General features: G+C 40.6%; 1 protein-coding gene across 1 annotated transcript; it reads left to right on the top strand.

Annotated features, from left to right (window-relative positions):
• Positions 1 to 12,245: 12,245 nt before the first annotated feature.
• Positions 12,246 to 53,377, top strand: DKK2 (dickkopf WNT signaling pathway inhibitor 2; the record flags this gene model as incomplete). The annotated part of the gene is made up of 4 exons (XM_080344307.1): positions 12,246 to 12,893; positions 51,593 to 51,743; positions 52,383 to 52,532; positions 53,127 to 53,377. The coding sequence occupies exons 1-4, from the start codon at positions 12,633 to 12,635 to the stop codon at positions 53,375 to 53,377; spliced, it is 813 nt and encodes a 270-aa protein (XP_080200433.1). The 5' UTR covers positions 12,246 to 12,632.
• Between the last annotated feature and the right edge of the window lie 18,712 nt (positions 53,378 to 72,089).

Here is a 72,089-nt window from a genome sequence, read left to right as displayed (position 1 = left end):
GAGATAGTTTCATTTGTCTTGGGAAGTTTGGTATCTGACAGATTGACAGGGGGTCTGTTCAACAATTCTGAGAGGTTTTAGAAGATGCAGGGACATACGCTTCTCTCCCTCTGCTTTTTGAGGCTGCTCTCCTCGTCCCAGGAGCATTTTGAAAAACAAGTTCATTTCTGAACTGTAATTTGTGCTGTAAAAACATCGCCAGCTGCCCCACTTCTCTCCTGGAAACATTAATCATCTTCCCCACCTTGAAAAGGACAGTGGAATAGGAAAAGAACAATAGAACAGTAGGAATGTATGTCCTCTAGAGCTAATTTAAAACAGTCTTGACAAAGTAGCCCTATTTCCTAAGATTATATGAAGAATCAGAACTAGAATACATGAAGTTTATTCTCAGTTTAATCAATACAATAAAAAAAAAATAACACAACCTCCAAGCCCAAACCAGGCATGACATCCATGTTGCCATAGGATTAAAAAGCTATCAAATGCTGGTGTGATTGGCTGGTCATCTGTAAATTCGACGTTTAGTAACTGAGTAGTAATTTTTATAATACTAAAGTTGGAGTGAGAGAGGGAGCATGTGTGTGTGAGTGAGCTTCTAATTGTCTTGATCCTTTTCTTTTCGGGAGGGAATTTTGTCTCTTTGATAACGAATGTATGGTAACAGGCAGCGGCTTTCACTGAAGCAGCAAAACTCCACCTCCCAGCTGCTTTGCATTGGGCACTTGCCTTACAGTTAATTGTTATTTTCACCATTGCTCCAGTGGGAAACTCTTGAGTTGTAGATGGTGTCCTAAATTCTTGCTCCTTTTATTTTTATTTAGTATTTTTTTCTTCCCGAAGAATACCCAGCTCTGGTAGTAACCTTCTGGATTGCTCTGGTGCCTTGGTACTGACAATGTGGGTTGTGTGTGGTGGCAAATAAAAAGAAGAGTCTCTTAATCTCTTTAACTGGCTCACAAAATAGTACCGTGCACCTTGAGAGGGGGTTATTTCCACAAAGATACTCCTGCCCCGGTGATGCTGTTCATGAGCATCTGTAAACCAATGGGGACATAGATACTTATTGTCTCACTACGTCTTTTTTGTTATGTTAAAAAAAATAAAGCAGATATTGTAACAGTAATCCCATATTAATTTCCCTTTGATTCCTTAGAGAATGCCTGTGAAGAACCTTCTCTCACTTAGAGTTTTAGATAAAGTGTTATGGTATTATCGCAATAGTATTCTTGGGATGCATGGACACATGAGTATAGAAATACGGTTTTTAGTAAATTTATACAGAATTTTAAAATAAATAGCAGAACCAATGCTTTTCTTTAATAAGAACCCACACACAGAAGTTGGCAGTTTTTCTTTCTTCTTCATTTCCATCCATCTCAATATTGCAGACTATTTACTCTATTTTTGTGAAAAATTCCTGACCAAGAAAGATTAAGATTTAGCACATATCAGTAACAACTTATTTTCCTGGGGAATATAAAATTAGGAAGATTGCATGTCCCAAACATACAGACTGGTGAATGAACAAACAGTCAATGAAGTAAGTCACAGGTTTGGAACTTTGAGTTAAAACCTATTAAAAAATAGCCATAAAATATTCCTAGATTATTATCTGGTTTACATTTTCCTGTTGACTCACATAGTATTTGCTCCCTTTCCCTGTTATTGTTTGCTTTCCTTCTCATAATTTGAATTCCACTGTTTTAATAATTTAACAATTCTTTCACTTATTGCTGGTACTTTATACAATTTTACGGTGGCTAGTAGCACCATTTGTTGCAGTCAAGTAATTCGGTAAGGATTCAAAGTCATTATTGAATTGGGCAATATGAGTGATTTCAGTACCTACTATTTCAGGATGCAAGTTACAATTTTGGACTATGAACTAAAGCATCAAGCCTCTAGGGAAGCCTGAAAGATCTAGCCGGGGCTGAAAGAATCGGAAACATGAAATGAGAACCATTCTAAAACCTAACATTTCCATGTTTCCATTAATTCATTATGGTTTGCTTTGAAAAAAATGGAAAATCAAATTCAAAGATCAAAGTCCGCATAGCTTTCTGCACACGAACTAGCATTTCATCTAGATTATACATGTAAATAAAGTTGCAGCTCGCTCCTAAGACATAAAAAGCAAAGGTCAGATGATGGAAATAAAGGGAAAAACATGTAATTCTGTTTGTTCTGCATTTCTTGGCAGCCAGTACATTCAGTATTCTGGGACTTGTTATGCAGAAAAATAGTGTTGCCTATTGTGGATAACAGCAAAAAAGGCGAAGGACCAGTTCTGTTCCTTGTGTAACTCCATCAGTGTCAATGGACTTAAAGCAGGAATTCATTTGACAGGGGTGTTTGAGCCACCACTTGAGGTTCGAGTGGTAACTTCTTCCCAGAAAAGTTCTGCTGAGTAAGGCTGGCAAACAGGTCTGATTAACTCTTCCAGCAGGCCCTGGAGCACAGTGCTAGGAAAAGCCAGGCTTTGGGAAGGAAACTGAGGTTTACATGGTTATTGGCTTTGAATTACCAAAGGCCAGAGTGGGGCTGAGTTACCAAACAGCAGAACGGGAGTCAATTCAGATGCTCACTGGGGTATTTGTGTGTTGAGCAGGGAAGCAAGCTCCCTTCTCCCTCCCCTTCCTTCCCCTTCTGGTCATTTTTGTCATCTTCTTACACTGAGAGAAAAATGGGGAAACAACTGCAACCAGGGAACAGCACGTGTACATACACCTACAAGAGGAAAACTCCAACACATTGTTCTTGCCTGTAACTCTTGAGCTTCACAAGTGCTCTCCATCACCTGTACCCATAGCCAGGAATGCAGCCTGCATAGCTCGTGGAATGGCTATCCTAAGTTTAGGATTTTTACTAGGGGGGAAAGACCCATAACTCCAGATTTTGCTCCTACTTTGCTTAGCAGTCATGTAGGCAATGTATTTAAAACAATATGGGTTGATCCTCTTTTTTTTCTGTTAGCTTTCAACAACAGATTGAGCAAAGAGAGAGAGTATCTTTGGTGCTAGCTTGAGGTGGTTCTTCTGCGCTATGCAAGAGTGGGGCTACTAATTTGTTCTTTTCCCACTTTTACGAAAAATGCATATGGAATGTCATTTTTCTTCTTTCACACCAAATATCATGTCCCCTGCAGAGCACACCTTTGTGGGCGGTCAGAAAGCAGTCATTCAGTTGGCTTTTCAATGGAAAAACTGTTTCAATTGAAACAAAACAGCATTAGAAAAAAAGTCCCAGAAACGAAATCCATTTGAAAACCAAAATGTTCCTTCTTAAAGGAACAAGCAAGCATATTGGAATGAAAGGACTGAGTTGATCAGAAACCACATTCTAAACATTATTTCATTGAGAAGAGAAGTGTGATGTCCCTTCTTTTGGACAATTATTTATGAAGTTTACAGTTTTGGGGTTTTTTTAGAACACAGCCCAATTTGAGAGGCAGCTCCTAGGTGATCAATACCAGATTCTTGTTTTATCAAATGCACTTATATTAGCCTATTAGTAAGACAGATTTTGACTATATGTAATAAACAAATTATTCAGCTTATATTCTTAGATTGTGGATAAGGATTTTTTGCCATGTTGTATTATCTCCTGATTCTATAACAATATACTTGTGTTGAAAAAAACACTGGTGTAGGGATTTTTGTTCTAGAAGACTTACCTCATTGTCTTTTAGTCGTTTTCTTAAATAAAGACAGGGAGTAGAATTGAGGAATCATATAGTGAAGGAAACAACCTCCCTAACTCCCTTTTTTGCAAAGAGAAGCTCTACTCTTTTCTGAGAGTGGAGGAGTATTTATCACAGCCTGTAGATACACCATCGTAGCTCCGTTTGTTTAAGGTAGGTTTGCAAACCAAAGCAAATGGCTTAAAGCATTTTTATATTTGCTATTTTATACATTCTTCAGATGTGACAGCATTTATCAGAAAACACAAGATAAATGTAATAAACAGCAATCAGCTTTTTCAGTACTTATTATAGCTAAGGTTGCACAATGGTTTCCATTCTAACTCCCTTTTCAGCCTCATAATTTTCTGCTGCTTTCATTCCTGAGAAGGGAATTTTCCTTACGGTTATTTTTCTTTGGAAAGTTTGAGTAACTTGGCTCCAATATTGCCAAGAATATTGCAAAGAAAATGGGTGTATGTAGACTTGCTAATTATAAATACTTGTATTGTTTTAACAACTTTTCACCATAGGCAGCTGAGGGAGGGAGGCTGAAATTCCAGCTATTTCCATATCAAGTCAGCCATCCTTCTCGGCTACCGCGTATTCATGTTTTGAACTGAGTTCAGTTCAGTGACACAGTGAGGATGTTTCATAGAAAATAATGAAGTGTCTTAGAGTAATTTAAATTTACTGATTATTATGTTTGGCTTTTGAAGCAATGTTTGTCAGTGGTTATTAATTTTGGTGGGCTAGGTGTGTTTCCCTTTGCTTTTGTCGTCTTCCTGAGCAGTAGGTGATTCCCACTCTGAAGGGTTAATTGTTGTCAGAGGGGCTGATTCAAATCGTGAACTGTGAGCAACCAAGCCATTTGAAACACACTGTGTTGTTAATTAACTGTGACACCATCCTGCACTGTTTTAATCAGGAAAAGGAGTTATTTATGACAAATAACACAAACATTCGGTGCTTGTCTTTTTGAAAAAAAAAAAAAAATCAGCAGGAATAAAATCATAAATACGGATTTCAAAACAGTTTTATTCCATCATTTGTCTTCCTGCTCATGAGGGAGCATGGCATTAGGAACTAGACCCAAAAACAGAAATCAGAGGATGTGATATTTCTTGTCCTGTCTCCATGGCTGGGTTGCCCGCTGCGATGCTGCCTCTCCCTGCGCTGCGGTCGTGCCGCCCGTGGCGGCTCAGCCAGGCCAGGCGGCAATTACAGCAGCGGCTGCGCCTGCTGACAGTTTTGGGGAGAGGGAAACCTTTAGAGGGAGAGGTGGGCTGGAACGTCTTGATGTGGCCGGGCTAGGCAGGCGCGATGTCAGCGCGGGGATGCTCTGCAGCCAGCGCCAGACCCCTGGCAGGGCTGTTTGTGGCGAGCGTGGTGCTGGCTGGCTCTGGTTGCAGGGGATGCGCGGTCCCCAGGAGCGATGCTGCGCCATCCCACGCTGTGCTGGCAGCATGTCCCACAGCACGCAGGGATGAAGGCTGAGCAGGAGGAAGAGCCTTACACACCTGGCAGCGCCCCCCAGCAGTTGCAGCAAGGGGTGTCTGACACTTTTGGGTCACAGGGGTAAGGCTGCGACTTTCACGTGTCCATCTCTTGGGGCAGCGGTCACACCTACAGACTTTAGTGCTGCTAGAAATTTGGCATAAGCTCTTTTGAGTGGTTCTGCTGGTAACGTAGAAATATTACCTGTGCAGAGAGTTCTGCGGTGCCCGTAGGCTGCCTTAGTGTGGACTTCTGGAGCTGACACCCGCCTGTTTTGATTTTGGGTATCACATCCCCCAACCTGTCCTCTGGGTGCTTTGCTGGGACCACCACCCCAGGACATGAAGCATTTGGTGGAAATGCTGGAGCGAGGGGATTCCCTTGTTCTTTGTCCCCATCCTACAAGCAGTGCTGGATTCCCTTGTTCTTTGTCCCCATCCTACAAGCAGTGCCTGAACTCTCTTGCCCTTGTACCGCCATGTAAAGCCTTCTCTGTGGTGGTGGGAGAAGTTGGTTGAGGGGGTTTGGATGTGAGATGAATGCAAAAATGGTGACAAAGGAAAGAAGCTAATCCAAAATGTGTCCCTATAGAGAACTGGAGGACAGAAGGGAGGAAGGAACTCCTTAAATATGCTTTTTTATAAGAAAATGCTGTATTGTTGAGCTGCAACCTTAGCAGAACCAGGTATTGCTTGATGGACCTGATTGAATGTTTTTGGTCAGAATTTAAATAAAAGGCAGAGTAGGCCCCAGGGGCAGTGCTAGGGGAGATTTGGCCATATCCAAGTTGTAAGAGTTGCTGTAAAGGGCAATGGAAATTCAGTGCAGCTGGTGAACTTAAAAAATAATAGCAAAACCCAATACACCTCTGTGTTATAGAATGTCGTTCATACAACAAGTATCCTAAAATGCTTTATGTAGAATTAAAAACAGATTTAATTTGCAGAACAGGTAATTTTGTTTATTTAAGGGAAAGAAAACATAGGAGATTAGACTGGACTAAAGCTGGTATAAATCAAAAACGGCTCAACTGAAGTCAAGGGGCTTAATAGATGCTGTAAAATGCACAGGATTGTAATCTGCTCCATAATATTATGCATTTACAGTATGTAATTGTGGCCTTTTGGAGAAAGTTAGGTAAAGCATCTCCCCATTTGCATTGCATTGGCTTTTTTGTGCTTAAATTTTTCATATTAATGTCTTGTGTTCCTTTATTTCTTGCCTTTTTTCTTGATTTCTGCTGGACTCTGGCTTTTCCAAACAGTTCCATTTCAGAGACAAAGGGGAAAACAAAAAAGGCAAGATAAAAAAGGTTACTCTTCCATGCCTTTCCTGCCTCCATAAAATCCCCTCTCCTCCAAGACAAATAAAAAAGGGCTACAATTAATCTAATGGAACTCCCTGTCAAAGAATATAAGGGGGGAGTGTAGATAGAAAAATAAAGAGATAGTAGAAAATAAATTAAAATGTTGATATTTTTCCATTAAAATACTGACAAATTGATTTTTTTTGGCCAAAGCATTTGTAAAACAGAAATGTGTGTTCGGAGCACTTAAACATCCAACATTTGTGAAACCTGATTTAGAAATCAATACAAGTTATTCTGTTGTGTGTCCCCTCTTTATGAGTGCAAGTAACACAAAAGAAAAACCTACTTGTTTTTACATAAAGCATGCTAACTTAGACCCAAAGAGGTGTATATTTCTCTACTGAAATACATATATTTTAAAGATGAAATGAGGACTGAGTACTTGCGGCTCACTGATGTAGTTCTCAGTGTTTACAGCTGGAGGTCTCACTGGTGTTTAATGAGCATTTGCCTTCTTGACTGTGACGCTTGGTGTGTGTGTGGCTTGGAACACGTTTGGTCTCTGCAATATGGTACTCAAGAGATTTCTACTGACCGGCCCATGTGTTAGGTGGCATTTGCCAGCGACTGTGGTTTTTGGGGTAATTCTTCTTCCATTATTCTGCATGGTTAGCTGCTAAATACTGTATTGCTCTGAAATGTTTGACTTATCTTCTCCAAACTGGGCACCCAAACATAGTGGTGAACTTAGTAGTAAACTCTATTTCTGCCTGATCTCGAGCAGTGTGACAGCCTCTGCTTACAAGCAGTTAACCACTGTGTTTTGTAGCTGGTTCCTCTGTTAGATGCCCCATGGCACTTAAGTGTTTTAGAAGTTCTTGGTGTCTTTCAACATCTAGGTTGCAGTGGCACAGTCATAAATCTGAAAACCAGAGATGATTCCTGGTGGTTTTGCCTCCATACCATCTGTTGTGAAGTAAATATGTGTTTTTAAAGGACCTAAGAGTTGCTGCAATGAGGAGCGTAGGAAATCTGCACCTAGGTTTGGAAGCCTGTGTTTGATCAATTCGAAGGGCGCAATGGAAAAACAAAACAAACCAACAAATACACCACAAACAAAAACCCCGCAGTGACAACAAAACACAAACCAAAACAAACTACAAACCATCACACAAAAAAAAAACCCCAACCAACTAAAAAAATACCAAATATCTTTTTTTCTCTAGAAGTGTATCTTTATATCATGATTATTTAAATAAGGTGTTTTGGTTTTTTAAATCTCCTCCCCAAGAGAGGTTTAGTGTTCTGTCCATCTACTTCAGATCTTGTTTGTCTGGAGCAGCAGGTTGATCTGGCAGCAGTTGCCCTGCAGTGAAGGGGCTTGTTGCTTCCATTGGAGAGAAACATCTGTCAGGGAAGCAAAGCAAAACCTGTTTCCATTTCCTCAGAGACGCCGCAAACTGTCTTTCCTTCAGTTCAGTGAGTGACAAGGTCGGTCTTGCCCTGTTGGAACAATATCCAATTCTACTCCCACCAAATTGAAATTAATGTCTAGAAACTTAGTTGAATCCAGCTGACTGATGAACTCCATATTAGCTGAATCCAGACTGATCTTAAACAGTGAGTTTGGGCATCTGAAAAGCTTTGAGCATTCCTCCTTAGTTTTCTTCAAATTTGTAGAGGTTATGAATACGTGGGGACTTAGTTATTTATGTCAAAGGGCTAAGAATGTGGCTCACTTTTTACATTTAGTAAGTAATTATTCCAACAATATTTTAAAATATATACATTTAATTAATTTAGGTACAGTCTACTTACAATCTGGTCCTTTAGGTGCTGTGTGTCTCTCTTTAATACTACACATGTCCATCTATTTCAAGAAGAGCTGAATGATATTCACGTGAAATCATCATATTGTGTATTTTATTGCCATGGATGCTCTTTGCATATATCATCAGTTTATTTTGTTCGCTTTGTAATCACCGCTTATTCAAAGCAATTCTGGTGGAGAATACTCCATTAATGACTTATACATTTCTGTTCCTTCCTGTGTAAGAGAAACACAGGTGGGTATTTTTTGTGGGCTTTTTTAGAGAGTATCCGTCATAGCCAAATACTAACACAACACATCATCTTATAGCCCTCAGTGAAGCAAAAGACAAGCGGGTGAAGGTATTTCTTCGTTGCACACAAGAGATAAATTATCACTGAGTGGGGGTTGCTCTTGCTGTCAACAAAGTTAACAAGCAAGTCAGTTAATAGAATCAGAGCCCAATTAAATAGACTGTAAATTCTGAGTTGTATAAAGCATTTTGGAGAAGGGGGCTGTTTGAAGTGTGAATTAATGCAGCCTCCCGTATATTTTGACCAACAGTCCAGGCCCAGCTATAATTTTATCCAGTCTCTTATGGGTGAGAAAATGACATTTTGCTTGTGCAATTTTTGTGGTAATCTTTCAAAACCTGCTAACCTGATGTTTTTACAAATTTGGTACCATCCATGAAGTAGGACAGATCAGGGCTTGGGCTTTGTGGTGGCGTTAATGGAAAATACCAGGAAGAGAGCTGTGAATTTGTAACTTCAGTGTTCTCTGCAGTGTATTTATCCCCAGCAAGCAAACAAAATGTGACAAGGGCAGCCCATGGTAGTAGGAAAAGGCAACACAGCATTGACTTCTTATTAGAAATCAGAGACCTGTTACCAGTTTGTGATTCTCCATCTCAGCTTGATCCGATGTGAACGGGTGGGTAGACGTCAGCCCTCCTGTGTTTGTGCATCAGGCGCCTATGCACATCACAGTATCACAGTATGTCCAATCCCCCTGCTGGAGCAGGAATGCCCAGGTGAGGTCGCACAGGAACATGTCCAGGCAGGTCTTGAATGTCTCCAACAATGGAGACTCCACAACCTCCCTGGGCAGCCTGGTCCAGTGTCTGTCACCCGCACTGAGAAGAAGTTTCTTCTCAAATTTAAGTGGAACCTCCCGTGTTCCAGTTTGTACCCATTACCCCTTGTCCTATCATTTTTTGCCACCAAGAAGAGCCTGGCTCCGTCCTTGTGGCACTCACCCTTTATATATTTATAAACATTAATAAGGTCACCCCTCAGTCTCCTCTTCTCCAAACTAAAGAGACCCAGCTCCCTCAGCCTTTCTTCATAAGGGAGATGCTTCACTCCCTTAATCATCTTTGTTGCCCTGCGCTGGACCCTCTCCAGCAGTTCCCTGTGCTTCTTGAACTGAGGGGCCCAGAACTGGACACAATATTCCAGATGTGGTCTCACCAGGGCGGAGTAGAGGGGAAGGAGAACCTCCCTCGATCTACTAACCACCCCCCTTGTAATACACCCCAGGATGCCATTGGCCTTCCTGGCCACAAGGGCACAGTGCTGGCTCATGGTCATCCTGTTGTCCACCAGGACCCCCAGGTCCCTTTCCCCTACACTGCTCTCTAATATGTAATTTCCCAACCTATACTGGAACCTGGGGTTGTTCACTGTGTATAATGTCTGAGGGGATAGTGTGTTTCTCCATGGCTGTGATTTTACCCATTTTCTCTGTGGATGTGGTGTTAATATGGCTTTCTGCCAGTTTTCTATGAAATGAGCTGTTAGAGCTTTTCCTGTGTTCCTGATAGCTGTTTGCTCTTGGGTTCGGGAGCGATGAAACACCATGAGGAGTTCAGTGTTCAAAGCAATCAAAGAGAACTGTCTTTTAGCAGTTTCTTGTGAGATAGCAGATTGCTTTCTGATCTTTTAACAATTCCTTAGAAATGTCTTCAGGAATTCTCAGGGATGAAGACAGAAATATAATTTTAATCCATTTAAGGCTGCATAAAATTAAGGCTGAAATTAAGTGCTACTTAATTTAATCCATTTAAGGCTGAAATTAAGTGCTACTAAAACTGCTTCCAACTTCAAAATCAGTAAACATGAACTCATCTGGAACACAAGTCAGAGCAAATGCTGTGCTCTGTAGAACAGTTTAAAATCCAGTCTTGGGGGCTGATGTGTCATTTCAGTTGTTAATAAAACAAACACAGCAAACAACAACAGCCAAAACCAACCTTCCCTGTGAGATGAGATTAAATCCTCCCAAACAAGTCTAAGGTTTGAGCTGTGGAAAACTATTTAAGTTAATCCACTCTTTGCAAGATGCTCTGTTTAATACAGTAATACACTGCTAGCAGCCACATGTTGATACACAATATTTAGAAAGGCTTATCCGAGGTGGTGTGGTTCACAGGGTATTCGCTGCAGAGAGCTCCTGTGTCCCAGGAGGGCTTCTGCTCACTGGGACTGGGAGCGCTGGGGGACAAAAAGCATGCTACTTCTCCCTGGGATTTTTTGCTTTAGCTACTTCCTTTTGCACAGCTGTTAGTTTAAAAGATGAAATTTCAAGTATGCATTTCTTCTTCACCCCTTCTGCTGTGTAAAGAGGTAGAATAACTGGAAAGGATTGGTAGCTTAGAGGAGGGACCCTTCCGGAGAGAGGGGGGAAACGTGAAAATTCTCTCTTATCTTCCCTGACAAGGTAGCAGTTGTACAAGAACATGTGGGACTGCAAGAGGGCTGCTCCTCTCACCCCATTTTGTTCCTTTCAGCCCACTTTCACGTGTCCAGGGGAAGGACAAGGGCTTGCAGCTGCTGCACTGCAGTGCCCCATGGTGATACTCTCTGCACTAAATCTTTTGCAGGTAACAGAGAAAAGAGAAGGGCTGGGGTTACCCCAGTTCTGCTGATTTTGCATTCCGTGACCCCGTTTACCTTCCGTTTTCTGAAACACAGTGTTTTGGTGCTGCAGGAGGGAGCTGGAAGTACCTCAGAGCATGGGCGTAGTTAGTGGCACCTGGATGTTTCACAGCAATTTGTTGAGTGTCTGTGCCAAGGAAATTGAGAAGATGAATACAAAACAAGTCTCTCGGGTTGCTAGTGGCACTGTGGCACTCACAAGTGTCACGTTTAGGACTAGTGTGGTGCAGCACTAGTGGTTGAACTTGCTCTTTGCCTGGGCAGTGGGATGTGGAAGCTCAGGCATAAGATTTGTGTGTCAACCCCATACTTTCACAGCACTGCAGGACTAATGTGCTTTGCACTTCTGAGTGTTTCGGGGAGCTGGAGCACCTTGACACATGCTTCAGTTTGGCAGCGCAATTTGGGGAGCCTGCGTGCAAGCCTGCGGTCCCCATCCCCTTTGGTGAGACTTAACCTCCCTCTGCGGGCTGGACACTGGAGCAGCAGCGAGGGACAGTCCAAAGCGTGGCACGCGTGTCCAGGGCTGTGCGTGGCCCGGCCGGAGGGACAGAACATGGATGTCCCCTCCAGAGGAGGGAGAGAGTGGCCCCGAAGAGGTGGGGGGTAGAGGGGGCGAGAGTCGCTGCACAGCACGTCCCTCTGTGGGGCTGGGGTGGGCGAAGGGGCATGCGCTGCCAACAGCTATAATAATAATAACAATAAATGATAACAGAGGCAGCGAGAGGCTGCCGGGGACCCCCGAGTGCAAGGGGAGCAGCGGGGGAAGCCCATCGCGGGGTCTGCCCCTTTGGCCGGGCTGGGGGAGGAGGAGACCGGGCGCTTTCACTCCTTCTGGCTGCAGGGGCTGAGGCAAAAGACAGAAAAAGGAGGAGGGGAATATAAAGTAAAGAGGGGGGAGAGAGTGAATGAAAACTAAGCCCAGCTTTTGCCGGTGCTGCTTGGATTGGATCTGGTTTGAGTTTCCTTTCTGCTGGCTTGTGCAGCAAGAGAGGAGGAGTGGGGGGAAGTAACTCACTCGCTCTGCCTCTGAAGCTGGGGAAACGTGCTGCTGGGGAGCTGCCCCGGGTGCAGTTGTCTCGTAGCTTATTGTGCTCAGTTACTAAAGAACTGCCTGGACTTCTGGAGGACGCGGAGGAGACTTCACAGACCCGATAGATGCTCAGTGCCTCTAGACTTGACATCTTTTTTTTTGTCTAGGGGATTCTTTTTTAAATTATTTTTCTCCCGTGTTTCTCAGAACAGCAGCTCCTTGAGTGTGTGGCATTGAAATCCATTGATTTGTTAACAACTTTGGGAGATATTTTTTTAAAACTTTTTTTCCCCCCCTCTCTTTTGTTTTCTTTGCCTTAAAAAAAAGAAAAAAAAACCCAATTCTTTTTGGGGGGAGGGGAGATGATCGTGCTGATGTGGAATAAGTGCTCCTGCTGTCTCCTCTTACTAGCCGCGGTCCTGATCGTGGAGAGCTCCCAGCTAGACAGCGCCAGCTCCAAGGTGAACTCCATCAAGTCCACCCTGATGGGGGAGGCTCCAACTCAGGCAACCAACAGATCCGCAGGCATCCACCAGGGACTGACTCTTGCTAGCAGTAAGAAGGGCAAAATGCTAGTGCAGATGGGAAAAAAGCCTCCCAAGCACTATCACCGCCAAGGAGAGGTAGGACGCCGCTTCATTCATTGCTTGAGTGTCTGTCCGTCTGCATGTTACATGCAAATAATTGCTAGTCTTCCCCACATATTGTGTTCAAAGCTTTCCTGTGTTTAATTAATTAATTTACTTCATCAGGGCTGTCTGGGACAATGTCATCTCATAATTGGTGTTAAGAATTGTGCAAGTGGGAGTTGGAAAGTTTTAAACACTTCATTTTTCTCTGAAGGATTAATCAGTGGTGGAAGAAAGAGTAATCTAAAAATATATCATCTTCAGCATTTCTTTGTTTGACTTCTTCAGAGGGCTGCTAGAAGTAAAGGAAGACATTTCTTGTTAACTCTTGGATGTTAAATTAATTGTATTTGAATAAGGGAGGAAAATCTGAGCCTGAAGTGAAAACTGTGTTTACAGCCGTGAAACAAACTTGGTTTTAAAAATCACACCTAGCAAGTTGATCTCTGATATCTTTCTCCATGGTGAGGATAAAAAAGCGTTCTGTCCCAGTGGTATAGTTTAAGGCACATTCATTTGCTTAACATGACAGAAAAGAAAATCTAGGTTTCTTGTCCAGAATATGCTCCAGTGGTTGTGGAAGTTTTGTTTGGTTACATCCAGTTGAGATAAGCAGGGAGTAACAGCCCTGAATATGAAGTTTGAGTGCAAGGAAGAAAGAAAAGGTCATAGATATTTTACGAAAAAAGGACCCTGACTTACACATGCAGTCTTCTTTCCTCTCTATCCTGCTTGGAAACTTCAAAGTCTTATAGAAAATTATACTAATTAAACTATCTTTGTTGTAAACTGTAAAGCAGCATTTTAAGCCATCAGTCCTTTACTTCCCTATCAAGTCTCAGGTGGTATGAATGTTGTGTGTTGTGATGTTGAAAGAGGCAGACTTCTTCAGAAAATATAGATTTTATACTGTTGGGTATTATTAGTACCTCCAAATACAGCTGTTTTTCATAAGCAACAAACAGCACAGCGGCAAGGGAGCTACCACCATTTAGCACTAAAAAGGCAAAAGCCCAGAGCCTGAAGGGTCTGTATCTTCCCTACATTTTTCTTAAAGCAGCAGAGAAACTGCTATTTCAAGCAATTGAAATTTGCTAAGCACTGAATTTGCTAAAGTGTTTCGTATCAGCTTCCTAATAATTGAATGTTATAATTTGGTTTTGCATGTGGGCATAATAACAGTGGTGGTAGTTTTGGTTTTTGCATGTGAGAAATTTGGTTTAAAACTTCTCCAAGCTTTGTTTCTCTAGCCATTCCATTGTTTTAAAATTTCCCCAGAATTTGGTCGCCTCTCCTCACCTCTGAGCAAAGTTTAGTAACAGATGCTGTGCTGAAGTTTCATATTACTAAAGTACTGTGCTCTTTCCTAGTGCACATTGTAATAATTACTATGTTAAATCACCTTGAGGAAATATAGGAGTGTGATACACTTTCTTATTACGTTCTCCTTGGGTTTTTGTTTTCTGTGTATTTGCAAAAAGGCAATATATAGGACCTATTTTCCCACTGAGCGTTATCTCAGTCTCATGAGTTTCAGTGCAGGTACTTGTGGGGCTGCGCTGTACAGCCCCAAACACAATATACAGTTTTTGCCTTTTGGGGAAGTCTTGCCACATTTCCCTATGTACAACATCCTTAGCACTTCAATGTATATTTAGTGCAATGTTGAGAATGATTGATTCTAACTCGCCCGGTTCCTGGAAGACAAATTGCACTGTCCACTGGTTGCATTTGCAAGATTTGCCCCTTACTTGCCAACCTGGATTGTTGACTGGGGACATCTAGTTAATGGCATGAACTCACAAGGTACATTTCAAGTTAGAGACAACAGTGTAAGTATCTGTGATGGCAGCAGAGATGGCATGCGCATTAAGACGTCCTCTTTGTAGGACAAGCAAAGATCCCTGGAGAATCAATGACTTTGGCTTCCAGGGAGCAAAGCTGGACCTCCCGTCAGTGCTGTCGGTGCTGATTTTCCCCTCTCTCCCTGGGACTCCATCCCTGGCTCCTGCACAGTCGCATAAAGATGTAGTCCCTCAAAATGGCTCAGATTTACTATCAATAATTGTAGATTCTACTTTCAACCATCTGCCTGAAGCAACACAATTAACACAGAATTGCAGTAAAAAGAAAAGTGACTTTTGTGATAATGCTTTATCTTTGGTGATAGTTCCCGTTGCAGGATTGATAAGCTGCTACGGTTTTTAACAGCAGCGTCACACATCTCAACCAATGAAGACATAACATTTTCATAATTTTGTAAAGTACTCTCTTGTTAGGTTAGTACTTGATTTGTTTAGATAATGGGACTTTGTGCTGAGGTTTTGCATGTTAGTTGCTAAAAGAATAGGCCTGTGCTTTTCTTTCTAAATTAATCTGTTGCATTAATGGAACTTATGATGTGTCAGAAGTAGGAGTTCTTTTTATGTCTTGGCAACATTAAATTGTGAGTTGTGTGTCTTGTTTACAACTAGAAAGCAATCTTAGTAAGGACTAAGGATAGGTAACTTAAAGGAAAATTAATAGATTTTACTGTTGTGATTGTTCTAAGCTGTGCATTCAGCTCTCTGCAGATGTATGTAGTAGAAATCAGGGGGCTCTCACCAAAACTGATGAAAGGACCATCAGCCAGCAACATATTTGCTTATTGCGCTTGGTAAACTAATGCACTTTGAGCATATTTCTCCAATATGTTAATGCAACACTTTCAATTATGTTAATTCTCGGGACTAGCAGCAACTTGGGAGTCTTTAATCAGCAATAAATCAACAGATACAATAGTTCATGGCTTATCTAGAGTGTTGATGTATTTCAGCTGGTAGTTACAGTGCTTCTGCCCAGAAAGGGAAGATCCAGCGCTCCTTTGTCAGGCAAAGTTCCAGTTCAAATTAATGAGAATACTCACATGAGCAAAGCAAGCTGATCGGCTCCTGGAGGGACTGGCGGGGCAAACGTGGATCTTAGTAAGACTTACATTTTTATGTCTTTCTGAGGAACATTATTTATTTTCTGTTCTTATTCCCTTTACTGCCTTGGATCAGCAGAGAATGAGAAACACTGATGTGCTAAATCGGTGAGATTTCACTGTCTTCACTGTCACTCCTGTTTTCCCCTTTCTGCAGACTGGTAATGTTTTCCCATTTTCACAGAGAGTCGGAAAGTATCTACAGCATTTGCGCAATGGGAAAATATGCTCAGAAATAGGACTACGCAGTGCATGCTAGACTAGGTTACTTTTTTGGGGGTCAGTACTATATATTGTCTGCCATCGATTTCCTTTCAAACCTGATTTAAAAAAATGGCTTCTAGGAACAACTAATACCTCAGTACTGTAGCCTCTCTGGGAAATTGTTTTGAATGTATCATCTCTCTAAATAAATATAACACAGTGAATAGAGTCGTAAATGAAAAAAGCCAGATTAGCAGTGACGGCAATTTTTCGGCGTGTTAGCTATGGCTTCCACTGTGGTAGAGCTCTCCCACATGAGTGCTCTCACTCAACTATAGAGATGCAACTTAAAAGGGAAAATCCCACGTATGGTAGCTGTGATTGAAAGGCATAGCCATTCTATAGATTCCTGCATGATGGCTCTGTAGCCTCTTTAATTTACTTCACTGTCTTTTTGACTTCTTGCCCCTAGGTTATAGTCCACTCTCTTCTCTGAGGCTTGTCCTCTCCTTTAGTGCTGGGGTTTGCACTCCTTCACACCAACCACCTTGAACAACCTGGTAGGCTGAGACCTACCAAACTTTATTGCCAGCCGTTTTCATTCTTTAATCTGCGGGCGCTATTATCTTCTGCCCTTTCCGAGTCCTGGCCACAAGCCGTTGCTTTGGCTCTCTCCCCAGTAAGACGTGTCTCTCGTTCCCTTCACTGCTGCGTAGCTGGTTGGGTTTGTGCTCCCTGCTGGGACAATCCCTCCCTCTTCCCCGACACGCACAACAGGAGCAGCAGCAACACAGGGAAGAACTGGGACAGCCAAGAGAGGGGACCGGCACAACTGGGGGCTGAAGAAGAGATAATGAGGTCTGGAAAACACACAGAGGAGCGAAAAGCTGCAACAAGTTTTAGCACTGCAGAGGCACAATAGACACACCTCAGATAAGCCTTTTGTATTTGATGCATTTTTATCTTTTTTTTAAAACTCCGGCTTGAGCTAAGAGGCTTCAGACCACAGAAGCCAAACTAAAAAGGTATTAATCCAAATGGCTCAGTTGACACTGATCTCATACCTATCAGTGCATGGACATGCATGTGTTTCTTGAACAAGACGCAGTTACCCGCAAGGACTTGCTGGAAAATGCTTGGATGATGCTTTGTAGCAAGTAAAACAGCATGAGCTGTAGTAATTGACTGCAATGCCCTGAGAATGTTACAATAAAATGTACAAAAGACACCAAAAATGTAACCACAATATCTCAAATAGCTAGCAACCAAAACAGCCTAAATTATTTTTCCATGTGATTGAAAATAAATTAATTACAATACCTAGAAACATCCAGCAACAGCTGCCTTCTTTTTTTTTAATGAAATAAATAGTAAGTACAGAATTGCTAAATCTTCAGAGGTTACCAGAGAATGTATTCTTTGCTCTTGCTGTTTGCTGTAAAGAATCTGGGAGACACACTGGTTTACTGGCAGCAGTCTTGCAAAATAGCCAAGTGTCTTGTCTCTCGATTGCAAAAATGGGATGCAGAGTATTATCTCCTTCCTGGGTTGTGCTCGGTGTCCTCTTCAATTTGTAATTATTATTTGACTTCTTAATATAGAGCAAAAGCTCCTATGAAGTGGCTTTACTACAACAATTTCCTATTAATGTTGCAACAATGCCTAGAAAACTTCCAGAACTCTGATTTGCTATTGGGTGTGCAAATACTTTGGAAGAGTCTGGAAAGTCTGTCAGAATCTAAGGACAAGACAAAAGATGATGAAGGATGATTACATTTTGCCCTCAGAAAAAAAGGAGTCTGATTAACTCATTATGTTTGATTAACTGATGCTTTGCAGATGCAAATATAGCACAAGCTTAATTTTGATTTTAATTATCTCAACACCGGATGTATCTTGCAAGCACTTCATATCTCATGGTTTGTCAGTCGAGCCTTTGGTCCTTTTACAGTTGTACTTACAAATGCCTCACCCTGCAAATGTTGTGCAGGAGGAATGTAACCCTGAAAAGGAGTCCCGTGAAGCTCCTGCTTCTGTTTGTTTCAAGCGTTGCTTTCCTCTTCAGGTTCTGTGTATCTGAGGATTTTTTAAAAGTATATCCAAACAAGCTTTATATATATGTAAAAGAGTTAATTTGGAGAACATGTTCAAAGCAGAGAGCCTCCCTTGCTACTTGGCTTGGGGAATTCCCTGCCAACACACTGGTCATGGTTGGCAAGAGTCAGGGCACCACGAGCCAGACTTGGAGCCCATGAAGCTGCCTCTCTTTTCCTGCACCGATAAAAATCCAAGTCTATTTAGATATTATTTTTTAGAGAGCTGAGGATAATTCTCTGGAAATCCTTGTCTTTCAGTGCTATGTTCTAGGCCGTGTTTCTGGTACCTTTAAGTCGAAACTAGCTTCTATGATCTTCATATCCACGGATGTGAAAGGCCCATACCAAAGCCAAGAAGAGCAGGAGGTTTGTTTTGTTACTTTGTTGTTGTTATTACTTTTTCTGCCTGCAAAAGTCTTTATTTTCATTAGAGAACATGGACGTTTATCTCTTCTTTTTTGATCAAGTCTAGGATGTGCAATGACCGTCTGTGTCCCCAAACTGTCACTTTTCTTCAGTATACTTTTTGCCTTTTTCATTGAAAGGCAGATTTATTTTAATGGAAAATTTCATTAACGTGAACCAATTTTCAAATTTCAATGAAGTGTGAAAATAGGTGAATTCATGATACTTCCAGGCTCATTGCAGAATCCTTTGCTCTTGAAGGAGTGTTAGAGGCAAAAAGGACAGATGTGGTCATACTAAATGACCAAAGCACAGCAATTTTCAAATGAAATAGTGATTTTTTGTTCATCTTAGTTACAGTTTTCTTAAGATCAGCCCTAAATCCACCTCTGATTTATATATTTGTGTTCACACAAAACTTGAGTTATGAAAATGAATGGCTATAAGCACACAATGGGAATGTGGGATTCACTCATTTAGCAGCTATTTTCCTCTTACTAAAGAAGATACTGAGGCAACGCTACAAAAAAAAGGAAAAACCGAGTTATTTTTTTCCCCATCAAAGCACACAAGCACACGGTTCAGCCCCTTGGGACTTTCTTAAAGCTAAACTTTGATACGATTGAATTTTCCTATGCTCAATAATGAATCTTGGAGACATGCAAGTTGCACATATGTAGCGCAAATGGCAGGGGTTTAGCATTTTTAGCAGCAAGCGAAGGTGGACTGCTCTGCACATGCTCGGGAATGAGGTGTTGCTTCACTCTGACAGCCCTCTGCCTCATTCTCTGTGCATCATGTAAGTGTGAACCAGGCTGTGCATGCTTTTAAACGCGTATTTATCGGTCCAGTGAAAGAGAGGACAAGGTTCAGTTCTACGTGTTTTGGCAGCGTGCGTTGAGCGAAGCAGCGACTTGCTGTCAGTGTGATCTCTTCTCGCACGTCTGAAATGCCTGAAGTAGAGATTTCTTAAAAGGGATTGCAAACAGAATATGTTTATGTTGCAGCAGGAAACTTTTCTTATTGGAATCTCATTCTTAACTATAGAACGGCATCAGCAAAAGTAATGCATCTGATTGAGGAAAAGCTCCTTTATTTTTCCTTTTGTATAGAGCGGGGTAGTTTCCAGAATTGATTATTTTGCTATGTATTCCTACAGGAAATGGTGCACCTCTTCTTGACAGTCTGAAAAGATCCTCAAGATGGACCTTTTGCTGTAAAACAAGGTTTCTGGAAGGCAGGGGAGATAACCGTATGTAAAACCACTAACAGAAACACAAAATGCTAAGCCTAACTAATCTTGTTGGGGTTAAGTTAGTTCAATTCATTTTCAGAAGTGTCTTGAAAGATTTAGGCTGTGCCAAAAAAAAAAAAGGTACTGATGGATGTGCTACCATCTTCCATTTCACGTTTTTGCTTTCATGGGACTTTATTCCCTCCTTTTAGTATTTTTACAGCAAAACTCTAGTGTTTCATGAAGTACAGCCATGGTACTTCGGATGGCCAGTGCTAAGTATCCATGTCAACTCAAAAGAAGCCTGTGTTTAACTGGGCCTTGGGTCCCATCTCAAATAACTTAGATTGTTTTCTGAAGCCACTACTAGAAATAGATTTTTGGGCTTCCTAATGCTGCAGATTCTAAGGAAGACTCCACCTGCTTTTATGGCTGGATTTACTGGTGTGCCTGAGGGATTTTGTGATTTCCTTACCCTGGGTGTGTTCACATGGAGTGTAACACAGAGGTGCTTTGCCTTATAGGGTCGCTGTTCAGGGTGAGTGTTTATAAAGCATGGGTTTAAAAGGAGAAAAAGCTCTGTTCAATATGATATAGAGCTGCAAGCAAGAGATGGTGTTAGGGAGCCTCGGCCTTGGCAGACGGTTTGTCTTTGCAGCATGTCTTCAGTAGCAGCTGAGTGAGAAATGGCCAAATGAAGCTTCTGTTGGCCTGACCTGCAGAACTTGCCATATTTCTTTGTGCCTTCTCTTTTGGCTTGAAAACAAGAGAGCAGAGCCTGTGCCCCAGTACATCATGAATTTCCTGAGAGACTCGGTATACCGTTTTCTACCTCAAAAAAGAAACGTTTGGGTTTCTTTCTGTCTTGTGGGGCGTTAGATTGTCCAGGACACGGAGACTGAGCTGTGAGTCTCCTACTTCTCCTCTTTGGCAGGAGTACTGGGTAGACACTTTGTTTTTCAAACATAATCTCCCTGTCATTCTTCAGGTAGGAGAGAAGGAGAGAGATGTCAAAGGGCCGTTTCCTCTTTTAGAGTTAGATGAGACAGTTGCATTCCTTACCAAGGAGTTACAAATTGTGATTAAATAGTTAATGTAGAGTTTTTACATAGAGAGAGACCATATGGTGCGTAACATGAAGAAATAATAATGGAAGAAGCAGAAGGTAAGAAAAAGCTGGCTACTGTTCTGTGTTTGCATCAGCGAACAGGGTGACCAGTTGGCAGCCTCGAGAAGGTGACATGGCTGGTGTGTTATCTGATGATAAATTCATGAAAGTTTACAGAGATAAACAAACTGGCATCCTTAGTCTTCTCTTTGCGAGAGGATTATCTCAACTCCCTGGGATGATGGGAGCCACCAAGTAAATGTGAAGCCTGTTTCACATATTTAGTGTAGCCTGTAAGTTTTAGCAGACTTGTCATTCTCAAATTTCAGTTTGACATCCACTCAGGTAGCAATAATGATACCATCTGACCCACATCACCAACCACATGTGTGAGCTGAACACTACGGGGTTGCCCAGAGAGACTGGAAGTTGTTCTTCCAGTTCCTGATTCTCCCAACACAGCTAAATTTGCAATGTATATTATGTATATTATTCATAACCAAGTAATTCGACAACCTCGTGTGGTGGAGAGAGTGGGTGTGGGTCAGAGCTGAAGAACGAAAATCCTGGGAGCTGTGGCTGGGCCGGAGATGTCTTCGCTGGAGACATTCAAGACCCACCTGGACACGTTCCTGTGCAACCTCACCTGGGCGTTCCTGCTCCAGCAGGGGGATTGGACTGGATGATCTTTTGAGGTCCCTTCCAATCCCAAACATACTGTGATACTGTGAAATGAGGAGGTTGTCATCCTCTCTCCACACTTTGTGTAGGGGGGAGCCAGGTGCTGCTGCTGCCTCATGTGTTGTCTTAGGGCTAATGAGGAAAGCTGCCTATCAAAAGTTAGGCTGAAAAGTGTACTTTATATTTTGCTGGAGAGGCTAAACTGCTTAGCTGTATAAAATGTTGTTGTAATTGTTTGAATAAATACAGGGTTTTAAAAAGGCTTTTCAGGAATGCTTGTAAACTTCTGTGCTTGGTTTTTCCCCATTGCTATCTTCCAGACATCCCACTCCTCGCCAAGGAAATGGCTTTTTAACAGGGAGAATCCTCTGGAAATTGCTTTCTGAGGGGGTCCTTGCCACAGCAGCTGCAACAAATTGCAACCAAACTTCAGTCCCAGTTGTTTTTTATTGCTAAAAGGATAAGTGACCAAGTGAATATTTGTATTATAGTTTCATGACAATTTATTAAGTATCAAATTGTAGTGTGTGGTGTTGTCTAACCAGAAGATTAAGATTTTCTCTGTGGAGGGAAATGTCTCTCAGACTTTGTACCAGTGCTTAAGCTGAACAAGGCTGGGAAAGTCGTGCTTATCCCAAACTGTCCTGTGGTTAGGCTGGCTTAGGGTTTTCCTTCCACTGAGACCTCAGCGCCGGGCCCCGGCCAGCGAAGGCAGCGCAAGCAGAGTAAAACCAGCACGAGGCAGCCGAGAAGGCTCAGCCCTGCAGTCTAATGCGTGCTGATCCACTCCCTGCTGCGTAAACAAATCTCCGGGGGGGCATTTTCTGAGCAAGTTGTTTGCTGAGTGGCAGCATACCTTTAGCATAGCTCAGATTGTGCTAATTGGAAAGCATTTTTAGCACAATTTTCCAAACAAGCAACGCGGAGCCCAGGGAGGTCAAGGGAGGATGGAGCAAAACCATGGGATGGTACAGGCTGTCTCCTTGTGTCTCTGGGCAGGGTTTGCCAGCTAGAAAGGTGACTCAGCCTCTCTGCTCCAAGTTCAGGGCCAGCATGGAGGATAAAGAAGACTCTGTCCCTTTATTTCTCTAGAGAAGTGACTAGAATGGGAAAAAAAGATGCGTCTTTTATTATGTGGGAAATAGGAGCTTCTAAGTTCTGGTATTGCACATATACATAAAATGTACTAGATAGTGAAAAATTTTCTAAGGATTTCAGAGGAACTCAGTCTTTCTTAGCCTACGTTTGTCTATATGCATAGGAAAATCTTGGTTTAAGTATCTCAACAACAGTGGTAGGGAGATAATAAATTAAAATGCATTATATTATCATTATTATTATTGAAAATGCAACAGCTTTTTTATCATTTGACTTCATTGGAAGTGTAGAAGAAACAACTGTCTGGAGCACTGTAGAGGGGCGGCTATTGGGTGGTTGGAAGAATAAGTTTGAAAGTCAGAGTTTCATGTTTAGCTTTTCCCTGCTTGCTTTCCTGGTTTGCCAAACTGGGAAGTACATATTTGGCCCTGTGCTCGACAGGGATTTTCAATGGTTTTATCAACAAACATTTGTAAATGTTGAAAGACCTTCATGCGTGGACATGCCTGATAGGCAGAAGATGTTAATTTGAAATGCAATGTCTGTTATCGGTGCACTTCAATGAACTCAGGTTATGGAGGGTTTAAATATCGGACAGCAAAACCAGAGACACTCCTCAGTTCTTGGGAAAGCAGATTTCTAATTAGATGCTTGTGTCCTCCTTCCGCAGGCACGCTGGCCTTACTGTCACTGCTGTAGGTTTGGGATTTGGGTTTGTTCATTACAGTTGCAAGGATGGTGCCTTTTCTTAAACACTGTCCTCTTAAGTTATCAGCAAAGGATAGATAAGAGAGTCTTCACTACAGGCACACATGTGCACCGCAGGTGTGAAGGGAACTCTTAAACGGTTTATGAGCACACAGAGCCCCAGGAACAAAGAGGGCAGAAAAGAATGTTGTCATTTTAAGGAAAAATATGTTTTAAGGCCCTGTTAAAAATAAAGCCAAAAAGAAATAGCAAATGGGCTGCAGATTGTCTGTGTAACAAGGATTAGCACTGCGAAAATCTTTGGTTTATCTGAGCTCACATGTCCCATGGACAGGCTCGTCTAGCCGAGATGCCATTCAACACTGGAGGGGGAATCCACTTTCGGGCTCTTGTCTCAGTGAGTTACCCACAAAATCCCCCTCCAATAGGAACACACAGACGAAGAGTAGCATAGCACTGCCTGACCTCTGCTTTAAAGATTTGACATGAATAGAAGCCAGTGCGCACATTGTACGAACATGTATGATAAGCAGTGTATGAATTCCAGGTCTGGGGTGCAGTTGTCACTCTTGAATTTGGTGGGACTGAACTCTGTTTTATAGCTAAAGGGCCAGAATGGAAGGGTCAAGCATGGGGAAAAATGAGAGAAAACCTGTTGTCTTCTGTAACAGCCATGTGATGATTTCTCCACTCGTTTAGGAACAGCTTTCAGGTCCAGTGAGGGAAACGTCCATAATGGTGGTGACAATTCGGTACCCAAAGAAGTGATCTAAGTCACTCCCATCCAGCACTGTTTCCCAGCAGATGCACCGAAAAATGTGGCCGCAGATGCAAGTTCACGCAGCCCAGAAATGCCATACTTCAGCTCCTCGCTCTGCAAAATGTGCTGTCTTGTCTGTCTTACCCAGGAGGTGCCACACGCTACTGTGCAGAAAGCCATGTCAAAGGTTAGGCCCTATTTTACAGTTAGGATGAATTTGAAGGGTATTTATGTACCTAACTCTGGAATGTTTTCAGTGGGAACTAGGTTCTACAAGCCTTTAGGGAGTGGGATCATGGCCTTTTTCATGCAGGAGAGAAATTCAGCTCAGACTCTCTTGCTGCCAAGCATGCTCAGGGACAAGAAGATCTCTTGTCCTTGATCACCTGTGTAAGATAGTCAGAATGTGGCCATCAGAATACTTTGTTATAATTATTATTACAGAACAAGTTAAAATAATGTAAGTTATTCCCTCAACGATGAAATAACGATATGAAAAATTGGTGACAGATCTGTATCTAATGTACCAGACACAGTTCCTCTAGCCCTTCTGTATGAGTTTTGGTTTCCATCCAGAGCAACTCTTCTCTTAAAGCAGTGTAATTCTTTTTCAGTGTAAAACTGGACAGGGATGCAGAGATGTTGCAAGCAGAGCTGTAGCCTTTTTCTTTAATGAACTTCTTCCTGACCCACCCTGTGTAAAGCAGTTGACACATCATGTGTTGTGCAGCTGGGATGGCTACCCTGGCACATGTATCTGACACATGAACGTATTGACTTTGGCCTTTTGGAAGCACAGGACCCATGCTGTTCTCCAGAGATGTGTCTAAGTCATTTTCCAGATACGGTGAATAGAGCAGCGGTAGGAGCAAAAGCTGAAGTGGAATTCACTAATTCAGATTTAGCTGACTCTGTGAAAACAGATTGCACAACAGAGACTGACACTCAGTTTCTGGATTTGATTTCCTCTCTTGCCCTGGTTTGACCCGCAGTGCTCCCTCTGGCTGGTGGTCAGTATTTGGTTCTCAAGTTGTAGAGTTTGCCTGTGGGGGGTGGTTTTTATTTGAGGTTTGGGAGGAGTTGTGTGGTTTGGGTGTTCTTTAAATGTAAGACTTTAGTGATGCAGCACTTTAAATTGGAGTTTTACCTGTTGACTGAAGGGCAGACCCGTTTCTGCGAGATACCAGCTGGAGCGCCTGAAGGGCTGTTTGAGTGGCATGGGGCTGGACTTCAGCCAAGGTGATCCGTGCTGCTGAAACAGGACGAGCAGATGGGACCAGCCACGAACACGGTCTGTGTGCTGTTGGTCGCACAACACGTGTCTGTGCTACCGCAGGACGGGGAGCTCTGGTGCTGTTGGTTTCACTGGAAGTCTTTGGGATCATATGCTGGGAAAACTTTGACCACTTGTTAGTAAAATTTCACACTGCTTTTACTTTTGATCCCACTCGGTCCTAAATGAGTCTATTGGCAGGAAATTAATTTAACCAGTAGCTACTGGAAGACATTTTGTGAACATTTGCTTCTTCTAAAGTTTATTTTCACAGTGTGTTCACCTGAATATCTTCCAGAACAAAAAACCTCAATGCTGTGCTGTCCTGATAACATGTGTGAGGCTCAGGCTTCCCTCATCCTTCCAGCCTCACAAAACCCTCTCTCAATACTCAGCCTTAATCATATTTGTAAAGATAATATTAAGGTTAATGTTTTAAACCAGCCCTCTCTTACCAGGTTAATGACAGAACAAAATCAAACAGCAGCATTTCTGGCAAGTAATTTACCACTGCTCTTCAAATGTGTGTGAATGGAGCTATAGCTCAAGTAACAAAAACATTAAAGTAACTGAGTTGCCAAGGGGTAACCCATTTCATAACTGATTAGAATAACTGATAACTGATCAGTAGACAGAAAAAATAAGCAGGATTAAATGTCCGGCTTTCATAATGCAGGGAGGCTATAAGCAAAGTTTCACACAAATCTTTTAGAGGCTGATGCTGTTCAACTTGTTGGTAAATTAGCTGGAAAATAGGGTATTACTGAGGCACAGAAGTTTTTAATGAAATGTATTCAGAACAGGAAGAACTTGAATGGACCACAAAGAACTGCAGCAAATCTCTGTATACTGAGCACCTGAGAAATAAAACCCACAAGTAAAATTCAGTTTCTTTAGGTATAAAGCCATGTACGTGGCTTAATGTGACGGCAGTTAGGCACATACAGTGATAACTTCTAAACTAGACTCACTTTAGCTATCAGTTAATGTTGAAGTAGCAGCAGAGAGAGGAGGAAGAAAAATAAGCCAAGCAGAATATGAGGAACTGAGAACAAAACAGGGGGCATTTGTACACTGCGTCTAAGTTCATGGTGCTGCTCATCCTGAATAGCTGCTAAAAGGCTATAGAAGCAGTCAGGATTAGACGGAGAAGGAGGACAGCAGGGATGATCAGAGCAGCAGAACTGCTTTAACACAGAAGAAATTAAATAGGACACAATGCCCCACTTTGGATGTTTGTGAGAGAACAGGTCAGAAATATATGAAATAACAAAGGGCTAGTGGGGAGCAATCATTCAGTATTTGCCCTAGAAGAAGAGTCAAGAGCAAACAGTGTGAAATCATCAGACAGCCAGGCACTATTTTTTTCATTTGTATAGCTCATTTCCCCACGATGCTGTGGGAGCCATATGGAACTGCTCAGACGAGATGAGAGCGACGCAGAGACGAGACGCTGCACTGGTAGGTACTAAACAGTGGTGGAACTTTCAGCTTCAGATGTGTCTGATCTGCTGTTTGCTGAATCTGGAAGAATGTAGCTGGGAGAAATGAGAAATCCTTCTGTACTTGCCTATTTTCTTACTCCTTGGAGAATTTGCAACTAGCAGGACACTGACCACTTCTCATTATGGCATCTTTTGTGTACTTATGTAGTTTATCAATAACTTATTATTTTTATCAACATAATAAATGACTATTAAATTATATTTTATCAGCATAATCAATAATAACACAGCTTGTTACCTCAGTTTATCAGAAATCTTAAGCATATGTGGTTCAACATAAACAGTCTTGTTATCTTGCTTACCTCAGTTAGGATGTGCATATATAAATAATAGGCAAATATCTCAGTACTTTGCTGGACTCAATATTTGGGTCTGTGACAGTGGGCATGGATTTTCATATTCTCTCCAATGCCCACTGAAATCAGTGTGAATACTCCCAGGAACTTCAGTGTGGGTTTGTTATTCAGAGAGGTTTCTAGGCAAAATGTTAAATATCCCAAAGAGATTGCTGCGGCAAATGGAAAACATGACTACAATGAAAAGGAAATGGAAAAACGAAGAAATAGACAAAGAGGCTCAGGACAGATTTACAAAGTATGTAGCACGCACAAGTCAGGGGAGACTTCTCAAAGAATTTTGCTACCATTTAGTAAATACTTTCAAAAAAGGGTCAGATTTTCAAGTCATTCATCACTCTGATTGAAGGTTTTTGGTTTTGAGGGGTCTTTTTGCTTTCCTGTGTTACTTCCTCAGGCTTACTTCTGCTCCTGAGTAAATTCTTCCCTCCCAAATTATCATTATATATCAGGCTGTGTATTTCTACTTTGTAGAAACGTCACAAATACATTCTGTGATTTTGTAGTGAGCTTCTATGGTAAACCCTGTGAACTGACTTAAATTTACCTTCAGAATCTGCCTTCTTTTTCCTGCTCAGCCTCTCTGTATGCACAGATGTCTTTGGAGGCAGAGTTCACCATAGGCAAGGTCAGCAAGCTTGGACTCCACAGCTGAGTTGGTGTCACTTCCTTGCGAGTTCATAGCAGCAGCAGTCGGTACCAACTCCTGGTGAAGTCTGTCCCAAGCTGATGAAAATACATTAATCTGGAAGACAAAAGTGAGATTTTTCTCCTTTAAATATACTCTGTATTTCAGTGATGCGTTAATAGAACACTTTACTAGTGGAAATTATATTTATCACTTCTGCTGTTAGAACAACCTTACAGCTTTTTGAAAAGTCTAACATTTCCAAAGTTGATGCAGTTTTAATGGAAACTACTCTCACACCAGAGAAGAACAGGGTTGGTTTGATCCATCTGCAAATATATACAGACAGCTAAGAACAAAAGGCAACTCAGCGTTACAGTCAACCCAAGAATCTCCTACTTTAACTTTCAGATCTATTTGACCAGAGATTTTAGGGAGTGTAAATAAAAGTTATGGTGTTACAAGTGCTGGGGAAGGGGCGGGGAGGGTGTCTTTCCTCAGATCTCCCTCCACATCAGGCAAAAGTGGGAATTTACAGTCTAAAAACGTTGTGTTCCCTCTGCTGCTCCCCCTAGCTTCAGTCTGTGGATACCAGCTCTGTTTCAGGAATATCATTGCCATTAAAAATCTTTTAGAACACTCCTTTGACCTCTTCTTCCAGCTGCAAGCTCCCAACCATTTAAAAGCCATGCTCAGTACAAATGTTTAAAATGCTTTGACATTCAAACCTGGATTCCAAAGCACCCAGTCTCAGCTCAGAGCCCGGCAGAGCTGCTGCCTCTCCACAGCACTTCAGAGCAAGATGTGACATCTTGTGACTAGATGATTGGCATGATGAGTCTTGAAACATTTATGTCTAATGCAGTACATGTTTTTTGATAGATATGGCCAAGTCCAGTCTGCTGCCTCTTTAAAGCAAAGATGTAAAGAAATTTGCTGTCCCGAACTTGACTGCTTGTTAAAATCTCTGATTTCAACGCCATTTTTGCTGGGAAAATATACCAAGTAATTGTATAATATGTGTTTGTTTATTCTGCTGGTTTTGTTCATGTAGCACAATAGTTATTGCTCATGGCATTTTTAATGGGCATGTGACATAGTATTTACAGGGCCACAAGTGCAAGTTTCGTTGGTAGGTTTTGTTTTTTCTGGTTAATGTGGAGCTGTCAGGTCTCTTTTACAGTTTTAGGAATGTAGGCTGATTTTCAAAGTGAGCTTCCAGCTTACTTACAGCCTGCAGCTGAAACTTACTTGGTATTTAGTCCCTTTGGAAAATTGGCCCTCTTATCTAGAAATCTAGAGAGAACCTGGCTCAGGGCTCCTCGCTGTTGTGTGTGTCAGTTCTCATTTCAGCACTTTTAAAAAATCAATTAAAACCTCCAAATTCCTTCCTCAAGTCCTTCCCTCAAGACAGTGATATTATGCAAGATGGTATCATTTAAAAGAAAGAATTGCTGGTAAATAATTATAAAATTAGAATGTGTGGACCAACACTGCGCAAATACATTCAAGAAAACAATCATGGTTTGTATTAGATATCTAATAAAAAATAAAGTATCTCCTCTATATTGATGTGCTCATGAATGGAGAAGTTCCCCATGTTTCTAGCCTGGGCACTATCAGCCACCCAAACTAATAGAGGTTTGCTGGACGTGAATAATAAAAACATAGGTTTGCTACTTGCACCTCGAGGCCACGGCGTTGCTGTTGCTGATAGAAATGCACTGCTGAGCACAAGATAGATTTGGGGTTTTTTCGAGTTTGGTGGGTTTTTTTGTTTGTTTGTTTGAGATTTGTTTTCATATTAGGTCTGTGTTTGTGTGTTTGGGTTTGGTTTTGGTTTTTTTATTGAGATAGGTTTTGGGTTTGCATTTCTTTGCTTAAAAAAACACAATTTAGATATGGTTTTTATGATGCAGAATCTGAAATAGGAAGTGGGCACTAAATTTCCCTGCATTTGGAGCAGAATCCCACCTCTATTTTTCCCCAAGACATCTATCTATCCGGTATGTATCCAGGCTTATCTAAGTCTCTCCTTATGATTCATCAAGACTTCCTACATAGTTAAAATATTTCTTCTTGCCTTCAGAGTATTGTATTACCCTCAGAGCATTGTATTATTAGTATTAAAGGGTGCATAAGCAGAAGTTAAAGTGAAATAGAAGGACCAAGTCATTCCAACAACTCCAAGTGCACAAAGTATTGAAGAAAGAGTGGAGATTACCTTCCCAAGATGGTCCACTGTTATGTGGGTGTAAATTAAACTGAATGCAGTGAAACTTGCTGGAAGAGCTTTATTCTATAAATTAATGTCTCATTCAAAAGTGTGAAGGAACCACTTGGTTCACCCATGAGTGGGAACCTGCCATTTTTAGTCTAATGTTTGGTCTGATAAGTCATCAGTTAACGCTAAACCTTTATGGCATTGATTCCAAAAAACTGTCATGGTATGTCATCTGAGTTTCCCCATTATGTGGAAATACTCCTCTCTGAAACAACTATATGATATTTCAAGGAACTCAAAACATTTGGAAGATGATAAATGCAAACATCTATACAATGGGAAGTAGAGTATTTGCAGGGAAAAAGGACAAATGCAGTCAATCTGGAATGATGCTAAATGTCATGAAGTTTAAAAGGAAGTACACAGGTTGAAAATGATACTGTTCAAATCAATATTCCTTTAAACAGTGTTTTTTTCTAAACCTGCCTTAGAAATATTTGCAAATTCCTAGAAACATTAGAACTTAGTACTTTTACTGCTTGAGAATTAAAAAAAATGTAATGGAATCTACAAGATTTCACTAGGACTGCTCCATTTTCCCATAAAAATCCTTGAAATAAAACACTGCTTTATTCTTTTTAATCCTTCAGTGAAAAATAAGTGCTTTAGTCACAATTTGTACAAATTCTAAGCAGAAAAACATCACCATTTATTACAGATAGGAAAAGTATTTGCTTTGGGAACCTCCATTTGCTCTTGAGTCAGCAGGTTGCTGCTACATTCATTTGATCCTTCTTGGCTTTCGTGCTCGCTTATCTATCTCTTTGTGATAGTATATTGTTCAGCTTAGTAAACTCTCAAATGTATAGAAATCTAGGTTCCCAGCACTCTGAATTAGACTGGAACTCAATTCATCTGACAGACTTTTGAAACTGGGGCTGTAATTCCCAGTTCGTTTAGATACTTAATGATGGTTTAACCTCCTGTCTGCATTTGTACTTGCTGACTCGTTGATTTTTAGGCAGTGGAAGTCAGTCGACCTTCAGATCAGAAGCATGTGGTGCCCCTCCAGCAGACAAACATTTTCCACCAACATTTTGAAGAGAATAAAAATCTAAATAAATAACCCCCAAGGTTGAAAAGAGCCTATTCGCCAAACATTGGCAAAGTAATTCCACAGGAAAAATAAATGTTGAGCAAAGTGATCTTTCATTTGAAAATTGGATCCAGATTTTACCATCTGAGAAGGGTGAACAACTGTGTCAAATGCCGGGCAACGCAGTTTGTCTGCAAAGTGTGTTGCCCCAAGGTACTAATGTTCTGCTTATGGAGAAGTGCAGTAGTTTGTTTATCAGTGAACTCTTGAAATCACGGTGCCAGGAATACTATCCCTCATGTAATATATACAATTCATGTATATGTACCAGCTCCCAGGTAGTTCAGAATGAGACAATTCAGGGCAGATTCATCTGGCAACATATTCTTTTGAAAATGAAGCTTTCTGTTCTTTGAAGAAAGATGGTAAATAACATTATGTCTAGAAGGAAACAAAAATAGAGCACAATATGAGACTTTTGAGAAAGTCAAGCATTCAGTTGCCTGTTTATCTTTTGATCTAACATAGTTGTTCCTTGGTTAAATTAATCATCATTGCCTTAATAGTCTACTTTCACATGGAAAATAGTTTGCTTCTACTATGGTGCTAAGTTTAGTAGTAGTAGTAAGTTATCCAAGCATGGAAGAAAGGGAAGAAATGTAGGGACTTAATGGCCAGTTATCCTGTTAAAATGCAGTGTTATAACTCTGCTGCCTCTTCAAGCAACGGTGTGTATTTGAAATCCAAGGTTCTCTTTCTGAATAGAAAAATCACTCTAACCTGCTATAACTTGGAAACCCTCATTCTCCCTGAGTTGCACTGATTTTGTTCCACCTGTGCAAGTCCTCTGAATTGAAAGGCAATTTCAGCAATACAATACTTGCTTGTGATACTTGCAAGAGTTAAATCCAAAATCTTTGAGCTCCAGGCTAAGGTGAATTTGTGCTGCAATCAGCTTAGCAAGTCAGGCTGTGGAAAAGGATTTCCAGAAAGTAACTAAAGCATTTCTGCCTTCAAAGTCCTTTCAGGATTTTGGCCAAGGGCATAATTTGAGGGATGATATAGTAAGGAGAATGTCTCTGGCTTTCTTACTTTAATAGTATATCCTAATGTGGACCTGCGTGTTATTTTTAAATGTATCTGATTTATATATCTGCACACGTATGCCTATAAATACTAAGAAATAAATATCTTATAAATATCTTTTAAGTATCTTATAAATATCTTATAAATAAAATATCCCTATAAATACTAAAAATGTATGTCAATTAAGCAGGAAAGTTATAATTTGTTGTTTTTTAACCAACATTCTGATCTTAGAACTTCTTTGCAATCTCTAGTACCAGGAAAAGGGAAAATGTCATAAAATAACATTTTCTTGAGAAATTTTGATAAACACACAAAACCTTCATTTCTTTTTAGGGGAAAAAAACCTTCCAGAAATTAGGTTGCTTCAAAATGAAATTATTCATTATTCTATTTTTCCTTATTCCATCTTATTCACTGCTTGAAGCATATAAAATTTCCTTTTCTAAATATCTTTTGGAGATAAGTTTGAAATTCAGAATTAAAGTAAAATTATTGTGAAACAAGTTCCTTAAAAGTGGCACGGTGCACTTTCATGTGTATTCTTTTCCAATATTTCAATGTAGTCCATTCATAAATAGGATGAGGATGATTTTATCTGTTGGAGATGAAACCTTTGCTGGGATCGGGCTGTGTACTTTTTCTGGTTCACTCATCACTAAAATGCTTTTGCTCAATAATTTTTCCTCTCTCGGTTGTTTTAGCTGGATCCCAGTTAACAAGAGTGATAAATGGGGGGAAATATTTACTGTAGGAAGGAAATTCAGGAACCAGATGGTTCTATATGGATTGGATGGGATAATCTAACACAATCCCCTACTTCAGCAACGTGATTTCAAGTGGAAAGTCTAATTAAGAGTAAGAGTTTTTGTAGTGCAAAAAACCAGTGTTACTTAGGTTAAAAAAACCCACAACCAACCAAAAAACCAAACCTGTGATAACAGTTGTGCTTTTCATCTTAGAAAAACTTTGTTGTTGGTATGATGGCAAAAAGAAAACATAATATTTGCCAGTATCTTTCCCCTAATACCTTTTTCTTGTGATGTCTCCCAGTGTGGTGGGCTGGGCTTGTCTTGCCCCGTAAGGTGGGGTTCCTTCTGTACCATCTTCACAGCACTGGGCGGCTTCTAATTTTCTTTGTCAGAGCCACAGGGCTTCAAGTGGAGGGACACACGAGACTCGTTGGAGTTGGGCATTTTCTCTGCATTAAGACTTTGATGAAAACCAGAAGCAGTAAAATAATTTCTTGAGCGCTGTGGAGTCAGAATATGATTTCTATAGAATTGCAGCTTATTGCACTGGCTTCTGTTTTAGAGGAAAGTCAACACAGGTGAGACGGAAGGTGGCTAAAATATGTATACTCTGCCCCAAAGCTTGTAGAAGTCCACCTTGTGTCAACTGATTTCAACTTGCAGGGAGCACTTTGACTAAGATCTCCCAAAAGAAATAACCCGAGTAATAATAAGAGAAACATTGATCTCAAATAGCTGTGCAAGAAATCTGGAATGTGAAGTAGCATCTTACTACATGGTGCAACTTGACACATTCCTGTGGAAATCAGTGGGAGATTGCCAATTGCCACCAACAGAAAATCTGGCCCTGCAAATAACTTAATCTTTTAATTCTTATCCTTCTTGAAATATAATGCCACAAAACAAACTTGCATTAACTATTTCCTTGTGTGTCTGTCTTGGCATATCTGACACAAACCAGTAGTTCGGGATATCAGCCAGCCTTCGGTTCTGTCAAATTTTATGCCCGTTAAAATTGCCACATAAATATATTTTGTCTTTGTCATACTCCTCAGTTTGGAGCCAAATTGTAAAACAGCCATAAGGCTTGTTTGCTTCTATAGGTGTGTTGGCTTCTGTTGTTTCTGTCTCCTGTTCATCATGAGAGTGCATTGGGAAACACGGTTGCCGGTTATATAGAATTAGTTCTAAACATCTTCCTACTTGGTAAGGTAAGGGTGGGATGATAAAACAAAGAAATATCCATTTGAATTGTGGTGTTTGTGACTTGCTGGATAAAACCGTTCGTATGGTGTGACTTCAGTATATTTTCAAACTACATCAAGGAGATATTTATCAACACTGCATTTTTGTGTGTGTGACACTGAGAAAAGAATAAATAAGTGTAAAGGAACAGCTTTTTAATGTCCTTCTAGGAGAATTTAAATGCCATATTTTCCAACAACGTGAATGCGGCTACATTTGAATGCTAAACCAGAAAGGTTTATAGTACATATGGTACCTATTTGAATTTTTTAAATGTCTAATTTCTGCTGTGGAAATGGAGGCCAGCTTGAGTTATTTATTGTGGACTGCAGAAGGAAATCACGACCCTTTGCAGGGACACGTTAGAATCCCTGCGCCATTCAGCCAGTTTTCTCCTGTCACACCTACTTAAGTTTTCAAAAAGACGCTTTAATGTATTGAGTGTGCTCTGGATCATACTAGTTCCTGAGCGCTTATGACAGCTTTCAGAGATTGCTGGTGGCTCCCAGTAGATTGTAATTCTAGAAACAGGAGCTTGATGCTAAGCATCACCACCTGTTCTCCATTATTTTTCTTCAGAAGAAAACAATGCAAGGATAAGATTACATACTAATGGAACCCATTTTCACTAAATAGGTACATTTGGTCACATGTAATTTGGTGGCCCATAAAAGAAAAAAAGAAAATAGTAAGCTGTTTTCAAAAGGGAGAAGCAAATAAAACTTAAATGAAGAGTTTCCTAACTATGTTAACTAAACCCAGTTCTTACATGGCAGGTATGTAAGTACGTACAGATCCCTGTTGGAATAGCTGTGTTTTAGATTTGATTTGTTGACGTATCCTAAAAGACTTTGGACCTCATTCAGCCCTTTGTAAATCCACTACAGAGCTGGATTTGAACCCTTCTGGCATTTACACTGGAATTCCTATTTCTGCCTTGCTTAGAACAATGCAGGTTTTGTCTGTAACCGAGGTTCCTCTGCTGCCTCTTGGTAGAAGAAAATCATATGTAACATTGTTATAACAATACTTGCAAATGATGTAGTTGTTTCTTATATTCTATTATCATTTGCCATATGCCAGCATGGTCCCATGTTGTATCTCTGCTATACAGCCATGTGACATATATCTAGGTAAGCGAAAGGATTTTAAAAATTAAATCATCAGTGCAACTCTGTATAGGTTTTAGCCCGTGTATGTGGTGTAAGTAGGCAGTACAGTTTTCAAGCATGAAAGCGTATGTCACCTTCTCTTAAAATCCTGAACGTGGCAGAATTCCTATAGAATCTGTGATGGCCTGCCTCATGGTAGTCACTAGTCCTGGTTGCAGATGCACACCAGTCTCTAAATGGTACCCAAATCTGCTTCTTAGCACTTTTTGTCGTGGTTTTCCTTTAAAAACAAAAACCTCAACCAAAAAAACCCACAAAAACCCACAACTTTTTTCCTGGTAGTGCTGCTTAGTGATTCTCCTCCAAGACTCCACATGGGACTGTTGGTAGCCTTTCAGCGGCACTGCTTCTTGCAAATTCTTTGGTGAGAAGCAGTGTGGTTTTAAAAATGTATTTGTCTTCTGAAGCGTGTTAGTTCCTGAATTTTGAAAATGAGATTCAGCATTTAATCGAAAGGCAGCAAGGAAGAGTCATTGTACCTTACCCACAGCTTTTCACTTTTGGGGAAATGAGGTGTTTTTAGCAACGTTTGTTTGCTGTGTGCATGTTCGGGAGGTGCCACCTGCCAGCGCAAGCCCCAGAGCTCCTGTTGGGGTAAAGCATAGATTTAACTCTTCTCAAACAATGGCAGAAGTTTTACCAGTCATTTTAGGCCTCCTTTTTTTTGGACAAAACTTAGGTAGAAGCTGGAGAACTAAAAGGTTTGTAGTCCAGACTTCCTGTGTGATCCATGGGAAGGCATCCAGCAGGGACTAGACACCGTATGCTGAAGTTAGAGCTGACATTAGGTGGCAGAGACCCACCACCCTTCTCAGCTGGGGCTTGACTACAAACCTGTGGGTCCTTTCTGTTTCACTACAAGCAGCCTAATATTCAAAGTATAGAGCTCCTATATTCCCTCATTTAGGACAAAACCCGCCACCAGTAATCCCACCAGAACTGATGGGGCCATGCATGTACAGGTCACTTTATAGGTACTTAGATCCTTTTCTAGAGCAGGTTTGGTGGCTGTGTGGAGAAGCCTAAATGTAAGAGCTGTCTAAGCCATAGTTACATGTGGAGAGAGGCTTGGGATCAGAAAGTAATCTGGTTTGTTCTCTCACATGTATTTGTTCTGTAGTATTGAACTGAAGTCTTAACTCTGGAATTGGAACAGGTTTTGCTCAGAGGAAGCAGAAAAAGTAGATTTATGGAGTGCTCTGCTGCAGCTGCTTTTTCTGAATGCAGTAATGGTTTGTAAAGTATTGTTAGATTTGCAAATGTGTCTAATGACTTAAATATTTATAGACCTGGTTAGTTTACAAAAGCAGACTATTTAAGCTTTGAAAGAGTTTCATTTCAGATGTACAAAATTGATTTTTGACAGCATTGTCAGACCATGATATTACTCTGTGTGTAAATGGGTGGGTGAGATGTTTCAAAAAAATAGACACACAGTCTTAGCTTTTCTGTGAACAAACCAGACCATTTATATGCCTCTTTTCAAGACTTTGTCCAAGTTGCTCTAAAACGACTTAAAGTGAATGCTCCCAACCAGTGCACAATTTACATTTGATAATATTTCCATGCTGTCGTGTATCAATGACCTGCTCTTCAAGTCTTTACTCATGTTCTAAGTCTTTAGTGAGCAGATCGGTTGTGAAGCTCAGTGAAACCATCAGATTCTTTATCACAGCGAGGACTACTCACATTAGGGAGAGATTGCAAGATCATGCCTTTTTAGCCTTTTGATTTCCTAAATAAATTAAAACCTTTGTTCTGATTTTGGCTGGGGAAGTTCTTTTGTTGGCTAGCCACAATATTTCCATTCATTTGCATCAGTTTCTTTTCTCCCAGAGCAGATAACAGCAGTGCTGGATGGAACATCTAACAGCCAGCCCTCTGGCAGAGAGGGAGCCGGCACCCGAGCAACCAGCGCCCCACAAATAGCTTTGCTGTTGTTCACGTATCTCGCTAATGAAAACAATGATCTGGGAGAGGCATGAACAGAGTTCTGCCTAATGGAGTCTCATTAAAACAACAGTTTGCTGCTTTTCTTTTGAACTTTTCAAGAGTCTTTCTCGACTGACACCCGATAGGAATGATAAGGGTACTGCTGCACGTTCCTCAGTAAATCTGTTACACGCGGGTACTTTTCCATTCAGATATGTGTGTGTATTTTCATGAAAGACGGGCTTAAGACAGACTCTCATTTCCAATCCAGATGTACTTTGACTTGAAGACTTTAAGAAAATGAATTTTTTGGTATATGGTAAACAACTGTGGCTTAGCCGTGAGTAAAAAGAAGCTGACTCTGAAAAGAAAGGAGGAAAGAAGGTTGGCAAAGGTTTGCATAAATAGCTAGAAGAGGTGCTGGGGAGGATCCAGACGTTTGTATATTGCTCCTAGCACACAGTCCCTACTGGCCATCGCTCTGCAAACAGCTGGGTTTTCTTGGTGTAACAGATTGTTGCACTGCTGCTAATGCTGATATTTGTCAGTGCCTTCAATTTCCATTCACTGACTTCTATAATGAGAACTTAAAAATACAGAAGAGAAATAGTGAGGTCTGTGATTGCAAAGGTGTGTGTGTAGACAGACTTGTCCTCTGCTTCAAACAAAAATGGGCAAACTGCATTAGCATGTGCTTCTTCCTTTATTTTTCCAGATCCCATGATCAAGCATAGCAAATCTTATTAATAGAAGATGAGGAAAAATGCAAAAAGGTTTGGAGAAGGATGTTTTGGAACAGAGTGATTATGTTCTCTCAGGTTGTTCTAGAAAAATGTCAAAATAACAATGTAGTTGTATTTGCATGTTCCAGTAATATTCTGAAGTACAAAGAGGCCCAACTGACGAGCAGTACCTGCATGATACATCTTACTGAGGGACTCTCTCAATGTCTACAGTGATATCAGTGATCCCAGTGCTCTTTTACACGTTCAACCTGTAGGCTTCAGCATGATTGCATTGGCTTAACTGAGAAAAACATGTCTTCTGTTGAATAAACCTGGATAAAGGTACTTAAATTAAAGGAAATCTTTGTAAGTACACTATGTGCTATCTAAAACTTAAGCTAAGTATTAAGTAATTCATATGGCCTGTTGTTACAGCTCAAGATAGCCCGACACCCTCAAAAGAAGAATTTTGCCTGATCGTTTTAATGATGCTGATAAAAATGTATGCTTTTCCTTTAGTGACAGAGCTTACCTCTCTACAGTATAAATCCTAATTGTTGACCTTTTAAGGTAGAGCACTTTCTTGCCTTCTGTGCCACTGATAGCAGGGAAAACCAATAGCAACGAAAATGGTATTTCAGCATTTTCAGGGAGGGGCAGGGCGCAAAATGCAAAGTCACAGCAGCAAAGCATTACAGAGGTCTTGTACTCTCTCCTCTCTGCCCTTCCTATGCCTATAGGAAGGCTGGCAACGGACTGGCTTGGGAAATGATGGCAAAACCTGACGTTTAGCCCCTATCTGTTGTATTTTGATGACCATTTTGCATGACTCCAAGGAAGCTAAAATCCTGAAGGAATGAGGCAGGTAAACTTAGACACTTGCGTATGCAAAGAGCTGCCTTGTGGTTTTTGCAGCTCTTTTGGCAGAGTAGGTGTTTGGTCAGCACTGTCGTAGCTGTGGGTTCAGTGCAGGTGGAGTGGAATACTCGAGCCGAGTGCTCTGCAGAGCACAGAGCTACAGACACGGTGCACAGGGCTCCCAGCTGGGGAGATGCGCCGTCTCACTTGTTTCAAGTGCTCAGTCCTGTCACCCGCTGCATTTGAAGTGCTGGAAAATGGAAAAGAATTGGATGACTTGGGAAATACCCTCCTCCTGACTGATGAAAGCCATCTAATGTTTCCATATGACTTCTCTGTGATGAAGTACTGTTCTTTCATGTCAGTTGAGTCTGCTTTTCTGCCTTCTTGCGATGTAACTAGGAAAATAAGCTAAGAGGTAAATCGTGCTTTGTGTACAGTAAACTATTACTAATATGCTTATATTCTCAGAAGTATAAACGTATAAATAACATCAAGAATTAGAATAATTCCACCGCTGCTAGTTGAACTACCTGAGACTTAGTTATAAATATTTTTAGATGCCTAATTAAAGCTTCCTTCCTGAAGTAAAGGGAAAACAATAAATGACACCTCCTTTTCATCTTCCAGCAAATGCTCTACCAAAAAGGTAAGGAAGGGAATCTTCCTTTGCCGTTATCATCACATAGCCACGCTCAATGATTGCTTTCAGCATGGGGTTTAAGGAGAGTTTTTCACATATGCATGCTCTAAGAATTGTTTGGCTGTTGGTAAATAGGCTAAGTTCATCTGTAAAACATGCTTTAGGCAATCTATTTATTTATGTAAAATATGCTTCCACGAGTGTGAATAGAAAATAGGACTGCATTAGTTCATGCTTGTCTGGTAAATGTGGCCACCTTGGTTTGTGTTTGTAGCCCTGTATAGAGGAGATAATGCTTAAAGACACAGTCACTTACATTTAGAACATCTGAAAGGAAGGGAACAAGTTCAGAAAAAGGAAAGACATACAGTTAAATTGATGAGGATTGAAGAAAGTGACTTGTGTACTCTGGACTTCTTATTTGGCTTTGGAACAGCCAAGCCATTTAATCTCCACTAGCTCGTGTCCATCTGTTTAAAAGAAAAACCTACCAACCAAACCCCTTAAAATATTTTCTGCCCTTGTTCAGTCTTGCTTATGTATCCTGTCTAGTGGTTAAAGAACTGATCATGCAGCATTAGAAGAAAGCATAGCACCTAGGCACTGCCTCTGAGCATGGGTATAAAGCAAATGATATATAATACCAAGAAGAGGAGTTCAGATATGGGTTGACTATGTGAGAAACGCTTGCTGACGAAGCGTGGAGCATCCTGGAGAATCCAACTCATGCAGAATAAAAGTTGTCAAGAAGGTGGTGCAATATTACCACGGTTCCTGGTTTTTTTTGCTTTCCTAACAAGTATCAGATATACGCTGAAGTTTTCATTACAATAAAGTTGCATGAACTCAAAAGTAGTATCAGGTTGCTGCATCTGGCCTATCTTTAGAAGTGGAAATACGGTAATGGGATAAATGAAAGGGCCACCCACTATAAAGTGTGGGTGACCCGTATAAGGAAAAATAAAATGTTTAATGGCTATTTATTCCAAAGGCTGTTACAAAGCCACTGCTCCCAGACTGATGTAGTGCCAAGCACAGAGGATTAAACTTTTTAATGACTTTTTGTTGATCAACATCCAAGACATCTAGGAACAAAGAAGAAGTTCTGTAACTCCACATAAAGAATATTATTTTCAGACAAGAAGAGAGTACTTGAAAACATAAGTTCAGAAGATATGGTAAAACGTAGCAGGGAAGAGGATAAATACAAGTCTCCGATGCAGAACAGCTTACTATGAAGGTGGAGAATGGATTTATAGTTAATTCAGTGTTAAATGCCAGAATCCTAGGTAATTGCATGCTGACAAAGACTAGAACAACACAATGTCCATTTTGGCTTGAATCAGAAATTGTAAAGGATTATTCCCATTTCTTTGGCCTTTTATTTTTTTCTTGGTGCGTTTGTCAAGAAATGACTGCCCACTATGGGTAGTTGACCTGAGTCTGGATTTTATTCCCCCCTCTTTTTTTTCTCTCATTTCTATGACAATAAGTGGGTTGTTGTGTTTATTGGTTTATTTTGTTTTTCCTATGAATTAGATATTTTTGGAAATCCTGTTGTCTTTTCTGTGTTACGGTGACTAGCACTGAAGGAAGTCTTGCTTGAGAGTGGAAAGGGGCTCATAAGATTGAGAAGAGGGTGTTGTCGGTGTACGACGTCTGGAATGAGAGATGGTCCCTCCATGGCTATTGCAGACTGAAACTAAGAGCAGTCCCTACTAGCTCAGGGCTGCAGACACAAATGTAGTGTGAAGCCACCCTGTTCTTGCCTCCTGGACTGCATGTGTTCAGCTCATTCTTCTGAGAATTGGGGCCTGGGTTTGTTTGAATTAATAGTGGAGTCATTACACTATGTAAATATATTAGCGTTCATCTGGTTTTACTCACAAGTTATTCTTGCCTTGCTGTGTTGGTCCTGTTTTCTTGTTTGTGCAAAATTAACCAGGAGCATTTTAAAAGAAAAAGGAAAAAAATAAAAAAGGGTAAATAGTGTTGAAACCTTGATTGCTACGTTATTTACCACAGGCTGAAGTTGGGAAGGCAGCTCTAACTTAATCATATAATAAAAGTACAATGACTTTTTTAATGATGCTGTTAGGGGTCCTTTCTTTTATGCCATTTTTGACCTTCTTTGAGTAAAGTGTGATAATTTGCCTTAATAACCTACTGTTATAATTTTTCCTTTTACCGAGGAGTCAGCTGAATAGCAATATGAATCTAACCACTTTACAGAGGTTGCCCGTGCCCTCAGGGGGCTGTGACCAACCCTTTCCCAGAATAGCTGCTCTCTTGCAGGTGGTCCCACTGTATCAGCATCACTGGCTCCTTGTACAATCATCACTGCACCTACAATGAGTCAGGATGAGGTGATGTTCTCTCATATTGTACTTCTTCCTGTTGTTTGTCCTTAAAACTCATGAACTTCTGTGTTCATGACTCTGAATTCTCTGTGGTGCATGAGACTGGGAGGCGCAAGCTGGTGCAGGTTCTGATAGTAAAGCTGGGCTGGCTGATTTTTGTTTGATTACAATATTCTGTAGGTGCTTTGGAGTTGAAAGGACTTGGTCCTTCTCAGTTTCCCTTGCAATGGATCAGTCACAGCCGTCACGCTGCAGAGGGGCTCACATAGAGCAGGAAAAGAAGGGAAGTGTTTTAAATATCAGATGACAGTGGTGGTTTCTGATGCCTGGAGAAAGAACTGGGGATGAAAAGAGCGGTATGAGCCAGGTGTTCTCACATAAATGACCATCAGGGAGACAGACAATAACGCTGACATTCGGTAACAATGTTAGATTGGAGCCGGCAGTCTGCTGAGGTGGAGACTGTGGTTCATCCTTCTCAGACATACGACATCTGGCTGTCTCTCCGGCTGACATGAACTCATGTTTTCAGGGCTGTCCTTTTAAACATGGGGGCCAGAGTCTTAAATGCTTTGTATTCTGCAATGCAAAGCATATCCTGCAACGAATACCTTAGAGTAATTTCCAGGGTGAGGACTGCAAATGTTTATAACCTGGAAGCGTTCTCTCTCCAGGCGCTGTAGCAGACAAAAGGGAGGTTTTGCATTGACTTCAATAAGACAGGGTTTGCCCCTTTTTCTAGATTTTGTGAATGTTTAAAAGCAAAGGAAATTTACTTCCTTAGTGGCTACACTACAGAAGGTAAAGCTGTCATCTCATTTTTCTTGCTGTGAATACAAGCTTGCAGAGATGATTCCCAATAGAAGCCCCACCTTGAAAGTGTGTCATGATTTGGGGTTGTTCAGCCCCAGGTGTTAGAACAGTAACTTACTGCCAGTTCCCAGTAGTGTTATTCTGCTCCAAACCACAATATTTGAGTGTCTACCTGTGGTTTTATGCTTGGTGCTGTGTGAGCCGTAGGATCTGCTGGCTGTTTCCATCTGGATAGTATTCTTAGATTAAAAAAAACCCACAAAACCTTCTTACTTCTAGAGTTAACAGATTCAGAGGGCAAACTGATTTTGGTAACTCACTATTCATCCATTGCAGTAAACATGTTGGTCAAAAAGCCAGAAGAATCTTACTCGGAACAGAAGATAAATAGCCAATTTGAGACAAAACTAAAAAGCTAGACCATCAGAAAAGGGGTGGGGAAAAGGCAGAGATAAAAAGGCAAGAACAGTCTGCTGAAAAGGCTGGACATAGAACAAAGTGCATGTTAACAAACCTTTATTCTTTGAGCAGTCTTTGGTGATGCATTCAAAAATGACATAAAATCAAGACCTAGAGGCTTCCTGTCACATTGATTTATTACTACATTGTCGACTTCAAAGATTACCTAACATTGGTTTGGTGCTCTCTGTTGTAGTGCTGCTGCTGGTAGTTCACTAGACAATATGAATCATACACATTGACACAAAATCCATAAAATTTTGGGGTCAAACTGACTGTTCACCAAACTTTTGAACCTTCTTTAAACATTTTCTGTAAGGCACCAGGTCTATGGAGCAGGGAAGCCTCCTTCAAAATCAAGCAGTGTAGGAGATTAATGGTATGTCCAAATATTGAGAATGAAGCTCTGCTGTGTAATCCCATGGCCATGATACAAGGTGGGGAGGGAAAACCTGACACCCATGTGTGCACAGGGTGTGTGGGGCGGGAAGCATAACAAGCTTCCTTGGAAATGGCAGAATTCAGGAGAGTGACACCAATACAGATCTCAGGTTGATAATTTGCCTTAAAGGTGTGATAGTACAGGGACACCAGTAGCTGTGCCGCCTTGGGAACTACAATGTAAATGTTGTGTCCTAGTGATACTTTTGTGCTGTTCTGTGGTATCAACAACATACGTCTGTGTGTATTTTGAGCATAGTGTGCTATCCTTTAAGTCATTTGGTTGGAAATATAACTCATTCTGGGTTTTAGCTAGATGAGGAATAGAAGGTGAATCAAGTTGGATGAACTCGTAAGGATGGATTACTTTAAGCACCTTAAACTTTTGAGTTTATGCTTTCATAACACATGTAAAATGTACTAAGTTAATGCAAATTTAATTCGGATAACAGTGCCTACCTAGGAGTTTAATTGATCCACCTGCAGTCTTTCAGATTACTTTCTCTGTATGTCCTCCTGAAGCCAAGGCCAGCTTTAAAGAGACACTGCCTCCTTCCAGTAGGACACAAAATGTAGGTAGTTCTGTGAGAAGAGGTGTTGAATTGTAAGCTATTGAAGAATATGTTCTGCAGTAGACCTAAAATGCTCATTCAAATCCAGCACTAAGCCTACAGAACGGGAAGCTGTTTTCCGTGACATTTTTGTTGGGATGAGGAAAGCCTGAGTCAGGACCCACATGAGTCCTGCAGCCTTGTTGGTTCAGAGGGGTGAACCAAACCTCGTTGAGGCTTGTTCTTTGGTTGTTAAGATCTGAGTTTTCTTTGGCTCTAGCAAATCAAGAGAGCTGGACTATTGCACGTTTTAGAAATGTTCTTCCCCTGGTGGTCTAGCAGTGGATTGAGTATTACTTTGAAACACGAGAATTTATTGTCTCAATAACGCAGGCTTCTGGGGCTAATAGCCGCACAGTTTGAATGCACGATCTTTGGAGATTGCAGGATACATATCCACGATGTGGCACTCTGTGAATCAGAGCTCATGAACAGCAGTGGTTTAGATTGAAGAGCTAAAAATAAGTTATTGCTAGAAGAAAGTGCCTGTGCTTAATCTAGAGGTGGAAGATGCCGCTTTTCTCTGTGTCTGGCAGAGAAATGGGTCAGAAATGTATTATTTTAACAAGCAGGAGGCTTGGTGAGAAAAATTCAATCATTAAACTTGTCATGGCAACTGAACAGAATAAATCTGTTTCATTGCAACTACTGTGAATTTTCCTTTCAGGAATGGTCTGTGCCACAGCAGTCACTGAGAGTTGAGAGTTTCTGGTGAGATCAGTCTGAGACAGGATCCATGTCTGGAGCTGTCTGAGAGCACAGCATGATTTCCTCCGTGGGATAAATGAACCACGGCTTTCTGCTTGTGCACAGTGAGACCCCTCGCTATCATCTGTGCTTGTGTCGAGCTAAGAATAGAAAAAAGCAACATCAGCAGTGCTGTGGGAAAACTGCATTGCTCCAGATGGCTGCTGATAAACTCTTTTCTCATTTGTGATTAAAAACAAAGTAGTGGTAAATGACAGTCATTTCCCATCCACATCTTAATGTATGTGTTTGCTAGGAGAAAGCCAAGCTGAAGTTTGCCAGTTAGACATGGATTTGTCTGAATACACTTGAGAAGCTATCAGAAAGTAAAAAACACGCAGAGCTGGGAGCTTGTTTGTTCGATTGTTAAAAAGCTTTGCCTTTCCCCCTCCCCCTTCCATTTGCCATATCACATTTGTGTGGTTCTGAATGAAGAGCTCTTATTTCCATTGTTACGAAGGTTTGTGTCCTGTGAGATGATGTTAGTTCTTCTTGACTTTCACAGAGAGAATCTTCATTCTGTCTCCAAAGAGGCAAAGTGGAACAAATCCCACATGTGATGTATTCATCTAGCTCTACAGGCACATGTTGCATGCAATTGTCCCACCAATGTTGATCTTCTAAAAGCCAAAACAAATTTGAGATCCCAGCTCAGAATCAGGCCCAAACAAGGAGCCAAACAATGACTTGCGTTCTTTGTAATTAGTCTTGACAGCAGGCTATTTGCTTAAAGCATATGTTTGCATTTCCTAATTTATTGGCATGCTTTTACTTTGGATTAACTAATTCTTCAGAGAGAGAGAAAAGCAAAAGCAGACCTGGCACCCCTGTGGCTATTTCATATGTTTGCTCTATGGGGACCCAGTCCTTGCTCAAAACGATAGTTTTGTGCTGTCCAAAGCCGGATGATGGGAAGGAGAGGCTCTCACCATGACTGAGCCAGTTGGTTGCTTCATCGTGCCTGATGGCTGTGGAATATTAAGCAATAAGCTCAGTCCCAAGACTAAAGGGCAAACAAGCTCTATTGTTCATCTCTGATGTGGAGGGTGGAAACTCCTGTCCCCTTTCCTATAGTTCAGGCCAGTTTTGATCTAGTTAGCACACAGGCCATAGAGATGTCAGCTTCCAGCTCCTCAGTTTAAAATCTATGAAAGTATAATTAATTAAAATAGAGAAAATAACCTTTTTCTGTATGTAGTGAGTAATAAACTGAGTTGTAGTGCTGATTCATTGATGGTAAGCTGTCTCATGGGCATGGTGTGAACATGAAAGATTACAAAGGTGTGATTTCAAAGGGAAGTCCTTGGACAGCAGAAACAGATGTTTCTGCTGGATGTGATAGCATAACCTAGTGGCACAGGTATTTGCATAGGATATTAATAACTAAGGATTCTTTATGTACAAGACTGTGAGTAGTAGCCTAAATTTGATTTCTAACACACAGTACCTAGGAAACAAGACCATTTCTGGGCCAACGTACATGTCTGTTTTCTTGAGACACTTGTCTCACCTTTGCAATAGCTACTGCCTCTTTGCCAGGTGAGAGCGAGCGATGAAAGGCTGACCTGGCAGCTCCACCGTGCTCTTACTTCCTGGCTGTACAGCTGACTGTGGCCTTTGTCCTGTTCTCCAGCTCAGTCTCCATTGTATGGGACAGAAGCTGGCCAAGTGTCCAGTACAGGAACCGCAGTGATATTATCATTACGTGGTATATGAGACTTCCGTTCTCTTCTTGAGTGCTGCTCAGAATCCACAGTGCAAGGGTAATGAATTACCTCCATGCTGTTTCTTCTGCTGGGAGTGGTGGTAGCCATGATCTCCTGCCAGGATTGACTCTGCACTTGGACTTTATGATGTGTTTTCTTTTTTAAAAAAAAACCAGCTGCTTCTGGGGGAGTCGCTACTGATATCCCACCAAACCATCTATTTAGACACAGCTCCTCTCAGGGTTGAAGGTGAGTCTGAAGCCAGCAGTTTCTAGGGCGGCTTGTGCTGGGTAAGTGATGACACAGCCTTGGCGAAAATGCCAGTGGCTCTTCCTGCCTTTCTCTGACATAGTTAGTACGGCGTGGAGTAGCTTCAGCATAAAACTGAGTGACACATGATAATATGAGTAAATGAGAGCCTAGCGACTAAGGCACTTGCTGGGAATATTGTCTTCAAGTATTTGCTGAAGGCTGTGGTGAAACTCAAGCCTTATCTCCCAAAGCTCAATAAAGTGTGTCTGCCATCAGTCTACTTGCTCAGCCTTCAGCACATTATAGCATCTGTCTCACCCTCCCACTGGAGTGCTTCTCCATTATGTTTTATTGTGCCGGACAGAGAGACTCTGACTCCGTAGCACAACAGTCCTATCGCTTAGTGTGGCTCCAGCTTGCGGTGAAACTCTGTGGGTCAGGTTGACTGTATAAAATATGCGGGATAGTAAATGACTCCAGCAGAAATATTAAGAAAACCTAGTTACACCAAGAAAAGGTGCTAAGTTAGATCTCCTCTGCCAAAAATGGAAAACAAAGGTAGAAATAAAATTAATTCCTCTACACTCCTCAAATCAAGGGAGTGACATTAGCCACTTAAAACAGTTGAGAGTCTGTCCCTTCCTCAGCCTCACTATGAAGTTAATACAAAAGGAAGAGCTTCCATAGTATTCCTGGAAAGGCTTGTTCAACTATAAAACCCCCCCAGCTTTTCTTCTCTATCATCCGTATCATTTTCCTTGAGTATTTTTATCATGCACTCTCGGCATTTTCACTGTAAGTTCAGGAAGGGCAGGAACGGAGGTTCATATTCTCTCTCTCAAAAAGAAAAGTTTAAGATTTAGATGATGCTGTGACTTGGCTGGCCAAGGTTAGTCTTGGTGGAGCGATGCGGGGAACATCCTGGCACAGCATGAGCAACACTCATCTGAACATCTAGCCTGAGTCCTCCAATATTGCGAAAAACCCAGTGCATATTTGCTGTACATTTTTGGACATGCATTCAGCAAGGGTACAAAAGTAATTGGAATGACTGAGAAGAAAAACATCCCAGCAAGCAATGCTCTTAATCAGACAATGAATTCTGAAAATGCAACTCATTATCACAGGCAAATCTAGTTTCTGTCATGCTATGGGTGACTTGATTGCCCGTAATCTGGGATAAAAAAATTAAATAAGATTGTTTAAATGCAGCTTCAGGGAGTGCTACGTATTTTATCTTGGTTTCATCTGGTTTCCCATAATATCAAAGCTGTGTTTAGTGGATAAAGATTTACGACCAGAAAATGATATGTATAGCTGAAGAATGTGAAGGGATGATGTGCCTTGTAGAATTAGTTATCATTGCTGGGGAAGTGGAGCTGGTTTACAGCTTGCTTTTCCCCTCTCCATCTGGGACTGATTTGTGTCTTTGCATTGTATATAGGAAATGTTCTTTGCAATTCTCCAAATGTAAGGACTGTGTTTCAGGCACTGCAGTGGAAGAAACTTTGAAAACCTTTACTCAAGCATAGGCAATTGTTAACATGTACATTTTTACAAGTCTGTTTTCTTTATCCTGTATTTTGAAAATATACACATGTTTATACATAGTTTAGTGCCAACAATGGGACAAACATGAGAACATTTTCCCTCCTGTTAGCCAGGGCTACGTACGCATGATGTTATTTTTGTGTTTTAACACTAAATGCTGTGCAGTAATAGAAATTACTGGGAGCAAGAGTTCTTGCAGTGAATGTCTAGTGACTTAGAGGCAGACACAAAGCAATGTAGGCACTTTTGTTTCAAGCTCTCTGTGATTGATAGCTAGGATATCAAATGGATGGTGGTTTTGGAAGAAAGATCAAGGCAATTGGCAGCATCAGGCATTTGCAAGAGGGTTTTTCATATAGCTGGCTGGCAGCTGGTCTTTTGGGGTTTTGATTGGATTTGCCAGTTGTTGTTTGAGATCCATGTAACACAATGTGATGTGATACAGTAATTTGCCTTAGGTAGGTGAATGTTTTGGTGTATTTTTTCCTTTCAAAAGTGTCGTCTTTATTTGGATGAGTGTCTAGAGTGGGAATAATGGCTGAGTTGTGTCACTTTCGCTTGCCAATTTTTCATGTCAAATTGTCTTTGGTTGCTTTTACTGTTCTTAAAGACAGAGCTGAGAGCTGGCAATTAGATGCATATCTTAAAATATCTTTTACATATCACTCAGCCTAAAAGCCAAAAGTAAAACATACGCTAGAAATAGTATGTGAGAGCATTCATTAGCACCATTCAGGATCAAGGAACTCTTTTTTTTAAGAACTATTTGAGGAACCAAAAGAAAACTGCAAGTAGGCTTCTTGCTGACAAGTTGCAGGTGTATACCACATGCCCATATTGGAAAAAAGATGCGGTTGTGAAGGTCTTGATGACAGACAAGGGTCTAAAATGCCTTCATCTCCAGGTTTTAGCTAGTTCATCTGTTTTTTATTTGCATTTCCCCCCAGCTAGCAGTGTTAGTATTTTCCAAGATCAGTATAACCATGCACAGGTCTATATAAAATCACTTTTCTGTATTGTAAGATCCTTAGTTTAGTGAGGTGTCATTTAAGTCAGGGAAGCCTTACTTTTATGGTGACTATATCATGAGTCATAAGTCAGCGTTAATGATTTCTTGCTGGAACAATGAGGGAAAGGAGTGATGTGATTGAGGGGAGAAGGCTTTAGTTCCACTTTGCTAGAATAGGTAGAAACTATTTAAGAATACCAAACAGGGCAGCTCTTGCATTTGTTCTTATTGCTGCTCCTGCTTAAAAGACCTGGCAGCCTTTGATGTTCATCCTCTTGAGGTTGAACTCAAGAGGAAATGTTTATTCTTAAAGGAGAAAGACTTACACATACGTCAGGTTACTCCAAACAGCTGCGCTCTGGAATCATTCTTCAAAGACACATATTCAGAGGGCAGAAGTAATGGGACAGCAGCACTTGGGAATATCCAGCCAGCACTTTTGGCACTGTAAAGTAATTTTTGACAAAGAAAACAAGTAATAAAATCACATGGAAAACGGAATGGTCCTTCTTCCCACTAATGGCACTAGAGAAACTTGCATCATTTTATTATCAGACCTCTTGTTTCTTCTGCAATTCTCAACAGAATGGCACAGAGAAACAAGTTCTCCATCTAAAGAACAATTTTCAGAGCAAATTCTCAATAGCCTCCAAGTTTGGTGGGGTTGGTTGGTTGGTTTGTTTGCTTGTTTGTTTGTTTCCCGAGAACAGTATAATCAAGCTTTGATTTAAAATATTACTAGTAAAGCAAGCAGCCTCCATTGAAAAATCAGTCAGTTGAGCTTTTTGTTTGTGGTGAATAATTAGTTGCAAGAGTAATTCTGAAAACCGTAAAAGCAATACTTTGATTTATTGCAAATGCTGGGGAAAATTAGTTGAGGAAGTGTAAACATAATTTTCCAGAAAATGCCCTGAACTTATTCTCATCTTTTTATCTAAAGAAATACCTCAAGTATAATTTTGTGGAATGAAAAAAAATCTATGATTAATTTAATAGGCAGTAAAATTAGATGCAGACAGGGAGCATAGTTGTAGCTGTGTGGGAGTCAGCAGAAAGGGTCCTGGAATGTGGCAGTTTGTGTTTTTGTCTCCTTAAAACATCGAGTCTTGTCTTCTTGTAGGAATAAGCTCTTCTTTCTCCCTCGTTATGGGAGAACACAGTGCTTTCACTCCCTTCCTTTAAAAACCGCTTTTCCTGGAAGAGAATGCTGGTTTTGATGAATATAAGAGAATTTGTGTATGTGTGCCTCTGCTTATAGGGATTATATGCACAAGACAGTTTGTGCTTTATGATATGTTCTGTACTGCATAATGTAGGGTGGTGTTTAGCAAGTGGCAAGTTTAACGTGTATAATAAAGCCTGTAAGCGAAGGTTATCAAAGTGAAATACTGACCAGGATATTAGTTCACTTGCAAGGAGTCTGACTGGTGTGGGGAGTGGTGCAATTGCAAAGGAACTTGTACCAGTGTGGTGTAAATATTCACCCTGAGAACACTGAACTTATTATCCATCAGTGTGTTTGACAGCTATCAAAGGAAAATGCCTCCTTGGAGTTCAAACTAAAATGTTACCTATTGCAGGATGTGTTTCACAATTTTTACTGTCTCTGATTATTTTTACTGGCTCTGATGCTTTCTCACTGTGAAGTTTTAAGCTCTTGTCTATGACTCAGAAGCCTTAACCCACAAAAATACGCGTTCTTTTGTACCAATATGTGTTTGAGGCCAGAAAAGATCAAACTGCCAGGGAGGTGGTTGTATCTCCCTGATTCTTTAAGCAGACACATCTTCACCAGCAGTGTGAGCTTTAAAATTGCTATATGGCTGCAGTGAAGCATCCCTGCCTGCATCTCAACTCTCTGTTTCTCTGTTTGAAGATTTTGGTGGTAGAGGTGGTAGTTGTTTATTTGGTTGGTTGGTTGGTTGGGTTTTTTGCATACACACCTTGTACAAAGCAGTGCTTCACTGTAAAGCTTTCTTTTACCCACCAGGCCTATCCTTGTACCAATGATAAAGAATGTGAAGTTGGGCGATACTGTCACAGTCCTCATCAAGCAACGTCTGCATGCATGCTGTGCAGGAGAAAGAAGAAGCGTTGCCACAGGGATGGCATGTGCTGCCCCGGGAACCGCTGCAACAATGGTACGTCAGGCATTTCTTTGTTTTCCTTCATAAAAATCAGCATTTTGATAGCATCTGTTTCTCTGAGTGTTCCCAGCAACAGTATTTTTTCTGGGTGAGTGCATTGTTTTTGTAAGCCAAGAAAACATCATTTTCTACTTCATTCCACTCCACTTCATTTTCTTTAATAATATTTCTATTCTTAAGGCTTGTGTACTACCAGACATTTTCTGATTTTTGGGGTGAGGAAACTCAAAAATGCTGCTGCCTGAACTCACAGCACTACATTCAGTGTGGTTTGACTCACTGGAAGACTGCACAGAACCCATATTTTTAAGAAGCAAGAGAAACTTCATGAATCATTAATCTATTCTGCCTGAGGGTGGTATAAGCATCATGCTTGCATTCCCCTACTCCCCTCTGGAGAATGCAGAGAGAGAAATGTCGACAAGGTGGGGGTCAGATGATAAAGCCAGAGGGACAACAAGGCAGTCTGACCATGGGTGAATCAGAGCTGCAGTGCAGTTCAGTGCAGGGATCAGGGATGGAGGTGTGAATTGGGGCCAAGCCTCAGCACTTCCATGGTCCTGATCCTGATCTGTGTATGTCTCTCGGTCGCTCTTCCTCTTGTTCAAATCCTTCACTGTTTTTGCCTCGCAGGTATTTGCATACCAGTAACTGAAAGCATCCTTACACCTCACATCCCTGCTCTGGAAGGACCACGCAACAAGAAGAACAATCATTATGCCAGCAAGGATTTGGGATGGCAAAACCTGGGGAGGCCACGCTCCAAGCTGTCACACCTAAAAGGTAAGATCACGTTTGCATTACATTGCTTTGTTCCTTCATGTTATAAATGGTTTATAGTTGGACTTGATGATCTTAGTTGTCTTTTCCAACCTAAATGATTCTATGAATCATGTTATTGCTGTTAAGATACAGCAATGCAAACCAGAAATAGGTGGTAGTTTCACAGGGAGTGGATGTCTGTCATGAGAATTCACAGCATGACTCAGAAAGTGATGTAACATCAACCAATAGTTCCCTGTGGTTGAAATAGCATCCACTTTTTTCTCTGTATCAGAAGTGGACTGACAATCGATTTTTCAGTTGTGCAAGATTGCACACATCCTCCTCTTGTAACAGTCATTTAATTAAGCATTGTATTTCTACTTACAATCCTGTAGCTGAATTTCTCCTTACGAAGTCTTGTGGCAGGTGTCACTAATTACCCCCTTGAACTTGCCTCATTCTTAACCTCCCTTGTGTTTACATCCTTCAAATAGCCACAGATGCAAAAACCATCTCTACTTTTTCTGAGCTTCATTTGCATCAATCTGCACTGAATCTGCGCTTTCACGTTTTTTTTTCCATGAGGTGAAATAGTTTGGTTGCTCTTTTTAGGACATGAAGGCGACCCCTGCCTACGGTCATCAGACTGTATTGAGGGACACTGCTGTGCTCGCCATTTCTGGACCAAAATTTGCAAGCCTGTGTTGCATCAGGGGGAGGTGTGCACCAAACAGCGCAAGAAAGGCTCCCATGGACTGGAGATTTTCCAACGATGTGACTGTGCCAAGGGGCTGTCTTGCAAAGTATGGAAAGACGCAACCTCCTCTTCTAAATCAAGACTCCACGTGTGCCAGAAAATCTGAGCGAGGATTGGGAAAATAGTATTAAGTGACTGTGGCTTTGTGTATTTAATGCATTATGGCACGGTGGGAAATGCGGACTGTAAATGAAAGCAGAATGGCTAAGGTAACAGTTAGGGTAGGAGTAGAAGTCACACCAAATGCATTTCTTTTTGAGATGGTGGTAAAAACAAGTGCAGCTGGAGTTCTCCTACTGTGCAGCTCTTCTGTAAATAACTTCTACACTTTGCGGCAAATGCTAGTATGCAAACAAGTCCAGTGGAAATTAATGTCACTTACCTTGCTGCGTTGCCCTGTGATGTTTCAGGGGTTCAGCGTTAGAGCTGCAGGGGTTTTCCAGCATGGTAATGACTGCTAAATAAATTGTATACATTGTACTCCTATAGCAAGCAGTGCATGCCAGGAAGACCCATCTGTTAACACGTTTGGCCACATTGCAGGTATGAGAAATGGAAATGAAGTTACTGTGAATGTCCACATGCCCTTGTCATTCCGGGCTGACATGTCAGCAAAGAAAGCACTCCTGCAGGACAAGAGTGCCATGTTTTGCAGGCCCTCATAAGATAGGTGGAAACTTCCCATCTCACAATTTCAAGAAAGCGTCAGTTTCTGTAAGAGGAGGCATTTAAACAGGATTTTGTTTCCTATACATAGGTAAATTGAAATGCTTTATGTAGTTCAATGTCATAGTATGGCTCTTAATCGCTTGTATTTGCCTCAGTTTACTGCTAGTATACATTGGGTTGAACAGATGAAGCAAATATGTGTATGCTGAATCCAGAATTATGTACAGGCAGTTGCTCATTAGTCCTAAATATACTTTCTTTGCCTAAGCAGACTTGCATTATAGATGTTTCCAAAAGAAACAGCAGAGTGACTAACACAGAGAACTATGAAGTTGGGTCATTATTGCTGTTAGATGATGTAGACGGTTGTTGAGGTGTTTAGAGCATAGTGCTACAAACTCAAATGTTGACATTTTATTAGTAGCAACTGGCTACTGCTGGCACTCTGCACAAGTATAACGGATTTGTTTCTTAGAGGCAGCAAAGAAAAAGCAGTTGGCTCTTCTGAGCACCTCCTCTCCTGCAGAAAAGGAGGAAAGAAGATAGTACAGCCGCAAATGGGTTGCTGAACACCACGGGATGTCACAGCGTACCAGCTTCACCTGGGATTCAGCCTGAACTCAATGTCCTCTCAGGCCAGCCTGTTCTGCCAGGAATGATGGAGGTACATGGACTGTGGAAACAGCTCAAAACTCTACATCGTTTGTGTAGCTGTTAAAAAATGGACAGGCTCTATCCCTTCACTCATCTCCCAGGTCTTTTCAAACTTGTTTCATTTTACTTATTTGCAAGTATTCCTTTGTATAGACATTGCCAAAGAGACTGCTATTTCTTTAAAGTCTGATTCTATAATTGATCTACTGCTACGTTGTAATTACCCATTTTCATGTTTTGTAATACACGTGACTTATCTGTTTAGTCAGTTCTGAACAATGCGGGTACACCAGTAAGTAGTTTAACTTTGAAGACCATGTCACCCATACCTAAGACACCTTTCTCCACTTACGTGTTTCCAGCAGTGGTTAAAGTCGCAGCTTAGCCACACCACCTGACTCAGACTTCCTTATTAGAACACAGACCTCAATTATGTTGCCTTTATCTTTTGTAAGAGTCTACATAAGAAGAGTATTTCACATGCCTCCTTCCCTGCTGGAATTAGTGTTTCTTGACCCAGAGAAATTGCTCACAGACAGGGTCTTCTGTTTATTAAAAAGTCAGAGTTTTATCTTGCAGTCCTGTCATACCAACTCTGCTTATTTCAGAGGTTTTCCAGTGTCACCAAAACAGGAGTAAGGCTCAGAAATAATAGCATAATTTCAAGATATAATAATACAGGAACCAGCTTTCCAAGTGTTATGTACACTGACACAGCACATGGTCAGCAGAGGAACACTATTGCTCTCATTGTGACTCTATATTAAAGAAAACGATACCCTATCTGAGCAGGGGAGTTGCAGAAAGGGGCTCTCGGCTGTTTTTAACTCTTCTTAGCATTGGGCTAACCCCCCATTTTCCTCTTGCAAAACAGTTATTTGGGATAATTTATTTACAGGATATGTTTAATGAGATGTATTTTCTTATAGAGATATTTCTTACACAAAGCTTTGTAGCAGAATATATTTGCAGCCTGTTGACTTCAATGTAGAAAAATGTATAATAAGATGAAATATATTAAATGTTCTTTCCAATTCCTCCCCCAATATTTTACCCATATTCTTTTCCTTACCTGCTGCTTAAGAAGAGTAGTTCTTTCTGGAAAGATATGCAAATCTATTGAAAAAAAAATACATCTATTTTAGCTGTACAAGAAAAAGCATCTGATTGTACACTTGCGTGTCAAAGCACTATGTAGGCTGAGTGAAAGTTCATCTTAAAATGCCCATGTGTTATTTCTGCAAAGCTGGTTTAAGTGGCAATTATCCATATGTTTCTCTTGAGACAGTTTACGCCTAAACGTTCAGTAACAAGTTTATATGGATGCACATACTGTTCAGTCAACCAGGTTAAACAGGAATGGCGCCCAGACACATTCTCTGGATGGTGATACAAACCAGAGGGACTCACTGGGGGTGAAGCTGGTATTCCAATTACATGACATTTTGCTATAGGTTACAGTGTACAAATGCAGAGCTGCAAGATCTATAACTAGCAATTCTGAAATGGCAGATCAAAGTATTCAGCTCTAATAACATTGAACAATCCCTATGACGCAACTGAAAATATTGCTACTAAAACCAGCCAAGTTCTGATCCCAGGAAAACCACTGCAGAGCTCAATAAATATTGCAAAATAATGGCTGTGGTTATTGAGCAAGGGTCTCAATAACCTTGTGTCTTCTTTCTAGTAACCCTTTGCTCAACCAGATGTACATTTGGAGGATGGAATTGTCTCTAAGTTGTACTAGTGTTTGTATAAAATTAAAAGGTTTTGCTACTGTTATATGCAACATCTGGTGGGTAGGCCTTTGAAAATTCTAACTTTAACCAGCACCATAATAATTGTGAGCATCTTCAGATCCCAACAACTTCAACAGAGCTCAAGACTGCCAAAGCCTTCGGCTATTTAATCTGGGAATGAAAACAATAGGCAGTTCGTTGCACACCACAAACACTGAGCAACACAGCTGAACTGAATTGCATGCAAAGAGTTTCGCAAGATTCAAGTTTGATGGTTTAGAAGCCATTCAGTTAATATTTTGGGAAAATATACATCACTGAGAATAAAAGAACAGCTAAATTTGGGGATAATTGCTCTCACTGTCTCACTCATCAAGGGAATGAAGAGTGACTTTGGCTCAGTAACATTTCAGAAATCTGTCATGACACAAGTACTGAAGAGATCATTGCTGAACAATTCAAATACTCTTCCTATTACTCTAGAAAAGCCTCAGCAATGACCATCTCTTTGGAAACACTTATTAACTTTCCTAAAAATAATGAATTTCTACTCTATAACATCATATCTTTGATGTACAATATAAATGTAGGTATGTATCTATTACTGTACTATTTGTTATTTGCTATTTTTTGCTTACAAACTATGATATTTATGACTTTCAACAATTTTTTAAAGAAAGCAAATGAAATAATAGATTTATGCATTTACTTACATAACAACACTTTCAACAGCATACATCCGACACCTAAAACACAATTCACTGGAATTCAAGCCATCTTCTGTGTGCTCCGACATTCCTGCTCATTGTCTCAACAACAGCAAAAACAAACAAACCAACCAACCCACCAAGCACCATGAACTGCCTTGGGGGGGAGGCTGAGAAGATGATACAAATACTTCTTTATCACGAACTTACCAGCCCTCTCTGGTTTTGCTTGCACGCCCTGCATTATCATCACCCCCAACAGGAAAGGTAAATGCTATCAAAGAAAATGTGTACTTTTTTTTGCCCCTTCTCAAGTTTTGTTTCTTTCTAGGAAAGCCATTCAAAAAAAAGGTATCCTGAAGGTCAAAGCCAGCAGAAATTCATGTAGCAGCTACTCTAGGCCAAGGCTTTTAGGAGTCTTGAGATGTATTTCCGCTAACTTTCAAAAACTTCATTGCTAAGAGGTTTACATAGACAATATGACCGCATTTACAAAAAATAAACCTAGCTCCAAATCTAGTAACCAAAAAAACACCCCCACCCCACCCCCAACCTAAACTGTAGTCCCTCAGAAAGAGAACACAGGGGTTTTTTGCACTAGGCACAGTTTCACTTCACACAAAACCATCATTAATTTTGGTTTTAAATCACACTAGTAATAGAGTTCTGCTTCCTTACCCAGCTCACCAGTCTGATATATGGCCTCTGAAGCTGCATGAGACAGGACTGAAGGACCAGAGTTACCCTAGAGGTCTCCGCTCCCTCATTTAAATCATAACACCTCACTGAGATGAACAGAAACCTTCTGCCCAAGTGCCTTATTCTCCAGTACAGATTTTAACATGCCCACCGCTACCAAAGTGTGCTCACAGTTCAACACAGATGCTACACGCGTTCTTACCTCGTGTTTTGTCTTCCACTGTACTTGACTTATCAGTTGCTGAACTGTGGCAAATGTCCCATCTGAACATACTGCTCTGTCAGCTTTTCAAGCTGCTCAAGGAAGCGATGCAGGGGGTAAAGCACAAGAACTGGTGGGGTGCGAAGGGTGGACTGGAGAGAACCAGCTTGAAATGATGGAGAGAGGGAGTAATCTACCTCAAAATGTAATAAGATGCTGTTGCAAAAACCATTAATGTTAATTGTGTCCCACCCAATTACCAAGAATGGAGGAAGGGCAAACGTGTTCTGGGTGCTTCCGAGCCACATCCCCACAGCATTGACCCAAAGTGGGGAGGCCTGACTCAGTGATTCTGGTCCCCCAAAAGCTGAAGCGCTGAGCCTGTGTACCCCTGGCAGCAGCATACCTCTCACCTTGGTCCTCTGTGCATCCAAACCACAGTAATTCCAGAGGCTTTGGCTTTGTCGCCAGCCCTCAGACACTCTTCAGACCACACGGCCGTAGCTCACAGCCTGCCCATGCTTGGGATCCCACTGCCATCTGCGGAGAAAGAAGGAAGAGACAAAAGCAGGAGAACTGCAGCTGGCCCCAGAGCTGTTATTGCGACCACCACTGATGGGCCTGACCCCAATGGATATGCAGCGTTGGATGGAGATCATTGCAAACTTGTTTATTCTGGCAGCTCCCTGGTTTTTTTATGGAATTGCTTATTGTTAGAGTATGAGTGTCAATTACTTATTTACAAACGTCTGGTACCAATAAAGTGTTTGTTTTTTTATGGTACCAGCTTGCAACTTGATTTAGAAGTGGTTTGCTGCACACCAACTTCCTGAAACAGAGGAAATAATTTTTAGAAGAAAATAGCATTTTAAAACATACAGGCTTTTCTTTTTCTTCTTCTTTCTCTCTCTTCTTTCTCCTCTTCTTCTCTTCTCTCTCTTCTCTTCTCTCCTCCTCTTCCTCTTCCCTTCTCTCTTTAGGAAATAAATAACTTTAGAAAAGGAGAAGGAAAAATACATAATTAATACAAAAAGATTTCCTGACGCAAATCTTACTTAGTCTTTGTCAAAACTCATGCCATAATTCTCAACTGCTGTTATCAAAGTTGGCCAAAGAGTAGTCAACAAATAAGGAACATATACCTGTGGGGCTGCTGTGGCATGTATATTCTTGTTTTCTATTCCTTATAAGCTAGTCTTTATTATATTTATATTTATATTAAATATATATTTATATTCTTTATTATTCTTTATTTCTGAGAGCAAGTTTTCATCAATATTCACACAATAGGTTTGCAAACTTAAAAGAAAAATTAATCAAATCATCAATAATACTGTACGATAGTAAGCATAGAGCTCACAGATATTGTTTCTTTCCTTAATGACAATAATTTTTATGGAGCCATCAAGGTATATAGATATATACAATGTCAGGAATGATATGGTTCTAGAATAAATTTGCCAGGAATTTTGGAATGCATCATATTAATGAATCCAATGACCACCCAAAGCGTTAGAAAAATCCACCCCAAATTATTTGGGCAATGTCTTTGTGTCTCTATCTGAGCAGTTAAGGATATCATAGCAATGCTACTTTAGAATAATGGAGGACTAAATAAAATCCTCATCTATGTGCTCACAAGGAACAGCTGACTCTTCTGTTTCAAATAATATTTAACTCTTCTGTTAAGTTCAGAAGAGGGTGATGCTGCCTTTCCCAATGCAGCACACTGTTAACTGGCAAATATTGAATTTAGAGAACTACGGGATTAAGTTATTAAAACATCATAATTACTTGGAATCTAGTGCTCTTTATCCTGGAGCTGCCTTCTAACCTGCATGGAGATCAATGTTTATGGGAGGAACAGTCTGCAAGCCATAAACGATCTCCATTAGAAACCCATCAGGATAACTGTCAATAACTATAAAGCAAGCGGCCTTTCCTCTACTGCCGGGGCATACTGTGAGATTGAAAGATGTACCAAAACCTATGAATTTATCAGATTAATTGTCATTTCCCTGCACTTCTGGATTTTTACTTCTGCCATAGTAAGATGGGGAAATGCCTCTCACACTATCTGCTGCCTGACAACAAATAGAATCTTACAATAATAATTCCCATTGCAGAGGTTGATTTTATGAGATTTGCAGCTCAAAGCATACATTCAAAAGGTTCAGAAGCTTTGAAGCAGGATCCAAAATTCATTGTGTTTATTTAAGTACCGACTTTCAAATATTTTGAGATTCACTTATTAAAAACTCTTGTAGAATTACACAATTATACAATTGCAATTACTTGCCATATTGTGGAATGCACGGAATAAGTACAGAATAAATTTTCTCTCTAAAGTTTAATGCTGAAGACTAAAAGTCACCCACAACAGAGTGCAATCATTTAGCACTCCACTTGTGTGGCACAGGGACTGTTATCTTACTGATTCAAACTAAAAATACATAAGTGCTTCAGTAGAACTCACCTCAATGCTTGAGCAACACTATAATATTGTCATCAGGCTCCACATTGCACTGCTCTATACCTTTCAGCATGTGCAGCAATAGGATTTCACCCCAAATGCATTGTGATAATTACTTATTGAAAAAAGAAAAGTGTTTATAAACAGACTATTTCCATCATGGTGCCATAAATCTGGCTGTATAATTTATATATTGATGGTCATCAGCACCACTGGTGACACTGCTTCTCTGAATAAGCGAACAGGAAGACAGTCACATGAAGAAATCGTGTTTTGCATGCAAACATTTTAACAAAAGATGGAATTACTTGTGTCTTACCTTTAATAAGGGGCAGATTCCCTAGTGTTGTCTTCCCCATCTGAAGAGGTTCATTGGTACATGACAAAAAGCATTTCATGAACTCCTCAGCTGTGTTATCAGAGTAATTTTAGATGTCCTAGAAACAACACAGGAAATCGGTTTTCATCCAGGAGTTCAAATCTAATTCTATTTTTGGTTATTAATTCACACTTCTGCCTCTTTAAAAATAGACTGCTAGAACTTGCAGACTCTTTCAGAAATATTCCACTTCTTAACTGCCCAGTTGCAGAATTTAGATCAAAGTAATCGCATGAAATGTAAAAGAAAGCAGAATTTCTATTAGAAACATATTTATATGTTTCTAATATCTACTGAGCACTAACAAATCGTGTAGACAAACTATCAAGGAAACATAAGATGAACTTTGCAACAGCTTGAAATAAATGTTTAAATTCCTGCTTCTTTCAGTACAGTTACGTATCTCCTAAATATCTCTTTGAAACATAAACACTTGGAGTTTATAGATGCTGATTTGCACACGATCCAATAGGCAGAAAGTCCTACGGAAGTCAGTGGCAGCAGGTTATCAAATGTCCTTGTGTCACCGTGTGGCACAGGTCACCTTTCCTTGAAAATAAAAGCAAAACCAGAAAACACTCAATGACGGACTGAAAAGACTTCAGAGATCAACAGTACCAACACTGCAGGAGTGGGAAACAGGTGCAGGAAGAGATTAACAGAGTGCTGCTTCAGGGGTCAAGGGTTTGTTGGCTATTTTAGAAAGAAGATGGCTGTGAAGGTGATGATGAAGTACTATAAAATAATGAGAGCTTGAGAGAAGGCAAACTGATACAAAAATTTAAAATTCAGAAAGAAACTGGTAGGTCATCACAATACTCCTGTGCACAGTAAACTACTGTATTTTACCCACTTTAGCCCTTTTAAATACATTCCCAAACACTTGCCTAAAGCACCACTTGCACATGACGTTAAATATTTCCCTCCAAGTAATCTGAATTTGAAATGGCGTGTTCCATATTTAAATATATCTGGCTTATCTTTTTTTTTTCCTTGGCAGATGAAGGAGACCTCTAGTACCTACTAATTGCTCCTCATCAAGCTATTTCTACACTAAAAGCTTTTCAATCTTCTTATCAGCCTTTGTATCACTGTCCTTTTTGCTGACAGCACGTGTTAGTGTTATAGAACAGCCTGTGAGAAGACGCAGGAGGTTTCTGACAGCTGTGCTGGGGACACATGGGGCTTTTGCATCCAGGGGAATTGGTGGGAGTGTTTGGGACTCGGGGACAGGCACAGTAACTGCTAAAGTGATCAGCAGTTAAATGTCTGTATCAGCTCTGCTGACATTTAAATTAGTACCTGTGGAGACACACAAATAAATGCTGTAGTTTAAAGCTCATCAGAACTAAAGCTGGTAGGAAAACCCATGGAAACATTTGTTTAGTTTTCTTTTTCTGCTTCTATTTGAGGGTAGAAAACATTTTTTGTCTTTTTTTTTTAATGTTTTGTCAGGTCTAGATAAAATATATATATTATAATAGCAAATTGTTCACTATTAGTGCTGCATATTTAATAATAATAATAACAACAACAACAACAACAACAACAACAACAACAATAATAATAATGATAATACTGCAGCCTTGATATTTAGAAAATGTCCTCAGGCCATAGCAAGAAGTGCAAACTGCAGCCCTCCTTGTCTAAGCTTCCATCACAGAAATGGTTTCCCATTCTTAGGAGGGTGACACTGGCAACGAGAAACAGATTGTAATGTTCCTTCTTCTGTTTGTTATCAGCATCACACAAAAGCAAGAAGAAAACACAGCACTGTCCTGCCTCACAAAACAGTTTTCAGCGTGTGGTCCGTGGAACCCCCATGTTCAGAGAGCTTAAACTAGAAAGCATACCTGTTATCAGTAAGGTGGGAAAAAAATAGGAGTTTGCAAATCAAAGAGAGGATAGAAAAATTCTGTATGAAGTTAAGAGTGAAAACCCACACACTCTGCGGAGCAATGAGCCTGTTACAGGCTCTGGGAAGTTATTCCATCTTTTCAACCTGCAAATGCAAGCAAGCGGATGACAGTGCCTCGGTGTCTTCTCCCAGACACAGCAGAGCTGCTGTTGCTGTGGCTGTGCATTTCCACCTATGGCAACAATACTTTAAAGCATACCTTGCCATCACACTCGATATCACGCTAACTGCAGAAACTCTTATGATCTGCTGTTCCCATCCCATGAAAAATGTATGACTTCACTATACTGGGATTACAAACTGCTCCTAAACTGATGCCGTAATTTAAATTCCGTTTCCCAGATGGGCAAGGCAAACAAGCAGTAGATGGACCTTGCAGTTAGCTTTTTCTTTTTTTAAATAAATGATGCGTGACAGTCATATGCTAAACTCATTTTTCAATCTTATTTTTTTATCTATTGCCTGGAAAATGCAGCAACCTAATGCTGGACTGATGGAAGTCAGATTTCAGGGCTGTGAATTAAAAACAGCCTCCTAAGGGGTGTGAGGACAGGCGCAGGCTTCGGCCAGCTAAGGAGGTGAAGGAGTTGATGGTGAGATGGGTCTAGACAGGACTGTTAATTAAGAAGGGGGGAAGAATGGGGCACTTTGTCAAGCCAGTTTTAAAACCCATGACCTTTCACCCAAAGCACCCTGGTCCCAGTTCAGCCACAGCCAAGGGGACTCCGGCTTGTCCTGATGATGTGATGGTAAAATGTTCTCCACGCATGGTGGTTGGTGGTCTTGGACCTATTACAAGAAGTAGAGTTCCCAGCTCAGCTCAGCTTTGGGTCCAACTGGCAATCCTTGTTTTGTCATTGTGAGGTCTGAGTTGGAAATAAGCTGGAGAAGAGGTCCTGCAGTCTTAAAAAAAACCCCTGACCAGGCCCCCAGGAGCACAGTGCATCCCATGTGGAAAGGTGAAGAGTTTTCCTTCATAGCCAAAGCAAGGCAGCCCTGAAGGACACTTGATGGATGAGCTGAGTGGTGTGGAGAGGAGACCAAGTGCCTGCCGCATGCAGGAGAGGTTATCGCCATGTGTCTCCCTGCTCAGACAAATGGACAACTCTGACACTGACAGACCCACATGGGTGTGAGTCTGGAGAAACCCATGGAGGTTGGGCACGCTGGGCACTGTTGACCGATGCCATGACACCTACGTGCTGATTCATGTGGTCACTAAGAGCCGTTCATCTACCAACTCAGGAAAAGGAAATAAGTCAAAATGAGATCTGTAATACAGGAACTCATTACATTATATGAAATCTAATAAGCCCTAAAGAAAACTAATACCTGCCACTCATCAATTAAGTGAACACTATATATCTTTTGACCATAAAATGATGATCAAGTTGGACAAGGAAACATCTTTTGTATAAGACTGTCATGTTTGGTTTTTTGGTTTATTTAGTTGTTTGGTTGTTTTTTGTTGGTTGTTTATGGTTTTTGTTTTGTTGTTTCTTTTTTTGCTTGTTTTGTTTTCTAAGTAGAATAACATCCCTCCCCCTTCTTCCTAACATTATCAGTGTTTCCTTTACCATCCAGTAACAAACCATAAAGACCAGAGAAGTCTCAACAAACTATCACATCACTCCCTGAAACGGCTTTATTTTTGGTTTTTGAAGAGTTGCTTTGCTTCAAAGACAAGTTTTTTCCCTGCTGTCTGGTTGATTCCTCAGCAGAAAGGGAAGGGGTGTTGAGACTCATGACCTGGGAAGGTCAGTGCTGGGGTGGTGAAGGGAAAGACAACCATTTCAACATTATACATTAAAATATTTTTAGAATACACTAGACAATATGCAAGGCGAAGAAAGATCTGCTACATAGCTGTTCTCAAGCAAGGCACGTTCTTGGCCAGAATCTAAAAATACAGATCTACCAATTGATTATCTGTATTCTGAACTTAATAAAAAAATCTTAAGCATTTAAATTAATTTAACCTTATATATCAAATGTTAAGGTCTATATTTCTACTGTGGCTTTTTTCTGTATATGTAGTAAGTAGAACTAATCTTGCCTCTGAATGAGATCACATTAAAATGACTGTAATGATTTAACTGAATTTACAATTCTAGGAAAATAAAGAAATTTCCCAGTATTAATTTCTACATTATAAGTGCTTGGCAGAGACAAAACTCTTAATTTACTAATATGTATTCAAAAGCCCTAAGCTGCCAGTCCTAAAATGGCAACACTTTTCATTTGCCTTAGAATAAGATGATTAATGAGGACAAATCAAGTGAGATTTTCAGAGATGCTGACTTTTTAACAACTTTTCTGGCTTTTGAGGTGACTTTTTCAACAATTTACATAAAATAGATTCTTCTTATGACTGCTGTGACTGTTACATTGCTGTCGTGACACTTGCATCTCTCACGTCATTAGTAGGCATACATTCAGAATTGCAATTCAAATTTAAATCCCGTTTATAAGCTTCTAACACACTGCATATAAAAAGAGTCCATTTACTTTTGTAAAACTTATAAGTCCTGCATACCATGCCACTCATTTTACTCAAGTGCAAGATACAACACGTATCTCACAGAGATGATCTCCTCTGACTCCAGCCACACAAGCTTTGGAAAAGAAACTGCAATGGAGTAACAATGAGGCACTGACACCAGCTGAGCAGCTGTAGGAAAAGCCAAAGCAGGGATGGCTGATACTGAAAATACTTTTTTGATTCTGACTGTACTTAAACAGCCTTTGACAACTGGCTTGTTCTACTCTCATCTCAGCCCCTTCACCTCTGCTGTACTCCACAGCTGCCCTTCTTCTCTTCCTCTCCTCCCCTATTGTTTCCCACAGATCTCCCTTTTTCCTTGTCTTTCCAATCCCTGAATAATATTCCTCTGCCAAAAAGAGAGAATTAACATGTTATTTATCATCTCAACATTGACAGCTATGCACCACCCCCTTTCCTTTCCTTTCCTTTCCTTTCCTTTCCTTTCCTTTCCTTTCCTTTCCTTTCCTTTCCTTTCCTTTCCTTTCCTTTCCTTTCCTTTCCTTTCCTTTCCTTTCCTTTCCCTTTCCTCTCCTCTCCTTTCCTCTCCTCTCCTTTCCCTTCCCCTTCGTCTATTTCTATACTGTCTTTTCAAGGTAGCGAGATGGCCTCTTCCCCTACCACTTGTACAGTATCCACCAAACTGTGCCTGACTTCAGCTGTTTTCTCATAAATAACATAATCAGCAAAACCTCTGCAAGAAGAAAAGCAAGAAAACTTTCTCTCCAGGTCTTTTTGACAGTGATGAGATATTTTCTCAAGCTGAGCTCCGACAGAAAGTACTATGGTCTCACTACGTAGCAAATTCATACCATTAGTCATTTGACTTAAATGGGAGAGCTGTCTATACTCCTAACACAGGCTGTAATTCTTCACTCCTGGCCTAGTAAGACGCTTCAATTTTTGATGTTTACTACCTTTTCTCTCTGAATTTCTCCTTACTACTCAGAGAGTACAGTTAAAATATTTGGGTTTCTTACAAACCTAAAAAAATAGAATACAATCAAGATTTTCATTTGTCCCAAACTCCTGCATGTTGTTGCTCTCTGGTGTTTTTACACTGAATAATTACACAAAGATCCATACAATCTTTGTGACACAATTATAGCAACACCTCAGATGATCTCAGCTCTGCTGGGGATACGCATATAGTTCTACTACAGAAACTTTAAAATAACCTGCTTTTTAAGATATGTGGAGTAAAGTCAAAAATTAGTAGAGTGCTACAGAGCTTTTGCCCAAAAGCCACCAGAGTTTGCCAGATTGTTGGAGAAATCTCTGGAAGATGCATAATATAATGAAGAGCACAGCATTCTGGAAACCTGGGAAACTTCCTTCAGTAAAGCTATAAACCAAACTCTGAGCAGCATTTGCCAGGTTTTGTAATGTTCTCACCCATTAGCTTTCTGAACAGGCAGTTACAGCTTCCCAGGGCTTCCATTTGCATCAGTCATCGTTCTCCTGCATGGTCCTACACAGCAATGCTTGAGGTGGCGGTATCAGCGAGTCTCAGTGCAGATCCATCGCTCAGCCATCCGCCTTCCCTAAGCCAGGACTGAAACGTGCAGCAAACCCGTCCGTGCCAGACCCCTCTATCTGCCCCCTCAGTCTTCTGCTTTCCTGACTTGGCCTTCTCTGAACTGTCTCTTTTACCCTCCTACAGACACCATCCCTTTGTTAGTACCTGCAAGAGCCACAAGTCCTGTGGGTTTTATGCTCTTGGCCAGGTTTCAACTTTCAGCGCTTCCCTTGTTTTTTGCCCTCCACGTGCTAATCAGGGGTTCCCTAGTGGGGTCCAGGATCTAGATGCCTGTTTAACTTCTGTCCTCAGCATTTCAAAAACATTAGTCAGGGCCTGGACTGTGGCCATTAAAATACGAGTATTTGTAAGGCAAACAGTAACTCCCAAATTTTCTTCACCTCCTGCATCTGGAAGACAAATAATGGGTCCCACGGTGTATTGTTTATTCTCATCCCACATTAATTTTCATTATAATGATAAGCTAATAGCTGCTTCCTGGCTATTAGGTGGAGACCATCAAGGTACCCCAAAGCACGAAGATGGGTACCCTGAAACAGGAGGATGGCAAGACCCATGCCTTCACACACTTTGCCATATTTGGAACTTTCCAATTAGCAAGTCTGGTCATTGTCACTCTGATGAGTTACCTGTATGACCTGCAAGACAAACACTTGACCCAAATCAACCTATTGTCAGTCCAAACTTCTATGAGTAAAACCCTGTTAAGTCCCCAGGTGATCATGCCTCTAGCTGCATTTCTGTAAATGCACATCCATGCTGGTAAGTAGCCCAAATGTTAAACTCATCTGGACGAACTATGCCTTCAGCTCACCACTGCTAATTCATCCAGGATCTCCTCTTCTTCATTTTAGATATGTCAGGTTGCTTCTCCCTTGGGCAAGCTGATACTTCATTTACTAACTCCCAACGTGCGGGAGGGACAGAAGAAAACACGACCTTGTAGAAGAAAGAGATAGCCAGAGAAAATGGAGACAAACTGCAGCTCTCCTGTCAATCTCAGGCTTGAGACACTGGGGTCTGTTGGTTTGCTTAAGTTTTCTTTCAGCAACAGCACTTTTCTAAGCTGTCCTTCATATTCTCTGGTCACCGAACGTATTACTTCACTTCTACACGTGCAAATCATAATGTTTTACTTCATCTAAACTTGTCCTTTTGCTTACCACCATTAAATTTTATTGCAGACTTGCTTTTTGCTCTGTATTGTGCTCATAGTTAGACTATATAAACTACATAAAATATACGATAGTTTAATAAACTATGTTAATATATTGTGTTATGTTAATATCTAGATAATAAATGCATAAGATATTAAACTACATTAAGGTTAATAAACTATTTTAATAGTATGTTATGTTACTAACTTCATCAATTTTAATAAATATCCAACAAAGTTTTAGGGTGTCTTGTACTCCTATCCATTTACCTAGCAAACACATTCACATTCCTTATGATCATAATGGAACCTTGTCCTCAATAAGTGTGAGACTTAAGTGCCTGTAAATTGATTGTATTTCATCAATATAATACCTAGTCAAGTTCTGGTATGGATCAATGGTGATCTTAATCGCAAAAAAATTCAGTGAACACATGGAAATGGAAACAGATGCTTTTCTAATTGAGAAGGTCAATTTACAGACTAGAAATATTTGCATGAGCAACAATGATGTAACAGATCATGTATCTTCTGCCATACATTACAAATGCTTCATTTTTTATGATAAAGGATAAGCTTCTTACCCAAATGGATTGAGAAAAGACCACGGGAGGTGGGGATGGGAAGAGAAAGATACAGGATAGAAGTAAAGAAATCCTACCAGAAGGTACTAAGGCAAAAAGTGGTGTGTCTGCATAGTTTTCATACACACATCCATTACATGGTCTGACTCAGGGCTTTTGAAGCATTTACCTGTGTTTCAGTTCACATCTGAGAACAACCTGGACTCCTTTTGGATGACAGTGAAGTGGCAGATGTACTCCAGCAGCAAATGGGCAGTCAGTCTATAGGAGCCAATTAGAGCTTGTTCACAGTAACTCTGGTCCCCTAAACTGTGGCCACCTCAGCACTGGTTTGTTCTACAAGTCCACTTCCACTGGACACGCTACTTGGCAGTGTGGAAAGAAACAGAGATGGGAGGAACCTTGCAAGGGAGTAAGATCACAGTTGGTAAAAATCAGTTACCCAAGAGGCACTCTTCATTTTCACTACTTCAAGGACAAATAAATACCCACAAAGGAAACACACCTTTTCATGAAGCCAAAGAAGACACCAGCATGCACTTAAGTATGATATACGTGTACAGTAATTTTGGTGAACAAAATACAAATACTAAATTTTCTGACACTTTTCTGACAGCAGCAACTCAGAACTATGTGTCAGATGTTGGTTATCCATTAAAAAGATGGGGTTTTTTCAGTTTTATGCTTACTTTGTTCTCAATGTTATAGTCTTTGTCATCCACTCAAGAAAGAAAAACAAAAGCAAAATGTTACAGAGGATAAAATGGTATTTTTGACACCCTCTATCACTATTATAAAGGTTATAGATCATAAAAATCTTGGATCTTGATTCATGCCCATACAAGGCACTAAAGACTTCCTTTGATTACAATGGAAATCAACCCTTTCTTAGGATATATTTTTTATAGACTATGTGTTGATTGACATCATGATTTGACACTGGGAGTTGCTTTTATGGAAAATCAAAGAAACAAGAAATAAAGAGAGCAGAGAAATGTAACTGTACCTGGTATTTCAACAAGAGGCAAGATAGAGACTTATGTCTCAAGACACTACAATTGAAACTGCTGTCACATCTCACTCACTAGATAAACATGCAAAGAAACCCTGAAAAAGTAGGAGTGTAAGACCACAGATGAAAACAGATTTACTGTGGAAGTTTTGTATAGAAGAAAGTTGTTTCAAGGAGAGGTTTGAATGACACAAAGAGAGTTCCTTGTTTCTTGATAAACTGAAAGTGCTGGAATCCTGTGGGACAGCACAGTAATGATGTTAAGCTACAAAAGAGAGAAAACATATCAGAGAGAAGTTACTGACAGTCAGCAGGGAAAAGCAAGTAAATAATCTCTAGAGATGTGTGCCCCAAGCCCCTTGAAGTTAACAGGAGATTAAATTCATCTCAGTGTAACTGAAGCATAGACTGAAGCCCAATAATTTTGCCCTTAGCTTCAGGGCTGTCAGGATTTCCACTTCAGTACATGCATCATAAGCCTAACAATGGATTTAGCCTTGCTGGCAAACTGCTCAGTCCACACTAGGAAACGTCATCCAGAATCAAACCCCCCCCCAAAAAAAAAAGAAATTAAAATACATTAATGAAGAAACCTACATAAATTAATATGGAAGAGAACTGCAGTCAGCTCTCAGTTATATGGTTCGAGCATTATGCAGCTTGTGCGCTCAGTGTAGAACAACTCTGGCACGAGCTTTTCATTGAATTCCCACCCTCAAAGAGCAGAGTCACTCTCTCTCTACTCCCCCCAAATGGATGTAGTCATGAAATAAACTATCCCGGGCCAGAAAATGCAGATGTGCTGCTCTGCGTGCTATGGACACCCAATGCTGCATCCACCAAGAATGAAGCCAGAAGCGTCCACCACACCCAAGCCATCTCTGAAAAATTACACAACTATGCCCTTCCTCTACCACATAAAACATGTAAGAATTACAGGTTTTATTAACCGCTTTCTCCATTTCTCCTTTCTTCCCTTTCAAGGTCAGTTTACCTGAATGAAGGCCCCACCAAACACTGTTTCAAATGAAAAATACTTGTTCTTGGAGACACTTAACATTTTTTCCAAGAATTACATTCAGGCTACTGCATGGGTCCATCTTTTGTTTCGCACACAGCTCATCTTAGAGTAAGCAAGAAATGACAATGGTTATGGGGAAAGAACAACTGGAACAATAATAAGGGAAGAAGTGACTTCCAGAAAGAAAAAGAAACCATTTATTGAAGTACAAGTCCAGCCGCTCCTTTTCGCTCCCTCTCCCTGCTGCCTGCTTCTATTTCACACACACAGGCTTTACTTTGGGTAAATTGCAAAGCTTTGCACAGAATAAAAAGCAGTTATTCTTCCTGACAGTACTATATGGAGCTAGTAACTGGGAGTAACTGGGGCCGGGCCCCTTGGGAAAAAGGTCAGCAGGATTCCAGGGTATTTTTTCTTTCAGCACTAAGTAATCTATAAGGAGTCAAAATTTATCATTATATTGGACTCATGGTTGAACCTATCAACTTTTTTTTCCATATATAAATACAGACTACAGGTATTCTTACATGCTGAAATGCTTGGCTTTTGTTTTTGCCACAGGCATTCAAATACAGTCATAAGAGAATGAACATGAGTAAGTATATATGGACATATGAGCAAGAGTATATGAGAGACAGATCTATGGTCCAAGTAAAGAAATTGTTTCCTAACCAGGTGTAACAGAGAATGAACCTGATTTTACTGAGAAGTTATATTTACACATTCGACATTTGCACACATTATTATAAAATCAATCTAAGTTTCTTTATAAAATTAGGATAATTATTCACTGATCGGATTCCATGAAAACATTTTATAGGGATACAGGCAACAAAAATCAAAGCTCTGTCTATACCTTTGCACACAGTCAAAAAGCTAGAAATTACACATGGAACTAGACTGATAATCAATAACATAATAATGTTAGCCTGTTGCTTCCCTTTTCACAGAACAGCAGCAGAAAAGGCAAAAGCTGAACTATTGCTGAAACACCCAGACGACAACCACCACAACCCCACAAACACGCACACATTATTCCCATGGTATAGGACATCCTGTTGCCCTGTGTACAACTGCCCCTCAGCTTTACTTTCTAACTCTTTTTTCACCCCCAAATGATAAAACTTTCCTTCACTACTACATTGTTCAAAACATGGAAGCTCACAGATAGCTAATACATTGTCTCTCATTTTAAATGCAAAACCAATAGCCGCAAGCTTTCTCAGATCTCAAGCATGCATTCTGAACGATGGACCAGTCATTTACTCTCAGTTCGGCAGCAGTCCAGCAAAGCACTTATGTGTGTAGTTAAGCTTAAGCACATGAGCTGTCCCATGGATTTCCGTGGGACTTCTCACAGGTTTGATGTTAAGCAAGGGCAAAAGTGACTTGCTGGACCAATGCCATAAACTGAAAAGCCCTTATGGTAGAGACTATTTTCATGCATAAAATGCGTGTCCCATTTTGTGTGAATGGATACTTAAAGGTAATGATAATAGTCACAAGAACTTCTGCTATTT

This window comes from Nesoenas mayeri (genome assembly GCF_963082525.1).
Source record: "Nesoenas mayeri genome assembly, chromosome: 4".
NCBI classification, from domain to species: domain Eukaryota; kingdom Metazoa; phylum Chordata; class Aves; order Columbiformes; family Columbidae; genus Nesoenas; species Nesoenas mayeri.
The sequence above is the reverse complement of the archived record's forward strand: the minus strand, read 5'-3'. Positions and strand labels throughout refer to the sequence as shown.